The 71,700-nt window shown below is 41.5% G+C and overlaps 3 protein-coding genes across 6 annotated transcripts; 1 reads left to right on the top strand and 2 right to left on the bottom strand.

Moving 5' to 3' along the window:
• The first annotated feature begins 13,590 nt into the window (after positions 1–13,590).
• On the top strand, positions 13,591–38,558 carry ppp1r13bb (protein phosphatase 1, regulatory subunit 13Bb). Of its 2 annotated transcripts, none has more exons than XM_079342110.1 (18): positions 13,591–13,989; positions 14,280–14,439; positions 21,239–21,386; positions 22,684–22,803; positions 23,205–23,275; positions 29,496–29,597; positions 30,983–31,157; positions 31,345–31,544; positions 31,660–31,800; positions 32,514–32,706; positions 35,173–35,303; positions 35,451–35,904; positions 36,162–36,958; positions 37,048–37,185; positions 37,278–37,411; positions 37,527–37,693; positions 37,836–38,035; positions 38,281–38,558. In XM_079342110.1, exons 2-18 carry the CDS (start codon positions 14,431–14,433, stop codon positions 38,320–38,322), a joined length of 3,222 nt encoding a protein of 1,073 aa, XP_079198236.1. In that variant the 5' UTR covers positions 13,591–13,989; positions 14,280–14,430; the 3' UTR covers positions 38,323–38,558. The 2 variants fall into 2 exon arrangements, with proteins under 2 accessions (XP_079198236.1, XP_079198235.1); XM_079342109.1 differs by having other exon boundaries at positions 31,660–31,824.
• Positions 38,559–40,546: 1,988 nt separating this feature from the next.
• LOC306836166 (uncharacterized protein) lies at positions 40,547–46,368 on the bottom strand. Its single transcript, XM_079363121.1, has 10 exons — positions 46,236–46,368; positions 45,176–45,293; positions 44,990–45,059; positions 44,589–44,715; positions 43,643–43,647; positions 43,117–43,222; positions 42,911–43,028; positions 42,503–42,572; positions 42,288–42,414; positions 40,547–41,777 (listed from the first exon to the last, which is right to left on the bottom strand). Exons 1-10 carry the CDS (start codon positions 46,329–46,331, stop codon positions 41,730–41,732), a joined length of 885 nt encoding a protein of 294 aa, XP_079219247.1. The 5' UTR covers positions 46,332–46,368; the 3' UTR covers positions 40,547–41,729.
• Positions 46,369–47,249: 881 nt separating this feature from the next.
• On the bottom strand, positions 47,250–63,153 carry ncoa7b (nuclear receptor coactivator 7b). Of its 3 annotated transcripts, none has more exons than XM_079350025.1 (17): positions 62,937–63,153; positions 61,813–62,000; positions 56,864–57,021; positions 55,166–55,236; positions 54,526–54,633; positions 54,337–54,438; positions 53,116–53,241; positions 52,743–52,927; positions 52,139–52,260; positions 51,375–51,953; positions 51,098–51,269; positions 50,618–50,765; positions 50,345–50,470; positions 50,071–50,223; positions 49,161–49,256; positions 49,006–49,079; positions 47,250–48,929 (listed from the first exon to the last, which is right to left on the bottom strand). In XM_079350025.1, the coding sequence occupies exons 2-17, from the start codon at positions 61,848–61,850 to the stop codon at positions 48,794–48,796; spliced, it is 2,394 nt and encodes a 797-aa protein (XP_079206151.1). In that variant the 5' UTR covers positions 61,851–62,000; positions 62,937–63,153; the 3' UTR covers positions 47,250–48,793. The 3 variants fall into 3 exon arrangements, with proteins under 3 accessions (XP_079206151.1, XP_079206149.1, XP_079206150.1); XM_079350023.1 differs by having other exon boundaries at positions 52,139–52,293; positions 62,937–63,152; XM_079350024.1 differs by lacking the exon at positions 62,937–63,153 and adding an exon at positions 62,492–62,800 and having other exon boundaries at positions 52,139–52,293.
• Positions 63,154–71,700: the final 8,547 nt, after the last annotated feature.

The following is a 71,700-nucleotide window of genomic DNA, read 5'->3' as shown; positions in this document are numbered from 1 at the left end:
TTTTGTCTCTGTACTGTACTGTTCTGTTAATTATTAAACTGTCAATGCTGATAGAACACAACCTGACCCTTTACTGTCTGCTTTTCAAAAGACAGTGATATACAAAATGTTGATTTGGAGTTTTTTTTTTGAGATTACAAACACAAGTGAATGGCACCTTCTTTTAGAACAATTAAAATGCAAGATTAGTCCTTCCTTTCCCTCATACATTGCTTTAATACATTATGTTTTACAGACAAGAATTAAGTTAAATGACAAACCCGGCTACTGCTTAGCCCAGTTTGCAGTGCATTAACACAGTTATACCAGGATGAAATCCAATTGGCTGCAGAGTGTAGCTGAAGTGAAAAGGTCAGCTGTGACTACAAGCTTGCTGACCGAGTTTCTCTGGTTATATACAGGAAATAAAAGGACTTTAGTGATTTGTTAATGGATGTGTGTACAGTGTGAAGGGTACAGGAACTGATAGAGTGAAAGCCATGCAGGTATCCAGAAAACACTTCCGTGTGAAGCTTTTCAGTGTGAAATAACAGAGTGAAAACCAGAAGGGATTAATAAAGCATTTCAAAATATAATCAAAAAAAGAAAAGTTTGTTCTAATGAGCACTCAGTCCTGCTCCATGCTAATGATACATTCGCAGCAGAACCGTGACTGATAGCCCTTAAATAAAAAAAAACATTTCTCAGACAGCTGTGAAGGAATGTGTGAGAGGGGAACGTTATATTATGGCTTGTATCATGTGGTGAAAGGAAACGGGGCTACACCGTACATGTGTTTCATGCAGGGTGGGGCTGTATCCATAAATTCTACCCATGCATCCCTTCACCCTAACTATCACATATTAAATGCCATGCTCGGATGAAAAAGGGTCCTTCTGGTCTCTACCCACCCTCAGAAAGGCTTGTAATTAGCCCCCATAATAGAAAGGTCCACCCCAGAAGGGACACGCAACTTTCTGCATCCACTTATCTCTAGAGAAAAAAAAAAAAAAGCATCTAAGAATTTGCACAGAACATTGCAGGTTATATCTTGAGAAAAACGAGCAACGTTTGTGAGAGAAAACAGCTAAATCAGAGAAATGTGCCAAACTGACTTGAGCACCATTCACTTAGTTTGTTGACATATGATTATGATTCCTAAAGGGTCGTTTCAGTTTGATTTTAAAAATCAAAGTTAAATGATGTCCTTTCACAGTAATAGTAAGGGTCATCCAGTAGGATTTTGTAAAGCATTAAACCCATCTAGATAGAGTTTGCTCACATAACAATAGTAACCTGTCCAAAGAATAGAAATTAATTCACCCTTGGGGTAGCAGTAGCTCAGTCTGTAAGGACTTGGGTTGGGAACCGGAGGGTCACCGGTGCAGACAAAAATTCTGAAATTGTTCTGGTGGCTGGATGCAGTACTTTGAGAATTGCCAAAGTGCCCTTGAGCAAGGCAGCAAAGCCCAAAACTGCTCTGGTGTGCTCCCCGCATAGCAAAGCAGCCCCACTCTGACATCTCTCCACCAATGAATGTCCACAGGTCGAGTGTAAACACGAATTTTCCTCAGGGACTCAGAAGGTATCATAACCCCCCCCCCCTTCACTAAACCCTCAAAATCATACCTGTCATGTTAAAGTAGTTTCTTTGCTTAAAAAACAAACTATTTCTCAAGTGGCACTCATCCATTAAAGAATCATGAATCCCATATATTTGAAAGCTTTATTTACTCATTTAGAAGAGTCTATAACTGATATTCAATAATATTAGAGCATCTTCCAAACGGTACATGTTAAAACTGTCTCATTGTAACGGGCTTCTTTATTCATAAAAAAGCTGGAGATTTTAAGGCTGCCCAGATAAGATCTCGCGGAGGGCACTGTAACAGAAATATAAAGTGATGAATGGCTGCAGCTGTAGTGAACGTGCTTGTAACGGATTGACACAATTTGAGAGTTGAAAGGCTCTGGCTTAACTTGTTGATCCCTCCAGATGTAGGCCAACAGCCCTGCCCTGGGAAATCACTGGTTATGGTGTCCAAAGGAGAGATAAGAGAGAGGATGAGTATTACATTAAAGGTAGCATAAAAACAAACAATAACAAATCGAGTTATGCTAAGCCAACATAATCCAATCAGTAATCAGTCCGCTCTCTGGGTGAAGACAGCTTCAAAGTGTAGTGTGGTTATTAGCTAATGTCACACACACAGATGCTCTGATAATTAGTTCACCAGACTAAATCCATGTTAAAAGGTCTGAGGTCTCGGCCTCGTCTTCGACCGCCAACACGGATGCCAGACTGGCTCACAGCCAGCCGGATGCATGACTGAGTGACTGACACAGAGGCAAAGTCTAAGGTGAAACAAAGCTGCCAGATATAGAGCGCAGGGCCATCTTGCATGACTGCACGGCTGAGGTACAAGCTGCTTATCTCAGAGTCTGTCATAATCTCAGCAGAGGAAAAAAAACAACAACCAGCGACCGGGCAGGACGAAACAAAGCAGTAAAGCTGGAAAAAAGAAAAGAAAATGCTGCTGGGAAGCCTCAACCAAGAGAGCTGGGCAGTGTGGTGAAAAATGAAACCAAAACACAAATGGTGGAAGAAAAAAAAAAAAGTTGTTGGCATGGCATTAACAAGGACATCTGCTGTTTAAAAGGATCGACTAACAGTGACTGCCCTGCAGCGTCTCAGCTATCAACTGCACACGAACAACACCGTGTTCAGGACACTCCAAAACACTGACTGCTTGTTGAGTAAACATTCAGGTGTGCACGGATTATTTTCCAAAAAACAGACAACCCAAAATGACTTCAGTTTGCACTGAGATTAAAAAAAAAAAAAAGTTGTTCTAATTGATCAAACCATAACACAAGTGGGGAGCAAAGGAAGTGACATAACTGTGGGAGAAGAAAGAAATATTGCAGTGGACAATAGTAGCCACTAAAAGCTGTAACACAAGCGCTCCTGTGGAACAGTCAGCTGTTGATGCAGCTGGTTTTGTCTGACTACGCGGCTGTTTTGACGGCTTTCCTACAGTAATGTTATCACAGATATGTTATACTATGGGAACCTGTTCGTTCAAACTCTGCCTTGAGGAACCACGTCCATCATCTGTTCCTGAAGTCAAGGAGCAGGCTACTGTGCCCATTCAGATCAACAACAAAGTGATCCTTACATTTCGATACAGGGCATCTGGATACCACGACAAGTTGCGTTTACAACCGGGCTGCGAGTCACGATGTGCTTGGCGAACAAACCCGACAAAGAAACCAGCCGCTTTTTCGAAACAATCGCATATTGTACAAATTAGATAAGGATGTGCATGACAGACATTATCGACTCCAGAGAGGCCAATTCACTTAACCGTAAATCATATTACCGGCGTAAGAACACAAATGACATCGTGTGCAACAACACATAGACAGAATCTATGAATGGGTGCATCTATCTCCACACATTAGTCAGAAGATAAGAGATATAACCCAAACATGTTTTGTTTTTTTTCTGTCTTAACCTTTCGGCATGTCAACTTGTCAGAGCTTGAGCATGCTTTGGGCAGGGCGGGGCAGCAAGATAAAGCATGCCGCTCTCTGGCACAGCCTGCAGCTCAATGTGATCTCTGTCGGCTGTTTAAGGGTCTGTCCCACGAGCTTCAGTTTGAGACTGAGGGAAGAACGGGTTGGCATCTTATCAGCTCCAGTCGACGACGTTTGTTAAACAGGATGCATGCAGCCCGCAAATACAGTACATCAATTGAGAAATGATGGAGAATTCTGTACTCTTTTGATAGCGATACTTCCACAGTCACCTTTCCATCTTTTCAGAGGAATCATCTATAAATGTGAAATGACAAAGAACGACACAAAGCTCTTACAGTAACTGCAGTTCTTAATGGTTTAAAGCTGGTGCACGGGCTGCCGTGACGAGGTTTCCTTTGAGATGTTGAACATGTCAGCTTTCCATGATTGAACTGTAATTACCATAACTTCAAGTAACAGCCTGAATTGGAGGCTGCACCCAATGTAAGGTAAGAACAAATGCTGGCACACAACCAGGTAATGCCTCTCCCACAACAATAATAAATCTACAGCTCACAGATCCAACAACCCTAATTTACATTAGAAAACATTCATAACGTGATGTAGACAGAGGGGATAGAGGCGAGCATGTAACCCACCCCCACCCGACCCCAAGTTGTCCCATGATGGGATTCCCCCACCACACACACACACACACACACACACATGACAGAACCCATACGCTGCCTTTGTCTGAACTGCAGTGTGACTACACACTTACATCTTCGCTGCTGAGGGACACACACAATTCATTGTAATGATTAAAAAAAAGTCATTTAATCATCAAAAATAAGTAGAATAAATGATCTCGATGTAGAAAGAGAAAAGTCACTTTCTAACTCTTTTTTTTTTTTTTTTTAACTGAACACCACAGCTGAGTCAAAAAAGCAACCGAGCGATCACAAGAGTTGGATCGAAAACAAGGCCGAGTGAACAAGCTCTCGTGTCTGTCGTGTTGCTGACAGCCTGAGATGGTAGTTACTCCACAAATCCAGCGCTCCACCGAGACACAAGGTGTTGTCCACCTTTACGCCAGTGGCTGTCCCTTTTGACACTCAACCACATATCAGCTTGATACTGCTACAAAGCGTGACTTCACACCACTTATGGGCGCAGGCTGTAAACAAAAGAGCGTCGGTGTCTCACACCACCACATCCCATTTACACAGACGTTGATTAGCCACTGTTACTACGACGACTACCTCTACTGCTGGCTCAGCAAAGACACTGAAATTGGTCTGTTTGCCACAGAACTTGTTTATAAACATAATAATACAGCATTACACAGTAATACAGAAGGTTCTAGTAATTGTATATGGTATTTCAAATATGCAAGAAGCTACTGTAAATCCTTTCCAAATGTTCAGGGTGAGCTGCCTCCTTTACTGCGAGCACCTGAGTAACAAAGGCAGCAAGAAATACTCAGGAAAAGTCACTGTGAGCTCGCAGCAATCAATCTCTGTGCGTGTATTAAAGCTGCTTCATGCTCTTATCACACCTCGCATTGAAATAAAGGCAGACAGTGTCAGTACGTTCAGACTCACTGGGTTTGTCTGCCATCTTATTTTAGTCCATTCTTTTTTACTTGGGGAATTTTCCTGATGGATACTTCTTTGATATGAAAGTCCATGTAACTCAGCACTTCATTTAACACAGTATTCAATATTGATCTAACTAAGTCACAACTTGTTTTATCAGTCTAAAAAATGAGCAGCTTTAGAAGTAGCTCAGTCTGTTCTGTGCTCTCCAGGGTATAACTGCAACAAGTTCAGATTGACCCTAAATATAATTTCATAGGTCACCCAGTTCTACTTATAGAACCAAAAGACTGCAGACCAGGGCGTGTTTCTCTGGAGGAGCTCTGATGAGATGAAGCTCTGCTGCAAAACCACTGGATAGTGGATTAGATAAGCTCAGCTAATGATTACACTTTTTTCCCGTGGATGGAAGCTGCCTGATACAGTTTGAGATTGTAACAGTTAAATCAAACTTATAAGATGATATAATCTTATTTACAACGATGTAAAAAAAACAACAAAAAAAACAATCAAATTGGAAACAGTACCCAACATCTGGACGGTTAGCTTTGCTATAGCCCCACTTAATGTGGCTGCTTGTGTGCAGTGTTTATTGCTTCTAAAACTGGGTGAGGAAGGAATTGTGTGCCATGAAAAATCTATTACTCACCAAAAGGTCTGAGAGCTGTCAGCCTGAAACCTATTAATTTAAAAATCTGCCACCACCGAGTGGTTGGGCTGGAAACCGGCTGCACTGCCCTTTCACGATCAAACAATAAGGGAGGTCAAGAGTCAGTGGTCTGGGGAGGGGACAAGAACCTCGAAGCCGTAGGGAGGGTCTCTAAACTACGCCAGAAAAACACCAAAGTCTTACATGAACTCAGAAAAGTAAAAAGAGCTTCTTCAATCACTGTGGCCCACCTTTGCTGTTCAGTAGGTTTGTCACAATATGATTTTTAATCTATTCTAAAATTCAAGAAAAAGTGAAAATAATATATATATCAGGACCAGTTTTGATGCTTCTGCGACATAAAGAAATGTTAACAGTTGTTCAATTTAAGTACGACTTTCCTTCTTCAGCTCGTGGAAGGTTTTTTTTCAATGCTCGAGTCATTTTTCCATCGATCACAAAAATGACAGAGATCGCACTGTTTTAAAGCACATGGTTCCAAAAGTATAAGCATTAAACATTTTGACCTTACTTGACCTGATTTCACTCTGGATCCCTTAACTCCACTGTCTTTGTGTTTCTCTCCATCAGATAAAGTACTGTAAAGCAGTGATAATCAAGCTCAGTGTTAGCGGTTTGATTGCATACAGAACTTCAATGTTCAATGAAAAATTGCATCAATCAAGCTGAGATTTATTCCAGCTCTCATACTAGGAAACAACTCTCAAAATGTGAGGGTTGGGTCTTGGGTGTGGCCAACAATGGCTGCCTGGGCCCAGCTGTCTTAACAGCAAGGACAAGTGCGAAGCCGGCCCAGACTGGGGGGCAGGGTATGGCATGGCAGCGGTGCTATGGTGACGGAGCAGACCTCGGTAGAGAAGGGATGCTAAATGAAGCCATTGTTTGGCCCAAGTGAAGCACACCGCTCAAAGAATGCCACATTCAAACAATCATACTGGCCTATTGTGGTGGCGGGCCGACAGAGTGCTGCGGGTCCACCGTTTATCCCAGAGGATCTGCGAGACAACATACAGAGAGATTCTGAGGCTCCAGCAAGAACATCACGGTGAGGAGGAGGTACATTTACCCCATCACCACTTCATCACGAGGCACCAATCACAACATATGGCTGCCATACATTTGATTTAATGCATTGTGACACATTGCAAGAACGGTCGAAAGCAAAAAAAATAAAAAAATTGGACACACTGCCATGCTCCTAAACTTCATCATGGGGATCTACAATTTTCCATTATGGCAACCTTAATTAAGCAACTATATGAATCTTCTGTATGTCACTTTTGAAGCAACAACCACAAATATAAGGAAATGTGGGAGGTTTAATTTCTGTAAATAAAACAATAACTCAGAAGAAAAATGGGCAAAAAAATTGACCTAGTAGGCGTGGTGATATATCATCATGTCATCTCTACACTGAGATATAAAACACCCAGCGTCTTTACATGTTACAGATAATATGAAAGAATTGGCCGGACAGCGTCAATAACATAAATATCATCGATTAATGTCACTAAATGTTTTTAGATGGTCAAACCTCTGATGAGGCAGAGAATTTAAAGTGACGCATGCTGCCTGGATTTAACTGCAATCAAATCGTACTATAACACAACTCACTGAGGTACTACAAAAATATCTAAATTGTGAGAAAGGTCAGTATTCCTCTGAAACTGATCATCAGGATTCACATGTCCTATTTGTTGTCAATGTGATGTCTGAAATCACAGAGCTGGGGTCCAACACCTGCCTCTGAACATTAACACCACCTCAGCATCCGGAAACCATACTGACATATGGTGGTCCAAAGGGGCTCAGCTGTGCTCCAGCCACTCCTAAATGACTTCCACCATTGAAAAAATAATGAGTCCATACCTTCCCCCTCCCTGTTGTTGGTGCTGTCGTTTACTCTTTCACTGTGTAGTGCTTAATGTGAGCCATCACAGGAGGCTGATCCCCCGCTGCACCGGTACGCCTGTGAAACTGAACACTCAGTTCATTAACCCAGTTCCCCCAGAGAGTTTCAGAAAGGTTTATGTGCTGACTGGCAAAAGAGCACGGAGCGGGTACAACACACTGCTCGAGTCTAGAAGGCTTTGATGTTAAAGCTTTGCTCTGTGGAGCAAGAACCGAACAGCAAACGGCTCGTTTGCAAAAAAAATCATTCAATAAAAATCAACCTAAGGAAGGGACGACTTACCAGAGTCACCATGTTGTGTTGGGATGTTTCAATACAATTTGTCCTTCATGATACTGACTCTCGTGTATCGAGTGTTTTCTAATGAGCAGCTGACCCTCTTTATCTATTACAAATGTTCATGTCCATAAAAAAGGGAAGCGCTCCTTTTTTACATTAAACTGATTTACAAAGTATTTGACCATGTTGGTCATGTAGTGGGCAACCATGTTCCTGCTGTATAAATACTGTTCTGGAGAAGAAGAAACAATTTATACTTGTTAATTGAAAATCAAATATGGGATCTGATTCTGTATTGAATTACTCACCAATACTCTAAACTGCACCTTACAGCATGGCCCCATATCTCATAGTAATCACTGACATATTGTGATGTACGTAAGTAGGAGGAATAGCTTGTATCCCGCTATAAGAAGTATCTTTATTAAAGTTTGCTTTAGGTTTTCCAATTGGAACTGAATCCCAATTCTTTCATCCATTATATCCAATTATTTTTTGTTTTTCCCCCAGCAGTCGAGAGTGCCAACAGGGAGCTTATGTGAAACAATACGACTGGTGCCAACAAAACAAGACAGTAGTTGTTGTAGCCTGAAGGTTGTGCTCGTGTAGAGGGAGCAGTGCCATAGAGCTGACTGGCACAGATGCTAACAGCAACTAATACGTTGAACTAACAAGCTTATCAAGGTACATGACATGCCTGTAGTGTTTGCTCATCTGTCAGTACTGAGAACTCCACACAGTCAGATATCACCCCAAGGTCACTTAAGGTTTGTTTGTGTGAGGTTTCACCCTTTGTCAACAAATCATGTACATTTACAGCAACAAATTTGTTTTTTTTTTATAAAATATTTTGGAGTCTCCCTATGATTATGTCCAAACATCAAATATCAGTTTCATTTAGCCACACTAACGTAACACTGATTGCAAAATGGTCATACATGCAAATACAAACACATCTGTTGTAATTCTGTAGTAGCCAATATGTTTGTTCATCGTTCGGTGTGTCAAAGAAACACATAAACAAACAAATCTAATACAGTAACAAAACGGTTTCATCACCAGCAATATGCACTTCTTCAGAAACGCTCAAGACACATGCCTGTGCTGACCTGCAACCAGCCAACTCCCCGTCTGAGCATTACCACTGTGGACAAAATAACAGCATGGTACATCATGTAAAGCTTCCTCAGTGTTTACAGTGAAAATATGTCAGCAGCTCACAGCACAGCAGTAAGCCTTCTCACAAGGCAGCGGCCCATTACAAGCATGTACAGGCCCCACAATGATTTAGAGCATTTTAATTCTCGGGAATGCAAGTCCTTTCTGATAAGACCCTGCTGGATAGAAGCCTACCACGAGAATGGCTGTCCTGTAAGAATCTCTGTGTTGTGCTCTCTGACTGACCTGTAACTTCTTGGCTTTCACAAGTGAGTCATTCCACTTTTTAACATGACACAAGTGAATACTAACTGAGAACAGATGAGCTATTATACATCCCAGAGCTTTAATCTTGGGTAATGTTTACCTTTTGGGCATCTTTGAAAGCCAAGCAAGTGCACACGATGTTAATTGAACTATTATGGATACAAATCAAATGTGATGATATATCACAGGAAGATGTTTTTTAATCAATAATTTGGTTAAACATGTTATTTAAAGTTCAGTCAAAAATGAAAAAAATAATAATAAATAAATAATAAACTGCACAAGACAAAAGGTAAGATTATGAAGCACATTTGGCCCGTGTGGCCACAATGTTAAACTTCACGAATGGTCTTTCAGATATATCAAGAGAATAACCTCAATGTAGTTGTGTGGGTGTTGGCATATTTCACTTACAAGCTTGAAATGGAAGAATGGCCATGGCAAGGGTAGACATTAAAGAAAAAGTATCAGGGAAAAAAGTAATTCAAAAAAACGTCCCTTACAGGTTTATTATTCAATAATACCCACAATTGTAGTCATAGTTATTTAATATCCAAAATGTTAATTCTGTTGTGTCTTCTTGTAAATCACTTCATCCCAGACAAACTACATTTTATCATATCATCGGGGCCTCAGAAATTGAGTGAAAAACACCTACCACATTATCTTATCACATAATCCTATATTATCTTTGTGGGTCCATCTTCCAGCATTATGTAATCTGTCACACCTAAGAACCCGAGAAAGTAAATATAACCTTCTTTACTTAACCTCCTTACATCTTGGAGTTATCCATGGTCAGAAGAGTGTGGGCCTCCTCCACGACTCTCATATCTAGACTAGAGCGTGTAATGACTTTTCCACTGTTCCTCGCCTTTATGGGAAACCTCAGGGCGCGTTAAAGGGACCTCGGAGGAGGACTTCATTATGGACAGTCGACTGTCGTTGCTTCGGCTGAGCATTAGCTCAGAGTGAATGCTCTTCTTATAGGTGCGGTTTTTCTGAGTTGTACAGGTCAGCTGCACAGACAAAACAAAAACTCTTACGCAAAACAGATGCAAATGTCACCCGATGCCTCTCTGTTTTACTCCCGAATAGGCTTAATGCCACGTCTAGGTCAGTAACGGAGCTACAGATGTGAGCAAAATATCCTAAATTACAACGACTTCCGAGAACGCAGCTCTCGTTAATAATGGCTTTGTGTTGACTGGCCACACCGGTACGGAGGTCACCACCACCAACGCAACTATATGGCCCCGGTGTGGCTATGCACGCGGGGTGTTTGTTGTTGGTTGTTGAAGCAATGTTCTTACCTTGTCGAGTATGACATGTTTCTAGTTAGCTGGGTCCGCAAGTTCACCGGGTAAGCAGTAAAGTAAAGCAACATACAGGAGAGCACAACAGACCGGACGGCAAAGGATTCAACCGACTGGTTGGTCCGCGCTGCTCGTGATGTCATCGCTTTACTCCAGGAGCTCGTGCGCATGCGCAATCTTTATTAACGCTCTATGGATGTTTTAGTGTACAGAGCATTTCCCATAGAAACCTAAGCCAGTAATTATTGTATTGAAGAAAGTATACCTGCTCTGCTATAATATAACTTTGCTCACAAATTAAATATTCATGGATGTACTCTGCTGACTTGTACTATGGATGTTCTTGTCCATTGAAACATGATTTCACTGTATTCATTGTAACGATGACTTAACCATAAACAAGAATAATGTAGTTTATCAACAGTTTTGAATATTTGTATGATAGATAATAACAATGACATGACTCCAGTCTGATCTTAATTTTCAGCAGTTATAACATTGTGCCAATTGGATCAAACGTGCTTGTTTTTTGTGGTGTTTATTTTCTCCAGACAGTTATTCCTCAAAATCATGTCTGTGACTTTCAATGTAAAGGTCTCACTAAACTACTGGTTTTCATTCATAACTCAAATTTGAATAATGGGGTTGGAGACTGAACAAATAAGCCTCATCATTAGGGCCCCATTACAACTGGAAGTCAAAGGAAACAACTTAATTCCCCAGCCTCTATAAATTGGCATAGTTGAGACATTCAATATGTGGGTAATTCAAGATTACCTCAATATCCACAATCAAGGCTCAATTAGGGTGCTCTATTAGGTGTTGTAAGAACTAAATGGAGTTGGGCTAGAACGACTATTACAACTGGGAAGCTGGGTGTATGGAGAACACCTGCCTGGACTTCTTGTTGTGTTTTACAATCCATTGTAATTAGGTTAAACCATGAGCTGAAATTCCAGGCTGTGAAAATTCTGGACTCTTTGAAGACCAGAATACTTTTGAGCCTGAGGACTAATTGTGTACATTGGCGACATAAATTCGAAGTACAGAGAAAGACATCCACAAATACTTGAAATTGTGAAATGAATTGAATAAAATGTAATTATACTTGATTTATTGTATGAACAACACATGTATAAGAATGTTTCATTAAACAGAAGTTGCAGTTGAACATAAACACTTTTTTTCCCCAGCGCTGACAAAAAAAAAAAAAGTATGAAACACTCATCTGGACTGGGAGCACAAATCTTTACTTCTGTTTAAAAAACTGGAAATGCAAGACGAGAAATCACGTAAAAGGGCTTGGATGTTTGTGTTTATAGGTAATACTTTGCTGCCCTCTGGTGGTACAAAGAATGTCTATGATGCGTTATTAGTGGACTACACAAAATGTTTCTGAGATTTTTTTTTTTTTAAGAAAGTACATTCTTGAAACTTTAATTTCTGATTATAATAAAACGGCTTTTAGATCCTTTTGTTATGTTTCACCATATTCTCTCTCCTTGCCAGTGAAACAGGCACATGATGGAACAGCTGCCCGGGGGACCCTTCTCATTTTATCCACTGACAGGACCAATCAACATGAGGATATGGTTTAATTTTATTATAATTTGATTTTATTGTAATACAGCAGCAACTACACCCAAACATGATTTTTTTTATTATAAGTAACTAAAAGTGGGGGCTTTTGTTGAATTCAGGTCCACAAAATATACTGAGGTACAGAAGGAAAACAAACAAAACCTTTTACAAATATTAAAGTGGCAGTGCACAACATGAAATCAAATTTATCAGGTACTTTAAATTATTTTTTCACAATTAAAAGAGGGTTTAAGAGCTATTGATTGATTAATTGATTAAAATAAGACAAGCTATGTGATGTATGGTGCACGCTCTTCTTTATAAGAAAAACAAGGCATTTAAAAGGATCAGAAGATCAATGGCACTTAATAGATTTATCTCAACAGGAAGATGTTAAATATTATGAAACTGTTATATGTAAGAGTAACACATATTGTAGTTAATTTTACTGTGTATCCTATATACTGTATGCATGGTCATGTTGTATGAAATATAGCACTGTAGGGTTGGTTTTGCAAACCTGTGTATTAATTAACAAATTAATTTAATTGACTTAACACTTTCCATATCTATTTAAATGTTGTGTTGAATAAAAACAATAATACACTATATTTACATGAAAAGAAAACATCAACAATGGCTCAATGTCCAAATGCCCCTACTAAGAATCACCTTTATTGGTTTAGACTTTCGAACAACAAGGAGGCACCAGCCTGAGGAGTTCAGTGAACGGCATTGGACAAAGGGCAAAAGTAACTGATAAATACACTAAATCTAGGCCTCTCGGGACTTGTAAACAGGGCTTCATGACAAGTTCAGATAAATTCTTAGATCAAATGGTAGCTAGAGTTATCTAAATAAGCGAGGATTAATGCTTTGTCATTTTATAGTTTGAGTCAAATAACTTGGAGCAAAGAGTTTAGATGAGCAAGAGTTGAAAATAATATTTTCTAATGATGCCAGGCTACATATTATTGTTATATTCCAGTTGACAAGTTATAAAGGCATACATTAAAGTTTACAATATGTTGAATAACCATTTATGACAAAATAAAAAGCTAAACGTAATAAATCATGGCCTACAATCATTATTCCTGTTTAGAGTTTTATAATAGTCTACTCAGAAATGTATGTCCCTCTGTGACACCAGGTTAATGCTCCATTATAAACAATATATGTATAGCTGCTTCCTAACTTCCAATAGGCCATAAATCTCTAACAAATCGTTTTACAGTCTATGGTTTAAGCACATGAAATTACATGCTTGACATTTTACGTTGACGTGACGCAGTGACGTGACGCTTCAGCTGCTGCGGTGTAGCCCCGCCCCTCCCACCGTCAACAACTGGAATCCAGCTATTTGTATTTTCGTCAACTAGCCCTGCTAGCCCGCTTACGATGATTCATTGAGATCGTAAAGAAACGACTTAACCTTTTTTTAAATGGATATTTCTTCGTGTCTGTTCGTTTGAAATACACTCCATCGATAGCTTGGGCCGATGTGCATCAAATGCAAGCCAAAGGATCTTCGACAGCGGAGAGTTCGTACCGCATACCGTCCTTTAGCCGCCTCTGAAACCAGCTAACACGGCTAACTCCGTACGTTAGCTGGCTGGCTGGCTGACAGCTGGTCTGGTTACCTACGTACCGTTGACAGTAGCGTAGCAAAGATTTACTCCCTGGAACAATGTGTTGCCTCTGACATTGGTGAGTGTGATGAACATGCTTTGTCTTTGTAAAACGACGTCATTGCCTGTAACTTGTTTTTGAGTCTCTTTAACGTCTCTTTGCGAGCTAACTGACTTGCTAACTCTCGGCTTGTTTGTAGCAGCAGCAGCTGCTGCACAGAGCCACGCCTGGGCCATTTAAATCAACGCATGTGGTTATCTGATTACATTGGGTGTTAATTGGGGGTGTCAACCATCGAATAATTTGCATGTTAGTAGGTAGTTATGGTGGCGTCATTTGAAAGGAATTCCACGTTTATTGTGTTACAGAGAGGACTAAGGCCCAGTTGGTTGTCACATTGGAGTAACCAGCAAAGGTGGGTCTTGGTTGACTCTACCGCGGTGACATCGAAGTAAAGTGGGCGATCCGTGAACCGACTTGCTGATGCACTCCTAGTTTTGACCTACAAGAGCTGCCAATATGATGCCGGTAAGTAAAACACAACCCCGTTATCCCAACATGAACCGATGTTGCTGACCATGTTCTGGCTGTGGAAGTTAATATGAGACTGGTGAAGTGCAAACTGTCATGTTACTGACAAATTTGTCAATAGAGAGCATATGTTATTTGACAAAAATGTGCTTTTTGAATTTCCTATTCTTGCCTCTTGTTGAGTTGTTAATTTAGACATGATACTTATGAAGAGCTGAATCAAAAGTCCAAGCAATATTGTGAGTTGTGTGTTTGAGCTGATCTATATCAGAGATCAGGTTCTAATTAATGAAAAGCTGAACTTGATCTTCTATTTCATTATCTGTTGTACTCTAGCTCTGTTGTCTGTGTCCATAGCAGCAGAATTTACATCAGTTTTCATGGTAATATTTACCGAACCATTGGATAGAAAGAGTCAGGATGATTTACTCGGTTTCAAGATGTATTTACCTCACTTTTCTCAAAAAGCTGTCAGAATGATGTCAAGAAGTGTTGTATGGTTCATTAACTCGAGGCTGAAAAGTTATAGACTACTGTACAACTGGAAACTTTTAAGCGTCTTTGTGCTATATAAAACAAATGTATAATTATTATTAAAGTATGATAATGTGACAGGAGGTTACGCCGCAGAAAAGTGCCTTTTTTTGTTGAGGTAGGTTCAAGTAAATATGTCATTTATTGTTCTTTATTTCACCAGGATGTTGCTTTAAATTATAATCTCCTCTTGAAACAGATTAAGAAAGCACATCGTGAAAGAAGAACCACAGTTGCTAACTGAAAAGATAAGCACATACAAAACATACACGGAACAACAGATACATAAAACACAACATAGTTTTAGCCGTTGTAATATTAAGTTAAAACAGTTTTCCTAGAAGAGTTTTAAAGGCTCACAGGGAGATGACAGTAAAGAGGTAGAATTACACCACTGTGCTTTGAATAAGACCATCACAAGCTCTGCTGTCTCGATTAAAAAACAACAACAAACTTCTGTTTTCGAAAAGGTGAAACAAAAACTTTATTCATAGCAGCATGTATAGTGGGCTTTGGCACGCATTACATGTACACCTATTTTGGTTCTGTTGTTAGTCCTGATGTTCAAGTTGCACTCTGTTAAAATAGCATACCTGGCTGAATGCTTTTGCAGTTGTGCTTTGTTTGGACCTCTTTTGTTTTCTCTAGTGCAGAGAATGAAGCCATGAGGAGTGGGACAGGGAAGGGTACATGAACTCAGAAGTGGGATGAAAATAGACGGAGGAGATTTGGGCTTTTCCTGCTATCTCTTCCAATAAGTGTTCATTGGTTGAAAATAAAGCATCACGCTGACACGCTCAGGAGGTTTGTTTGTCGTCATTTGAAACAACTTAACTCTCCAACCTCAGAGCGGCGTTTGAGGATTCACGAGTGCACACTTAGAGGGAATTAGCTCCATATTCGCTGCAGCTTTGGCCGGATTGACTGCGATGGGAGCCTCCTCCGTGTACGCTCGTACCCTGTGGCACCAACAGGCTATCAGAGTCAAAGAGCCAGTCGAGCAGAGAGGCAGCAGCCCTGCACTCGGGTCTCGCGTGACTCCAGTGGCCAATGAGACCTTGGCAGATCTAGGTCTGTGTGGCTGCGTCGACTAATGCTCTGTTGTTAAGGGGGACTTTTGAGCTGAGTAGATTGTCAAGTGGAATTAATCTCACACAGTGGAGCTGAGCACAGCGTGACTTACAGGAAATGTAAACATTGATTCTCATTGTCACATTGATCATTTTTTGGGAGATTTAAAAATGACATCCGTCAGTCCACCAGAGAAACGTTTGGGTTTTTTTTCAACATTTGCCAGAACTCATTGATAACAGATGAAGTGATTTATTAAACAACTTTCATCTACGTAGGAGAGATAGAACTGTTTTCTAAGTGGAAGTGTACATTATCAACTCTTTTTTTATTTTTTTAAATGATCCTCTGATAAACATTAGTCAGCTGTCAGTCAAGGGGACACACTATTGTTTTGTTTTTTTAAGCTGTCAGTGAAATGTCACTGGGATCTGAATGCAAAACTTCTCATGACTCTTTCATTTGAAGCATAAAGCCGGACATTTCAGGAGGATAGAAATGTGAATTATCAAAGATTTTCTTCTTTAAAGGGTCTAGACATATAAGCTCTGCTAGATTAGACTGTAAGAGCAGAGCCAGTGTAGTTGTAAGTTGGGTTATATCCAGCTTAATAACGGAGAAACATCTTTTTTAGAATTTCAATTCAAAGCTAGAAAAGACGAGTGCACCAGTTACAGGAAAGATTATCATATGCATGTTGGACAGAAAAATGGCATTATGGGAAATTTTTCAGTCACTCTGGCTCTGGTTGGTTGTTTTGCTTACATCGAGACATTACCTTAGCTTTTCTTCATTAAGCGTCCTGTCATTTCAACTCGTAGACAGGCGGTGTTTGGCATATTAATACACAACATGACGTTCTTTTTTCATGCTATGTTCAAGTAAAAAAACAAACATGTTTTGCTTGAGCTATTTTTGTCTGTGTCAGACCAGGTGAAAAATGGTGCCAAACGCTAAGACCATTTGTATGCTAACCTCGGCGCTCCACAAGTTTGGGCTTTTGTTAGTTTGAATGATTTGATTGTTTAATGTATTTGAATGAAAGTGGATGTGTTTGGGAGTTGAATTGTTCTATAGCAGTGTCTCACATTCATGGCCTTTGAAGACATGTGTGCAGTTAGAAAGTATGGCCCTGCTCCATATTTTCCTTTCTTTTCTTCTTCTTCTTTTTTTTTTTTTTCCAAAGTATGTGTGAGTAAATGACCGATGGGAGTTTAGCTAAGAAATGACTCTTTGAATGTTTCTGCTGAAGAACGTAACAGCCAGGCAATCCTCCCACTGTCTCAGGAGTTAAACGAAGAGGGATGCTGTATGTTTAATATCATGTACAAACAGGATAAGAAGATCATCCTGTCGTATGATGCTGACCTTACAGCTGTTCTGTTATTACGATGAAGGCTAATTCTACTTATCATCAGTAGGGGAATCATCAGTGTCGCAGACGCTGGCACAGCTAAGGGACTGTTTTCCAAAAGAAGAACTTGTCTGCACCCTCTTACACCCCCCCCCCCCCCCCCCCCATCCTCGCTTGCTCTCTCTCTCTCTCTCTCCTTTTCTTACTGTTTCTTTCTAGATAGCTCTCTCTCCCTCCTCCCTACCAGAATCACACACACACACACACACACACACACACACACACACTGAGTGTTTTTCCTCCCAAGTCTCCTCTGCAGCACTCCTTCCGATGCATGCAACGCTGTCGGTTACCAAGGTCTGCTCAGGATGGCATAACAATCAAGGCTCATGTCTGCAAAAGCGGCAGTGCTAAGATGAAGCGGTTTGTGACTATAGTGCTACGCGGCCTCGTTAGCCTCTCCAAGGAGAACCCTATTTGGGCGAAGGAACACCACCGGCCACCAAAGAAGGAGACCAGGAGGAAACGAAGGGCAGTCAAAAGAGTCAGGAACATGGGAAGACGCAACTTAGTGAGGGCGGTTGGTATTTCTCCAGGGCTCATTTAGCCGGATCAATGGAGTTTTCTGTTTTCTACATCTTTCTGTTCATGTGCAGATAAACTGGAATACTCGGCTGTGGCTTTTTCTTTGCAGTTTAGAATAGGCCCAAGTTTGCACCTCAGTCCTGTTGCCTGATTGGTTATTTGTGTGTCTGGGATATTTGCCTTGCTCTTCATCAAATGTAGCACGTTGTTCTTTGTATGTGGTTCAGGATGAACTGTTGCATCCTATTTTCTATTCATAATCGCCCTTTTTACCCCTTTTGTTTTTCCTACATTGAGAAGTTTTTACGAAATGTGTAAATCAGAAAATATTAGTACAGATCCAATTTAGGGCTCCGTTCTTATCTGTATTCAAACTGATGCTGGCGTGTGTTGTGTCTAATGTTGCAGCTGGTGGGACGCTTGGTATCTCCCTGGAGATTTGTAAAGTATCGCTGGGACCAAAGCGTCTGTATGAAACCGTAGAAGTCAAAAGACGGACAGAAGGAGAGCATCACCTAAAAATAACCTTCTCCTTCTGTTACCATTTCATCTGTCCAGTCGTGCAGGGTGTCACAATTGACCAAAAGATGAGGCTCATAATGAACTGAGGAAAGTTGCAGACAGTGGAAGTGCTTATGTTGTGTCTGCCACACTGCTGAAGAAAATATCAATGAATCACACAGTTATTACAAAAGATGAGTCACTTTGTGTCTCTGAGAAAAATCTGTATCGGCTGCTGCTCTGTGTCCAAACTTCGATATAAAATAACAGTAGAAAACATTGACGGTTATTACTGCACCACGAGTGCACCCTGAGGACACACATACATTGAAGAAGCTACTAAATAATGCATGTGATAAACACCTGAATGGCAGTTTATACATTTAATTGTCTTACCCTTTTAGCAGAGTCATCTGTGTACTAGGCCTGATGTAGTAAGCCATTGATGTAGGCTTTGCGCTTTTTCTTCCATTTCTTCATACATTGGCTTTGACATTGGAAACTGTCCTGTAAACAAAAGTGTTGTAGTTGTTGTTCTTGCAAGGGAGAGATAACAAAGCCTTTTGGATTGTGAATTTTTTTTCCGTTTCGGTTGCGTTCACACTCTGAAATCTGTCGCGCGCTCGAGCACATTTCACCCCCGAAGTCCAGCGAGTTTGACAAGTCGCAGTGCTCCATGCCGTGCTAAAGCGCGCTACACCTCCTCGGCTCTGGCGCAGTTTGGAAGAGAGCACGGGAACGCAACCTGACGCTGATCCTCGTCTTGCACACTCGGGAAATGTGGGATTGTAGAAGGGCCGTGTCTGGACCAAATGATTCAATGGAGCCTCAAAGTCAGCCAAGTTGCAGTCTTGTCGTCGGTGTCAGGCCAGAGAAAATTCACTGTGCCTCTATCATAGCGTCTATGGCTGCTGCTCTCTGGGTTCAAATAGATCACGTTGGCCCCATATGCTTTTTTTTCTGAGGCTGCATAAACATACTTCATTGAAAATGAAAGATATGACAAAGGAGACACCAGACAAAGTGTTGGAGCATCAGAGTAACTTTGAGCAGGTCAATAATGTGTGACCGTTGAAACACTTACTGTAATGCAGTACCTCGTATTTGACCTGTTTACACGGAAGCTACCAGCTTTTTTTTTTTTTTTTGTGCATGGGTTGATGCTGTGAATCAATCAAGACACCTTAAATGTCAAAATGGTGACTAAGCACTGTGATGAATAGATGTTTGGGGCTTTTTGCCTTTATATGGTAGGATAGTAGATAAAGTTGTAACCAGGGAGATAGAAGGATCCACAGGCCAGACATGTGCTCGGTCTGCCAGCATGGAGGACTGTAGTACTCCGTACACAGGGGGTAACCAAACCACTGGGCCATTTGTGCCCCAATTGTGTTAATCATCTCTCTTGCAATAGATCCACTTCAGTCATGATTATATCTTGAAAGGCTCAAAGTGTTAAAACAGATCATTCAAACTGCAAATATACTGTTTCCTCACTCGAAGGACAAAAAGTTCAGCACTACACGTATGATGACGTATGCACAAAGATAACTACGTCCCTCAAGCTTTCATTGTTTGTTTTCTTTGTGTTCCGGTTAATTCATGTGGCATATTCAACCATTTGAAGGATGTTCAAATACCGGAAGTCGAAAAGGTTGAAAAGAAGCACTGGAATACAGGGATCAGGGTTTACCTTTTCTACCCAGTTTACTGCCTCCCTCTACTTTTGAACTTTATTTCCAACATTCTTCCAAGCTCCTAGCATAGTCATTGATATGTTCTCTATCTTTGTACTTTATTTTATGAACATTTCAGAGTCCTTCTTTTTCTGCCAGTGACACAAAAAGTGAGCCCTGACACAGGAAACAGGAAGGCATGCCTCCTGAAGTGCCACAGGAAACAATATAAATCTGCCTGCTACCACAGAGGCTGATACATCATCATGTGGATGAAATGCAGGAGGATTATAGATGAATACTTAGCATGCTGTCTTCTCCCATACGCTTAATACACGGGCTAAGAAACGAGACCCAAGTTTATTGTTTGCTCTCCATTAAGCATCAGTTTGATTGGGTGATTAACCATTACGACCTTTGTAGTCCAGCTAAGCTAGTGTTGTACGGCTCCAGCCAATGGTCTTCTTCATGTCGCAGCCACTCTTCCTCGTCTACTTGCCGTTAGGCTGAGGACATTGGATGGCAAATGGTACGAAAACAGTCTGTTAACTGGCAGGTACAAAAAGCACTCAGCTGCATGTCAGTTCAACTCAGTCCATTTCCTATCCTCTGTTTTCTACCTCAAAGCTATGACATGTAGCCGTTCTGTAGCTAGTCCATAGACTCAACAAGTGGGATCTTTACTTTTTCATGTCTTTCTGTTATGCGAGTACAGGCAGAAGCATGTGGAGGCTTGTATACTGCTGTGCCTGAACTAAACCTCTGCGAGACTGTGGCAGGCTGTAATTCATCAAAGCAAAGAGAAATGTGGCAGGCACAGGCATGAGCCCACCTGCAGCCTAAAACTGTTAGACTTAGCCGGTGGACTCCAAAATCATGTTCAGCATTGCTAGGAAGTTGTCATGTAACACCCTCTGTATTGCTGCCTGTATGAATGGTTTCCTAACGTGTAGTTACGTGTTCGAATACAGCGTCACGTTTTCTGTTCTTTAATCCCCGTCAGTAGGTCCATAACAATATCTACGCCTCTCTTTTTGAACGAGTGTGCCCCTCACTGTCTGTATTTGTCTCTCAGATGATACTGACGGTGTACCTCAGCGACGGGGAGCAGGCTTTGACCGAGGTGCCCATCACCCCGGAGACGACGTGTCGCGACGTCGTGGAGTTCTGCAAAGAGCCGGGCGAGAGCGGCTGCCACCTGGCCGAGGTGTGGAGGGGCAACGGTAAGCTGCTCTTTCAGAGTGATGGAACCTTTTTTATGTCGCGTTAACGAGGAAGGAGAAGGGAGACCAGAAATGGGCAAAAGCAAAGCCATCTGTTAACTTTGTTATCTCTGGCATCGACGTTTCATGTAAAAGCTTTAGCCTCTACCTGTTGATGTAGGAAACATACATGTTTACAGGCGAAAGCTTCAAAGCCTCAACAAGCATAACTTTTAAACAAACACATGGTTCCATTCCATTAATCCGTTTTCAGACTGGAATAATTCACTTAAATTAAAGATTTGTAAGTTGAAAAAAGAGGTTCTGTGCCGCTACGGTCCACAGCACTGTCACAGCAGATTCCTCTGGGTCCAGACGATTTGCTCCCGTCACCAGAGTCATGCTGACATACCCGGTGTTATCAGCATTTTTTCGCTGAGGGGCCACTCCCCTGTTGAAAACAACATCCCAGCCCTGGGGCTTTATTAACCCACCTTATGTAATCGTGTTTGGCTGCTGCCTGACAATGCAGCGGCCTGCCCCGAAAAACCTCCTCCAACCACTCTGTCTCTGTCTCTTTGTTGCTGTCTCTTTGATGGACAGCTTCTTTGAATGCAAAAAAAACAAAACAAAACCTTGTTTTGACATAGTTACCCATCAATCTTAGTCATCTCTGTTTTCTTTTGTCAGAGGTATCATCACTTGAGTGCTAAGACATAATCTGATGACAGCATGACGTAGCTCAGCAAATAAGTTTGTCTGACTGTCTGTTTCTACTCTGCTTGATTGTTTTCAATCGTGGACACTTTTCCCTAAACTGAGTTTGCATTAACCTGCCGTGTAACAATTGTGTTTTAGGTTAGTTAATTTAATACAGGTATCAGGTCAAAGTACACACATCATCCCAGATGTTTATCCAGCTAATACCCCTTGGAGTTTAATACAGATTCTCTAGGTTGGAGAAAGTGATCTGTAAACACTTGCACCATTTTTTTTTATTGGAGCTCAATAATGTTTAGGGTTGTATTTTTATTTGCATTTAAAGCAGAAAGTCCTCATTTTGGAAATATGAAGCTTCAGCTTGCTATGCACATGGACAGGAAATAGGGGAACAGCTAACCAGTCAAGAAAATGAACGGCATTTTAATCCCTTCTGTTTTCACTGAGCGACCAGCAAACCAGCTGCCAGCTTCATATTTAGCAGACGCATTTTACGAGATGTTTCATTTAAATCCAAAAACAAGATGAGTGTATTTTTTTTTTTTGTTGTTTTTTTCAACGCTCAGTATTTGTATGCTACATGCGTCTGTCTCTGTAGAGCGAGCGATCCCCTTCGAACACATGATGTACGAACATCTGCAGAAATGGGGGCCTCGGAAACAAGAAGTGAAGTTCTTCCTCCGGCATGAAGACTCGCCAACTGAGAGCAGTGATCAGGGTGCGTGTTGTCACATTCTGCCACAGAACAATCTCTTTGTGATGTAATGCTCATCTGTTACAGGTCTCATTTCATGTGTACCCCACGAGGAAAAAGATATATGCAGCAAAGTTAAAGTTAAAAGTTAAAGATAAATGAATATTTAGAAGTATAGCAGAAGTGCTTTTTTAACTGCATGTTTTGAAAATAGAAACCCCTCTTCCCATCAATCCTTTCGTATGAGAAGTTCGGTGGCTGAGGTCAGCAACGCTTGTCCCAGTTCTTTAATCCGTCTGTCATGGGCAATCATGTCGCTAAATTTTCAAACTCTTCCTGACAATGGTTGTAGCCCCCTGAATCTGCAGCTGATTGTGTGCATGCTTCTGTCCGTGCTTTGTGGTGGTGACTCTTTCTCTTTGCAGGGAGTCAGCAGTCTCAGGATCAGACGAGTCGCAGGAGTGGGAACACCGGAGAGAAGCACAATGAGAACGGGGTGAGACTTAATTAGCATTATCTAAACGACGGTGAAATAGAAATTGGCCTTGCAATCACTCACTTTAACGCGGTACCTTCTGTCATGCATAGATTAGGGCTATAATGGGAGTTATATATTAAGGGTGTAACACAAAGTGCCACAAGCTTGTGCGTCTTTATTGCAAAACATAAAGAGCAGAAGAAACCAAGTACAAAGGCCATACTAACGTCCTGTGTTATCTGAGGAGGAAAGAGACGGAGTTAAAACAGAACTAGCTTATTCATTGAAACTTAACAGAAAAATGGTCTCCAATCCAAACCGCATAAAATATGTTTTTCATGGTCATACTTTTTAGTAAAGTGTCTGAATGTCTACACTTTCATTTAACAACATTTATCATTTGTTAGAATCCATTATTAAGATGAAGCAGTATAATTTAAATGTGTTTTACTTTAAAATAATGTCTTTCAAAGTCATTAAGGCAGTCTGACGTGAAAGCAGGAGAATGTATTCTCTTTGGTTCTCTCCCTGTGCGGTGCGAGTACAACATTTTGAAATAAGCGTGTTAACAACGCATCTTTTCGACCAGAGCCCCTCAGATCATAAATCACCTGTTACCAGTCCAACTGGATATCCTCAGTACGGACATTGTTGCAGAGGGGAAGAGTTAGAAGAGGATACCCTGTTGGCTATTTAGAAACAAAACACAAAGAGAATTTGATGAAGGAAGCCAAGAAGAGAGACGCACAAGTGACTGAGCATTGCAGACAAGCTTGACGATATTGGTGAGGTACTGAATTGAACTCTGATACTCAAAGCGTAAATTAGCCATACAGGGTCGTGTAGGTTCCTTTTTGAAATTTCGAAGCTAACAGGCTAGGCTAACGGGCCGTCAGTTAAGAGAGTTGTATCTCCTATCCGAATGTAGAAGCGAGGTATCTTAGATTGAAAAATTCGCACTGATTTACTACAAGACTTAACATTGTTTCTACATCATTATAGGGCCATTTTCAAACTTTTTCAGGCTAGCTAGCATTAGCCGTCACCTTGTCATTGGTTCAGCTGTGTTAACAGGGAGCGGCCAGACTGTCAGACCTCACAGTAATGGATTGTTGTGCCAGCACAGCACACTGTACATTTTCCCTTCCACCGTCGTGATGTAATGAACTATTTTTAGTACGTGACTAGACAGATGTTGTACCAAATTAACCAGATGTGTACACACGTACAAACACACTAAATATAAAAGAAAAATGTTATTTAATTTGGGCTCCACTTGAAATCTCAATACCACCTACCACACATTCAGTGAGGTTTTTTTACTTGTATGTAAGACATAATGTCAGCGATGGCCACCATTCTCTCAAAGACTTCTCCCGGTTTCCTTACATCTACATTATGATCCTCAGGCGATGTTAGGTTTTGTTTTTTACTGAGGCAGATCATGTCAAGGGGTTATTATACTTCACAGTCATGACATAAAATCTGTCTTGTATGAGTAAAAGTATCTACCGTAATTAATGGTTGGTAACATGCACAACATGACCGGCCCTTGTGTTACAGGACTGGCCCATTTTCCAAACAACCAATATTTCCCCATGAGCTGATCCCATTATTGTGCATGTTGAGCCCTAGCTTTAGGAAGTGTGTGTGTGTGTGTGCTCAGAGATGCGAATGACTCTGATAAAAGCAGCCTCTGGCAGAGCATCCTTTCTCTCTACAACCATCTGTCCCAGATTTCACAATAGAAATGTGTTCTGGTCAAGGAATCGTAGCTAATTTAACCTTAATGGTAGAGGAAACAATCCAGCCGAGCCTTAGATGGAGGGTTTTTAGTTTTAGTAAAAACAAAAATAAAAGGTTGAGGAACAAGAGCGACCAGAAGCGATTCATTTTTGTATCTGAAATGTTTGACTTTATTTGTGTGGAGAAAGTACCACAAAGGGAATATGTTTGTGTAAATATAGAAGTTCTATTCAGATTCTGCCAAAGCAGACACGCAAGAAACATCTTGTTTACAACCGGTATGTTTCCATGCACAGTTACAGCTCAATCAGGCCTTTTTATTTTAAAATACTGTCCTTGTTCCCCGTGTACAGGCGCTGAGGGAGAATCCATTAATTGACAAAAACATGTCAAACTCTGCTATGGTGGGTGGCCTTCTGCCCCCTTTCATTTAGTCACTATTGGACCTTCTTCTGATTGACCTTGCTAACAAGTGAGTGAATGGCAAAGTGCTGGTTGTATGTCAAACATGGGCAGCTCTACAGCTCTTTACCTTTAGTACGTGCTCTACACTTCACTTGTGGTTGAAATGCAAAGCACACTAGTCCTCTATCTTACAGTGATATCCAAAGGCAGACGACAACATGACTTCTGCTTTGCCACGCGCTGATACAGTTCAACTTCTGAGTCAAAGCCCGACGCAGGGACTGTGGAGCAGTGCAGGAACCCCCCCCCCCTCCCCGGCCAGTTTGGCTCCGATTTGAGTTATTACATGCAGGAAGGAGTTCGTCAGTCTTCATGTAGGTGTTAGTCTGACTTCCACGAATTCGATGTAGTATAAATCATGACATGCGTTTTAAAAGTCCACTTTAAATCAGACTGACGCAATGAATCGACTTTTCCTAACTGTGTATAAACACACGAGTGTTTGCTCACTCATAGAGGTAAACATCGTCAGCTGCACGGTCAGCTCCGTTAACCTCCCAAGTACTGAGGCTCATTTGTGTCTGAATTCCTTCCTAATATCTGATTTAGAGGATTATATCAGTAAGCCTGCTGGATGATATAACCGCCCCTAAGAGGATCATTGCTTTGGCTTTTCCACGGGCTGCTGCCCAAATCCCCCCTGGGTTTTCTCTCCACCAGGCAGCAGAAATGATCATCGTCTGAGAGGGTCGAGGCCTTGTGAAGAGCAGAGGAGCCTGAAGGGAACGTTACAGTGATTGCACACATTTTCCATTTTTCTTTTAAAGAACACAAGTGGTGACAGTAGCTAACTGTTCGTGTTATCTCTTCTTATTTGTCGGAGCTGGAAAGATAAACTGATCAACAGAAAAATAATCTGCAACCATTTTGATTTGCGGTTGATTATTTCAGGAATTAATTGAGCAAAAATATAAAAAAACACTCAGCTTCTCAAGTGTCAGGAAGGGAAACTGAATGTGACATTTCTTCCTCTGCATTTAATGTTGATGTTTTTTTCCCATTTAAGAGAGGAGAATCAACATATTGACTAATAATAAATCATTGCGGGTCTATTTTTGGCCGATTCAACAGTTAACAGGTCTCGACCCGCTTTTCATTTAAAATATCATCAATTAACAATATATTGATATTTTCCCCCCCAAAAAATGATGATTTTGTCTTTAAATGTCTGACAGCTCTGGAGACTGCTGATTGAAATTTCATCGGGCCTTCATAAGTTGTCTCTATAACGAATGTTTGTGTCCAGGCAAACTTCAGACCTAAAACCCAGTCTATCAGTTTACTAACTGGAAAATCACAAGAAAATGAAAAGGGAATTGTAATGTCATTGTTTGGCCCTTTTTGTCTTTATTTTATTACAGGAAATGTTGGGAGGAGAGTGAGAGGGATGACATGTAACAAAGGGTCGAGCTCAGATTTGGACCCAGTCATTAATAATAGCCGGAACAATCTTCTTTTGGAAACGTCGGACCTGATCTCCTTTGGGTTTTTCCCAGCAATAATCCTGGATTGCGCTCCGTTTCTGTCAGTAGAAATCCTCACAGTTGTCGGGGTGTGTAATGTAGCCTCCCAGTAGGACGACGTCCCTCATCAGACACGCTGTGGCTGCTCTTTCGTCCGTCCTCCTCTGCTCAGTCGGGTGTTTCTCCTGCTCTTCACTCAGCTTTCGTCTGTGTGTCTCTCTGTTTGTCTGTGTGTGCGCGCGTGTGTTTGTGTGTGTGTGTGTGTGTGTGTGTGTGTGTGTTTGTGTGTGTGTGTGTGTGTGTGTGTGTGTGTGTCTCTCTCTCCCTTGGGTGAATTGTCACTGATGCAGTGTTGCCTGAGTGCATCTGAGCGTGCTGGTATCTGTGCCAGTGGCTTCCCTCACTCTCCCCCATCTCAACTCAACTGTGGTTGAGTCAGCCCCCCCAAAAAGAAAAAGTCCTCCCACACATTCTTATGTTTACATGCTTTAAAAATATCAGGTAGCAAAATCTTGTCTCGCCAACATTCTGTCCACATATGTCGAGCGTTTTTTAAGCCAAGATGTTGTATGACATTTTAAATGTTGTTGCCTCCCTTCACAATATCATACACGTCAAATGTAGAACCTAAAACAGTCGTGTCCATGTTTTATTCAGACAACATGACTCACAGAAGTGCCTGCCTCTTCTAATCGAGAGAGAGCTGTCCAAACTTTTTTGTTTTGTTTTGTTTTGATGTCTTTAGCATGCCATGTTTGTTTCACCTGTAGGCCAAGAAAAATCACCCAAGTGCTGTTCCTCAGTTTTTAAAGCTCGGGACAAATCCTATTGGCTGGTGTCATTTCTCATAAGTTCGAGGCATCAGTCGCGTCTGTGAAGGAGAGGAAACCCTCCCTTTCCGAGAGGATGTCGTTACAATAACGACCCCGGGAGAAATATTTCAAGAGGAAGAAGGTGGCAACCTATCACTACTCCGAGTTTTGAGAACTGAAGATAATTAGTGATTCTCCCACAGAGAAAACTCACTGGAAGATGAAGCATTCAAACCAATAAAACATGAACAATAGACATGTATCCATTAAAGCACACTAGTATTCGTTTGTCCTTGATGTCCTGGTCAATTGAGAGAATTTATCTTATCTTACTCTTAGCATGTTGAGGATCAAAGTACTTACAGAACATTATGTAAACTAGATCTCTTCCAAATGTACCCTCCATGTGGTCATTCTTTCCGTCTCTAACTCACCTCCTGGTGTTTCTGTCTGCTTTTCTACAGAAACAATTTGACTGTCCCTGCATCCTCTCTCTCTTTCTTCTCTTCTTAAATGCAAAGTTTGGAAACACCTGAGCGTATCAGTGCGGAGGACTGTATTCACTGCTCACTGTTTTATTGAAGAGAAGTCTGTGCAGTGTAAATACTGTCACGGCGGATTTTGTGAGATTCAACAGAAAAGTGTTTTCAGGGAGCACAAATTTCGAGCATTAGAGGAAACCGTCATGGGCAATTTGTTTGGGGAGTAATTTTTTTTTTTTCTTTCCCTACTACTTCCACTTGGAGTTTCTTAGATTGAGCTGTCTACATTATATTGTAGACGACAGCACAAACAAGCCAACAACTAACCCTAACAAGAACAAACACCAGCATCAGCTAACAGTACGCAGGTGGCGCTCATTTATTTAGAATACCATGAAAAAGTGAATATTTTTGGCCATCATTTAATTTAAAGACTGACACTTACATATACATATTCATTTGACTTGGTAAAATATTTCAAGCCTTTTTTGTATTTAATCTGGATGATTATGATTTACAGCTCATGAAAATCTCAAATCCACAATGTTAGAATGTAACATGAGACCAGTCCTACAAAGTGGCCGATCGTACAGAAATGTCCACCCTTCTGAAACGTGTGTCACATTAATACTCATTTTGAATGGATTACTGCAAAGATTCTCTGTCACTGAGTGATCATCTGGCTGCTCTGAATATAGTGATTATTTACAGCTTTTAGCTTAACTTTCATTTTAGGCTTATGTACGTTTTTCTTGATGTTTCCTTTTTTAGACTTGTGTCCTGACATGTTTTGTTTTGAAGGTGTAATTACATCAATAATGAGCTATGTATTCATCCTTGGGACGCTGTTCTGCAAGATACAGGTTTACTAACATGTCATTAAGCTTCATCAAATCTGACACTTGAGCTCACTAAACTACCATTTACATGTTTGAAGGTATGACTCTGACCAATAGAATACTCACCTTATGGCTCTAAGTCAATGTTTCTGTTTGGACTGAAGGAAGAGTCATGTATATTTGTAAGTGTGTCATCATCCTCAAAGACTCTCCCACAGGGTGAAAAATAAAGGCTGGGTCATGCCCTGGTTTGTATTTTTAGTCCAAGAAGATCAAACCTCCCATCTTATCTTAAGGTTTCATCTTTCTTCAAATATGTGTCATGTTTTAGCTGAGGCCCTTTCAAACTTTTCCATCCTTACGTAGTTTCATTTGCTTACTTTCAGTGTGTTGACCAGCTCTTGTCTTTATCCGTCTGTTTGTGTGTGTAGGTGGGGAATCAGCGTGTGGAGCTCACGCTGTCAGAGCTGCAGGAGATGGCGAGCCGGCAGCAGCAGCAGATTGAGGCACAGCAACAGATGCTCGTTGCAAAGGTAGCATGTCCTCTTTGTCTCAACTTCTATGACTCCAGCAGACTGGAGTCTTGAATTCAACATGGCAGACACATTAGGGATGGGATCGATTTGAGAGAATCCCCCCCCCCTCCCACTTTGGGTTAAGGAGCACAACTAATTCATATGATACATTTTTTCAATCAGAATTAGTATTATATTATTAGTAAACATTGTTTCAGTCATTCAGGCCTTTGTTACACTGAATTTGAGTCGGCACTAATTCAATTGTACTGATTTACAAAAATACTTCTCATTAAACCGGATTACAACATGAATCATTAGAAAAGCAGTAAAATTTAAAAAATGCTCAAATTGAAAAAATGGATCATTCCAATACGTTGGACCTTTTATTCAGCTCTTCTGTTTTCTCTTACAAAAAAGAAAAGAGTCTCTATTTCCAGATGATAGATCTGTGCATCCCTCGACTACATGGACCAATCAGAGCTTGTCATTTCTTGTTTTGCGTGACTAGGTCTTTAGAAATGTGCGGTTAGGTCTGATATTGTGTCATTTAGTCCGATCCTACAGACACAGGCTGTTTTTTTTGTTTTTTTTGTTAATGCCTGGTCTCAACAGTACACAGCCTGTGACCTTGAAGGTGATTGCTATAATGCTTAGAAAGAGGTAAACGGTTGTTTGACTAATCAAACTGGAGGCACTGTGATCACAACACTTGTGATCGTTGTCCAGCAGAGTGTTTGGTTAAATCTTTATAGAGTCCAAAGCCCGGACTTTGCAGTGTTACTCACGCCTTGGAACAGTAAGGACACAGGCTGTAACCTTTGTCGGACCAGCTTATACAAAGCAACATTTTTTAAAAGGAGGAAGAGATATGTGGCACACCTCTACTAAACCGCTCTGCCTCGTCAGCCTCACTGGCTTTTCTGCACAGTGACTGAGTGTGACCACTGTGCTTGTGGTACGCTGATCAGTCATGCAGGATAAAGCCCACTTTAGACCTGCGGATGAAATCACTATTTATTGGCTTTTTTTTTTTTTTTTGCATTGACTGCAAAAGTAGGCCCACTGAAAGCCCTGCAGTCATTTGGAAACCTGGGCATGTCATTTCTTATTTTAGGACCTTAACTGGAGCAGATCTCAGTTGGGTGAAGAGATGTAGTCATCTGACCCTGTGTTCAGCCTTCAGACAGCGTTTCATTGAGTGCATACAGTGCAACGATTCAGCCGAGTTTTCAGGGATGTCGCCCGCTGAGATATATCGTAAGCTTTTGGGACGTCGCCGTGCTGCTTTTGTGTTATGATTACAAATCATTTTGACAAACTTTCAAAAATGATGAATTGTTGGATGTAATCTTGATTTACCTGTTCAGTTATTTCATTACTGACTGTCTCGTTCTCTGCAGGAGCAACGTCTGCGTTACCTGAAGCAGCAGGAGCGGCGTCAGCAGCAGACCGTGTCAGAGAGCGAGAAGCTGCAGAGGCTGAAGGAGCGCGTGGAGAGCCAGGAGGCAAAGCTCAAGAAGATTCGGGCAATGAGAGGCCAGGTGGACTACAGCAAGGTCATCAATGGAAACCTGTGTATGTATCCATCATTGGCTTAAATAGATCTGTTTCTACTGATAAGAAAAAACACCTCATCAGACGGAAAGTCCACAAACCAGACAGACTGAATTTTTTATTGCAACATATCTGCACTTTTAAAGGAGAGCCCCTGCGTGTAGATCATGAATTAGCTAATGCGATTTCTTCTTTTATTTACACCCAGCGGCAGAGATCGAGCAAGTTAGCAGCCTGTTCCAAGAGAAGCAGTCTGAGCTACAGAGTGCTGTGCTGAGGGTGGAGCAGCTCAGCCTGCAGCTGGAGGACCTGCGGAGGGGGAAGCTCAACGGCATTCAGTCCACCCTGGGCGGCCAAGTAACGGGTGCTGCAGCCCTGGAGCTCCGTAAACTCTACCAGGAGCTTCAGGTACGACAGAAATCAGCGCGACATCTCGTGAACGCCTGGTGCAGCGATGGTGCGCTCATCTGTTGTAGTGATGTACATATACACGTGTGTCTAAATCCGCTTTTATCTTCTACAGATCCGGAACAAGTTAAATCAGGATCAGAACAGCAAGCTGCAGCAACAGAAGGAGCTTCTTAACAAACGCAACATGGAAGTAACACTGATGGACAAGCGCATCAGTGAGCTCCGGGAACGCCTCTACAAGAAAAAAGCTGAGGCACGTCAAAAAGAGAACCTTCCTGTAAGACTAAGAGCGCTTAACACATCTAATCTTTGAGACTCTTTTTGTTCGAATGCTTCAGGCAAGTGTCCTATCTGCAGGCGTCGTCGGTCCAGACTCTGCAGATGTTCTCTGTAAAACAACCTTTTCGCCCGTGTCTAAAGCCCCGTTTCCACCGAGCGGTTCAGTTCGGTTCGTCTCGGTACGACACGGCGGCGTTTCCATAGACTAAAGCTGGGAAAGATTCACAAATTACCGACCCGTACCGTCCTTCTTTTTAGTAGCCTTCTGTCTGGGTGCCAAGAATATCGATTTAACCCTAAAAGGTGGAGCTAAACCCTGCAAGTCGCCACTTCCCGCGTGACAGCGGCAAACACAACACCGCCGTGTTTCAACAGTCGATTGTTTATTCGTCTGTATTTCTCCAAGCGGCACACAGTCTTCTCTGAAACAAAGCTGGAGTGGAGCTGGAGTTTGTTGAATTGATTAGCGGGGTAGCTGTTAGCTATTAGCTGCTATCATGCGACTTTATTACGTAGCTGATGCGGCACAGTTGGCTGTGGAGACGCAAACGGGATCAGGCTTTACTAAACTGGACTGATGCATACCGGACCTCTTGGTGGAACCGGGGCTTTAAGTCCACCCTTGTGTTCACTTCTTTTTTTAACACATGTAACATTGGAAACTTTTCTGACTTTCTCCTCCTGTAGCTGAACAGAGCCAACGGGCCTCCGTCTCCCCAGCCTGCTCCTGGCACTCTGGGCCGCGTCGCTGCAGTCGGGCCATACATCCAAGTCCCAGCAGGGGGCCGACAGGAGGGGGGGTACACGCTGCCCCCTGATCCACTGAAGCCTCAGAATCTGGGCGTTAACAACCAAGCCAACCACGGCCGCACCAAATCAGGTTTGTGAAAAGTCATAAGATTGTTTTCCATTACACGATATGTAACAGTGAAACACAGAAACATGAAGCTCTTACGTAGGACGGGTAGAAACTTGTTTATTTAGTGGCTTCTGCCTCATTAAACAGGCGAATCACGCAGAGTTCCATCAAGTAGAGAGGCAGACGGAAGTTTGAAATAAAGAGTAGCTTGGATACCTGCAGTCTCACACCGCCACACTTGGAACACATCTTGCATGCTGTGTCTGAATCGCCTCCTGAGCTTAAACTGTTACTGTTTCCTTCTTACCTGACTTCTCCGTTCATTCTCCACCTTGACTTGAATTCTGGGATTTACTTTCCCCCCTTCCTTTTCTAACCTTCCTCTCTCCCTGTGTCGTGTTTCCTGTTGTGTTTGTTCTTCCGTCTCTCTCACGTGTCTATGCTGTCTCTCTTTGTTTTGTCTCTGTTTTCACTGGGTGTGGGTGAATGGATGGGGTGGGCTGGGCTGGGGTGGGGGCTGATTTCCCCCTCGGGCAGACGGTGTGCGAAAGCCTTCCGGCCCTTGGAAGGTGTCTGATTTAGACATCGTTGTGGACCCGGTACCCCCGTCCCTTCCAGAATCACACCCGGGCACTGGAGCCTCCACTGGCTCTGACGGCACGTCCCGTGAGTGCACAGTGCAGCATTAGCACAGGGTGGCACTTCCTGAACCTTCTCTAATCCTTCTGAGCACAGGGTCCTCAGCATGCACACCCTCATCCATTAAATTGGATTGGATAGGATTTTTGTTTTTTGCGCGGTCACTACTCTTTTCTTCAGAAACAAAGGGACTGATTTCTCTCCAGCAGACAAATTAAAGCTTACACGCACAGCTGAGGAGTCAGAGGAGGAGATGAGCATCAGCCAAGTTCACTTGAACAGACGCTGACTCATCATTTTTTTGTTTTTTTGGGGGGCTAAAACCTCTCTCCTTCCAGTGCAGCATTGGGCCTTTTTGTTCTGAGCTGGAGAGAGAAGATATTGACATTTTAAGTGTTTCCTCTGTGGATTGGCTATTACGTAGTCGGGAGGGTACAATCTCGAAACACTTTGCTGCCATCTGCAGAAGATTTCACACCCCATAATTGTATCTCAAAGCACTGCTGATCCCTGTGTGTGTGTCTGAACACTTGAGAAGGTTCAATGGGTTGAATGCCTTGTACATTTGACACATGCAAAAGTCCCCAAATATATATGTATGTATATATATATATATATTTTGGCTTTGTTCTTCTTTCATATCATTTCAAGCCTGTCTTACTCTCCCCTTCACACTACGTTTCCCACAACAAACCAAACTGTAAGACGTCATTTGAACACTTTACACTTTACTTTACAGCTTTAAAGAAAGTTCCACTTTACATCTACTTTATGAAGTCTATAAGGAGATCGTCAGTGCTTTTAAAGACTTTTTTGGTTTTCTCACTTAAGATTTTCACCAAACCTCAGATTTTCTTTCATTTCATTCAAACTAATTCCTGAACAGTTGTACAACAACGACTGCTGTTGTTTTGTTGTGTTGTTCCTCTTATCATCTTCTCTCTGTTCTCCTCACCCTGTCCCTGCTGTCTGAGCGAGCCCTCGCTGCCCTGCACACACTTAGCCCCCTTATCAGTTAAGCACCGGGGACAAAGCGTCCTCCAATCAGCAGCACTTCTTACTTCTTTGACTAAATAACAATATGATAGATAATACCTGACGCAACTAAAGGAAAGCACTGCCGTAGCAGAATACTAATGCAGAAACATTCATTGCCATCACTGCTGATAAGTGGAGGATCAGGATTTGTGTCCTATTGATCATCAGCCGCTCTTCGAACGCTCCACCACCGTGAGCGCGACTTGTGAACCTTTCCGAGCAAAAATGACTTTTAGAAATGAGCCAGATGTTGTTTTGGCACCATGGGCCTCGACCATGTGAGCAAAAAGATCAGTCTTAGTTTATGTACAGACAGTCTTTAAGTTCCTGACCTCCCAAGGAATGATAAGCAATGCTTCATTGTTTCATTTTCTTTGTTTCTACACGCAAACAATGAAGGAAGGACGTTGAAAACACACTTCAAGGATTGTGCTTAAAATGTATTCTAGTTTCCTGCGATCAATAGGATACGTTTCTCAAAATCCTGAACCTTCCAATTCATCCCATTATCAGGTCCAAATGGTTCAGCTTCCATTGTGTGTGTGTGTGTGTGTGTGTTTCAGTTACACATAATCTTTGGAAGATAATATTACACCTCATGTGGCTTTCACACAAAGTGACCCAATTCAAATGTGGAAAAATGAACTGTAACCATTTCGACTTAGCTCTGGTGGTCATGGTTTTCACTCCCGCGAGTTGTGAAACAGGCGTAAGCTTCTCATACCCCCCCCACCCCCCCTCCAACCACACACACTCATTGGCCTTTCTTCAGCTTTGCAACAATCTCACGGTGTCCCATTTTCACCCCAGCTGATACTGGCTGGCCGACTGCAGGAAAGACGAGCACATCTTTAAAGCCTCCTGAGAGACGAGACTCAGGGACCGATACCCAGGGCAAGAGCCCTCCCTCAGGCTCCCCCACTGCTCTAAGTGCAGAAAAGGTTAGTTCTCCTTCTTGTTATACTTCTTAATAAAAGTTCAGTAACCTCCTGTAATAAATGAAAATGGAGTCATAGTTCTATAAATTCATAGTTGCATTCAGTCCTTAACGGTGGATATGTGCATGGGATTTTTTTGCTTCTTCACAGGTGCCAGACCCAAAAATGGTTGTGTCCTCTCCTGCCATTTCCAAACCCCAGCCGCCCCCCTATGGCTCGCACCTCATCACCGCAAACTCAGCCAGCTCCTTGGAGCGCCGTAAGGACGCACCGCCGCTCTCACGTCCACTCCCGAACCCGCCAGCTCCCGCTTGGCCTCGCATCCCCCCCTCGACGGGCTCGTCTTCTCAGCAGATCCAGCAGCGAATCTCAGTGCCCCCCAGCCCCACCTACCAGCCTAACGCACCTCTTTTCCCCCCTGGACTGAGCGAGCGGCTGGACCCCCCACCAGCTGTGGCCGTACGTCCCTTCATCCCAGACCGAGGATCACGGCCTCAGTCGCCCCGAAAAGGCCCACCGACCATGAACTCCAGCTCCATCTATCACATGTATCTCCAGCAGGCGGCGCCAAAGAGCCAGCCACTCAAGCCTGCTCTGAAAGCTGGTAAGAGCTGAGTGAGAAGAAATATAGTGGGAGTCAATACACAGAATAATAAAGGGGGAATACATTTTTTGCACAAGTACAAAATAAAACAAGCATGCTGTGGTATCTTAACCATAGCTACTTCAAATAATTAGTTAGCTTGTTACAACCTCAATTATGAGAATGTATTGTTGACGTCATTGAAAATGTACAAATCTTTAAGTTTTGATTCTTTCCATACCTTCTAAAATGTTTTCATTCTTCCTTTTTTTTTTTAGTATATGGGAAGCCAGTTCTCCCGCCCAGCTCCACACCCCCCTCGCCCCTGCCTTTCGCGCAGACAGGAGGCGCCTTCCCCCTGCTCCAAGGCCATCCCAGCGGTGAGGACACTTTGGACGGAGAGTTCGATGATCATGAGTTCTTCCAGCACCCAGAGCCCTTAGCTCCTCCCCCCAGTGTGGAGAACATCCCGCGACCGCTCAGCCCTACCAAGCTCACGCCCATGGTACACTCCCCATTGCGCTACCAAAGTGACGCCGACCTCGAGGTGCTCCGCAAAAAGCTCGCCAACGCTCCCAGGCCGCTCAAGAAGCGCAGCTCCATCACAGAGCCAGAGGGCCCCAGTGGACCCAACATCCAGAAACTTCTGTACCAGAGATTCAATACGCTCGCAGGAGGCATAGAAGGAAACGGAGTCAGCGGATCAGCAGGTGGTAATGGCGCAGGTAATGGAACACCTTTTTATCAGCCGAGTCATCCTCCTGGTTATGTGGGCGGTGACTCCGTGGCCGATACAGACAATGGCAACCTCCCCTCTGAGATGCAACTACCGCCACCACCAGGGGAAGAGGAGCTGGGCTCTGATGATCAGACTCCTTCAACCGATGCTAATGACAACGAGCCGCCGCCCTCGCCACTCGAAGACCTGGGGGATGCAGATGAAGAAGAGGCACCGGAGGACGACGACGACGACGACAACAACAACAACACGGGGAGCACTGAGGCGTTGCTGCCCAGCCCTGTGCTGGAGGTCACAACTCCAGAAGAGAGCGGCACGGCGGGCTCACATTACCTGGTGACTAACACTGACTGCTTTATTCCTTTCAAAGAGTTTCCTTTAGTTACCAGATTGAACTCAAACCTCCCTCCTCTTTTACCTTACAGGAGAAACGCACAAACCTAAAGAAACCAAACTCTGAGCGCACCGGCCACGGTTTCAGGGTGAAATTCAACCCTCTGGCCCTCCTACTTGACGCCTCTTTAGAGGGAGAGTTTGACCTCGTCCAGAGGATCATCTATGAGGTACAATACGACTCGATTCATTTTTACTTGCATGTAGGACAACGACTTATCCGTTTTTAATCTCCGTCTTTTCCCTCCCTCCCCCCGCTCAGGTGGAGAATCCTAGCACTCCTAACGACGAGGGTATCACACCCCTGCACAACGCGGTGTGTGCAGGACATCACCACATAGTCAAGTTCCTGCTGGACTTTGGTGTGAACGTCAACGCTGCAGACAGTGACGGATGGTGAGTAGCAACGATGACCACACGTTGAAATCAGTGTCACTCAGTTTGATTAAACATGACGGGCTGTCATCATTTTACATCATCATGGTTTGTTTTTTTCTTCATTCTAACACAGGACTCCGCTTCACTGTGCCGCCTCCTGCAACAGTGTTCACCTCTGCAAGTTGTTGGTCGAGTCAGGGGCCGCTATCTTTGCCAGCACCATCAGTGATGTGGAGACGGCTGCAGATAAATGCGAGGAAATGGAAGAGGGCTACATCCAGTGTTCACAGTTTCTATATGGTGAGAAACAACCCACCAGACAGGCTAGCTTCCACAGATGTGTTTTTTTTTTTGCAATTTCACTTTCAAGCAACCGAACCAGACTTGGAATAAACACTTTAACTTCTGTGTTCTGTTCTGTGTTTTGGACTCTGTTGTGCAGGTGTTCAGGAAAAGCTGGGTGTAATGAACAAGGGCACCGTGTACGCTCTGTGGGATTATAAGGCTCAGAATTCAGATGAGTTGGCGTTCAGTGAAGGGGACGCCATTACTATTCTGCGACGACAGGATGACAGTGAGACAGAGTGGTGGTGGGCGCGACTCGATGACAGCGAGGGCTACGTGCCCCGCAACCTGCTGGGGGTAAAAACAAATGGATTTCCTACATTTGTAGTCTTATATAAATCTACCTTAGCCATCGACTGACATTAGGCTGGATTGTTGTTTTTTTCTTTGTAAGATTTGAGAAGGTTCGTCTTAATTATAAATAATTATCATGGAACATTTCTGTAAAGAAAAGATTAATAATGTAAGTAACAAACATTAGCAACTGGAATCAGTCACGTTAAAAACTCTCCTTTTTTTTTTTTTTTTTTTCCTCTTCGCAGCTGTATCCGAGGATCAAGCCTCGCCAGCGCTCCCTGGCATAGTGTGTCACTCTGCTGGCCTCTGGCTTTCAGCTGAACCAGCTACAAAATAAAGAGCAAAGAACAAAGGAGCCTGGCGCTCACTCTTCTCCCCAATGGCCATAACCTCCCCTCCCGTGCCCTGCCCCTGTGCTTCTCACACAACCCTTTCCTCTGAAGCACTGAACTCTGATACACATATTTACATCTCCACACATGTAGACACACACACACACACAGAAGAAAAAAAACACAAGCACTCCTAATGCGAAAAAACCTCTTGAACTTTACTCCATTTTAACACCCTTCCCCCTTCTAACACAGCTTTTAACCTCTCTCACTGTCATTGTCCAAAGTTTATTTGACCTCCATTAAGTGTGAGCTCTGTATCAGACGTCAACTTGAAGAATAAAACACTAACCCTTGACTCAGTATTTCTTGCAGTGTTCACACTTCTTCATCATCTTCCTAACAGGTTCTTTGTTGCCACTGGTTTAAATGTCCCTTTATGATGAAATCGTCTCCGATGGTGAGGAGCTTCTTGGTTTTGTCACTTATATGTTACGACAGTTATTGGACAGAGATTTTTTTTTTTTTTGTATTATTCCTTTTTAATTCACTAATGCAGGAGTGTGACGCTCTGTGTCTGATTTTGCTTGTAGTCTAACCACCAAAGAGGAATAGAGATTTAACACTTATTCTAACACTCCCAGTGAGCTTGCACTACTGTGTGGAATGGAAGAGCTACGATCAAAGATGATGAACAACTCCCGGGAACTGATTTTCAAAGTCCTTCTAGATATTTTCATGACTCAGGGAGGACTATTTTGGGTCGGTAGGAAGATGGGAGACAGTTCCTCAGTATTATCTACGCAGGACAGTCAGAAGAAATCCAACAAGATCACACTTTCAGAAAGTCTTTAAGCTCCCACCATTTTTTTTTTTGTGATGAAGGTGATGAATCCATTTTTCCTTGGTTCAACAAGCTGTTTGAAATTATTTCAGGCTGTCTTCATAATTCCTGAAATGAACAGCGCTTTAGCTGCAGTCCCAAAAGATGCCCTCATGGAAATGGGTAACAAGCAGTACTTTTGCTTTACCAAAAAAAACCCCACATTGCTAAATTCAGATGGTGATAGTGTTCTCCAAGGTTACAAGACATGTGTCTCAGTGAACTGCAGGAAAGGTAGTTCAATAGATGAAAAAATGCACAGTGATGAGGTCAACACAAAGAAAGATGTTAGTTCTCGATGGTTTGATCAATTTGTATATTTTCGTTATTATCAACTAACTCTCTTTTTCCAACATGTACATCATTTAATTATTCAAGGCATTTATAACCATACTTCAGAGGTGTATTATTTTTCTGAGGTCACTATTCAAGTATTTTTCTTTCCTTTTGATGAATCTTGTTATCAAGGCAAGAAGACCTACAGGCAGTAAAATGGTAAACTCGTACACATTCATTGAGTTTAACATTTTGATCCCCCCCTTGTTGCAGTTTTCCCCCTAGTGGCTGTAAAATGGAATTGAACACTGAAATGCAGACTCTCAGGACCAACATGGTGCTGCTTCACACTCGATACCAGTGATCATTTCTATTTTCCCCTCTGTATAAACATTTCATTGATTTGGGCATTCAACCAAGTAAAAACACGCCCCAAAACACTCAAAAATAAAGCCATCAGCATGTCTAAATGAGGTTGAATTCTTGGGTTAGCTAATCTGAAATGCAAATGTTCAGATTTGCTTTGGACAATCTGAACATGTCCTGTTGTTTTCCTTCAGGTATGCCCTACACCACAAACACTGATACATGTCCTCTGTCACATAATTGAACATTAGAGACCCATATCTTATTCTGAACCTTGAGTGACTGAGTGTAATGCCAAGTGTGCTTGTAGCCAGGCTTTATCATGGCTTAACCTGTACATAGAGTGAGGAGATATGGATTGTGTCTGTTTGCTGTACGGACAAGTGCGCTTTCTGTATAAACGCTGTATTCACACATTCAATTCTGTAAATGTGAACAATAAAAACTGAGGCTCTGGCATGATGAATGACTCTGTGTTATTATTCGAATAACGGAGAAATCTGTAAGTGTCTGGACAGTGGCGATTTTAGAGTCTATTGGGGCCCGACCAACTAGCCTTCACCATTATGGCTACCAAGTCTTCCTCTCTTTTTTCACTCTCAGAGAGATTATTCTTCATTTTCCCTTCGGTGACTTTCATTGACAAACTTTAGTTTCAACAGACTTAATGCATGACACGCTTGGCAGGCATACAAGAGGGAGTGCTGTCAGTTGGGGCACCCTTAGAGAGGTATCCTACAGTCATTGCAGAAACTGAACATTTAGTTTTTCAGCCCATAGGGGTCCCCCTCGTGGCCTCAGGCCCCATGCAGTGTCCTGCCTAGCCTGTTGACAAACAGCGCCACTTGAGTTTAGACCACATCTGCACCTGAGGATTGTTAGACTTTTTTTATTTTTCATTCAGTAAAGCGAGCGGCCCATCCACGCTGTGATGTTTTCAGGAAAGGACGCCGTGTCACTGTCCTGACATTCATCCTAAATACTTTAGAGGCTTGTACCAGCAATGTTCAGTGATTTAACTTGACAATAAAAGCAGAACAAGAAAAACTCATAACCCAACCCATAACCCAGCATAACCCACAACTACTTTTGAAAAATCTCTCAACCAAAAATAAGACAGATTTCAAACGGGAAATTAATGTTTTAGTTGCATTTAAGCTCAGATGAGCTCTTCCTGCAGTGCATCATAAAGCTGTAATATGCAACAACCAGAGGATTTGTTTCTTACTATCTAAATGTGCATGTAGACATTTCACATCTGAAAGTAAAAGAATCCTTTTTTAATTTAATTTTACTCCACAATATTACACCATATTAAGTGACAATTAGTGCCCCAGTGCATCCAATATCTCCAAGATATCAAAGGTATAAGCGGAGGTTTCATTTCATTATGTACACTTAACAAACAGGTAAACATTAATGTGCAAACAAACAAGTAAACATGAATGTGCAAAGTGTAATTATCTTTACTGACAAACACTGACTTAAGATAAAAGAGGATGAACCCATGAGTATCTTCAAACTGGATGACGTTGTGTTATCAGTCTTCAAGCCTTGTATGTGTAAACTCTAAGTGTCATTCTCCCCTCACTGATGGTCCAACAACTAAGCAGTCTGCTTTAAAGGTTGAGTTTTTACAGCTTTAAACTTACAAAAACAAAGCTCTTCACCACTTTTCTATACACCACTGATTCGTGGAGGGAGTACACACGTCACAGTAAAAATGCATAAAAACTGTCAAATTGGATGGAAAGCTGATCTAAGATTGCACTCAGGAGGCACAGTGACAATAAATTACTTTTAAACTCAGAAGACACCTTTGGAATTTTATATGGAATCAATTGACCCTGCCCCGGGTCTTCAGCTGAGTAAGCACTTTGTCTACCTGAAACACAAAAGAACAAAAGACTTATGAAGCAACAATATTCAAGTTTGAAAGGGTTTGAAGTTCTTATACATAAAAAAACAAAAACTCTTTACACACAGAGGCAGAGGGTGACATTAGACAATGACTCCTTTTTAAAATTAAAGGGGTAGATTTTTATCAGTTATTAAAGAGTTAATATCCATTTTTATTTATAAATACAGTTAGATTCCAAAATTAAATAAAAAACAAACACATTTACTCAAGTAGTTTCCATTTTTAAATATCTGCATGTATTTGATTTACATTTCAGGGAGCTGATTAATAAGCCAAAACTGCATAAAATCTCTTCATAAGTCTTTTGAAATTTAAATTGAAGAGCTCAAAAAATGTAAAGATAACAAACTCATTTTTCTTTTCTCTCTTGAATTCAAAATTGGCCTCTTTACTTCAAAAGTAATCCAGCGATACTAATAGTAGTACTCTCACTAAAAAAATCCTAATAATGATAAACCATCCATGGTGACTCACTGTGATGAACCAGTGAGACTGGGGCCCGTAGAGAAGCTGGGACTTAAAGTGCATCTTACTAGCTGGAGCCAGAATGTGGAGGTGAAGGTGGGGAACAGATGCGAAGGGAGGCAGATGAAAGCCCATCCTGCACAATGTTTTAATGAAAAGGAAACAAACCTAATGAGCAAAAAAACGAAAACAGAGAAGCATCAGAGAAAACTGACTCACCTTACCTGACATCATCCAGATCACTGACTTTCTTCTTCTCCAGTGTACGCCATCCCATTTGAACCATACGCTCCACTGTTAATAAACAACAAGCTCACATCAGTATCAAGGAGGTAAGAATCTTTACTTGAGTAAAAGTACTAAAACCATCTACCTTTACAAATTAAAAGCATGTGTATCATCAGTAAAGGTAAATATCAAACTTAAAGTACTTGTAATCATCCAGTGTTATGATGTTTTCTGACAGTGTATTCTAAAAGAAATTCTTTGTATTAATAACATGCATACATTTTATTTTACTGCAGCAGATGTTTAAAGATCAAGTATTAGTAATCAGTAACGTGCACTTTGTTTTCCTATAATCAATCACAGACAGCTGATTGATACAGACAGGAGTCCTTCCTTGTTGTCACCTAGAGGTATGTGGACATCCTGAAGAGCTTTACAAGAGGTGATGTGTGTCCTGGAAACAACGAGGTAATGATGTGTGGCACCAGGCTTTATGTCGTGAAAACACAGCAGCTCGTCATCCTGCAACGTCACAGACAGACAGGTGAAGTAGAAACAGAGAGAGAGAGAGTCCAGGTGTTCTGGCTTTCAAACAGTCACAGGTACTTACACTGAGCAAGATTTCCGTGTCAGACTTGTTGTTCGCTATTTCACAAAAAGGACAATCTTCGCTCCCAGAGGCCTCCCGAGTCTCCATCTGTGTCTCCAACTTGTACCTTTAGGTAAACTACTGTATGTTGTCCTCACCGTATGAGTGGGAGTCATTGAACCATAGACTGTATGACAATATCTAGGCGTGTCCGTGGGAAGGAGCCAGGAAAAGTAGTCGGTCACAGAGCTCATCGAGTCATCCAAAGCTGCATTCACTGGAACATCGGAAATAGCCAACCTATATCAGATGTCTGAAGTTTTGAATAAACCTGTCAAATAATAATGTAACTACTTTTATCAGTAGCTAATGTTGATGATCATACAAAAAAAACATACACCAAAATCTGATATGGTTTATTTATTTATTTTTGTAAGTTTTCCTCTTTTCTCAAGTTGGCAACAAAGTTTCTGAAAACTTTGGCCAAGGTGGAAGTATTTTTTTGTTCTTCTTGTTTAAAGCTCTGCACAATCTGTATGTTTCTTACTTCCACTGTTCATGAGAGTGGTAGAGGAAGCAACCTGTTCACAGGAAAGTACAGGAGCATGACCAATGAGTGTCAGGTGATGTTGAGTCACTCATTTCCCCCCTCTCAGACATTGAAAGACAAACGTCTATTTAATAAGACATCCTGCCTTAAACTCCATATCATAAATTGTGAATGTTCTTGGGTGTTTAGATAAATAAACAATAACACAACATATGTTGATTTGTGAATGTGGTGTGAAGTGTTGTCTTTGAGCTAAGTTAGGTCATCTGTCTGATAGCTTACCTTACTTAAACTTATCAGGCCATACATAAGAAGGTTATTTATGAACACCAAAACACAGGGATCATTCTGCATAAAAAAATCATTTAATCTTACATTTCTTTTAAAAACATTTTTTACTTTCAGACAACGTTGTCATCTTGTTACACTCCATCACATTTCACACATGTGTGGCAAGGCATTTTATACACAGAGCATTGTGTTTAATCAGTCAAACAACAGTTTTTCTATATTACTAATGATATAAATAGAATTCATTTAATACTTTGTCTATGTATAGCAAAAATTCATCTGGTCTTGAACACAACAATACATTTATTTTCTTGTGCTACAAAATAAGTTATTTCTTAAAAGTGACTTCTCAATGACACATTTACGAGTCTTTGGATTCAGTACATTATTCACAGACTCAGTTTCAGCATCATCTCCTCTTAGATGTTTGTTTCTTCTCAATTATCCTGATGTCCAAAGTTCTGTGTCCCTTTATGGTGGCTGTTAGTTCAAAGAGACAACATTCAGCTTTCATTGACTGGTGGAGCTTTGTCTTTTAGACTCTTTCTTAGAAACTCCTCCTGCAGAGAGAAAATGTTCAAATGTAGATAAATTCATGAAAAAGTGACACAATACTCCCAGAGAGAGAACATTTTAAGTCATCGGAGCTCACAGTCACAAAATTGTAGGTCCCTGGAATGAACTTGTACTCTAAGGGCATTGAGATTTGGCTGATGGGTGCGAGCACATGGAGGTGGAGGTGATCTACTGATGTGCAGGGAGGTTGATGAAACCCTATCCTGGAAAAAAAAACCAAACAAACACCGTAGCCATAATCTGCACACTGACAAGCGTTTCAAAGCACCAAAGAGGATGTAAACACTTAATTGAATAAGACAACTTTTGATTCTTGACAGACTCCTGTTCAATTCTAATCTACAAAGCTTAAAGTGCATAATATATTTCTAGAGACGTTCCGGTTCTATTTCTACAAGTACCTCACGGATACTAGTACCATGAAATAATGAGCTTTTGATTAACAGAAACACACAAACACCCCCCGCCTGGACCGACCTTATGTCCTTCGGATCCTTGATCCCTTGATCTCGTAGCACTGCTCTTCCCATCTCAGCCATTCGTTTAACTGTTGGAGACAATTAAGCATAATTACTCTGAAAATACCTGAGTAGATATGTTTTGTACTTGAAGGTATCATGAGGAGACTTTCATATGACATTATTGAACAGCAGTTCCACTGACCTAGGCTGATGTGTCCCCTGTGCAGAGAGAAACAGCTGGTGATGTGCTGCTTGGGTATAACCAGGTAATGGTGAGGAGCAGCAGGGTAAATGTCTCTGAAACACACCAGCTCCTTGTTCTGATGGGGAAAATAAAGTGTAAAAATGTAAACACACAAAATGACCTAAAGTACAGTGTAGGCAGCACTGATATGAAATATCATGCAATCAGTCTGTAAACATTGTGTTTTAGGAAAATTGAGTATACTGGTAATGTTGAGTTGCTAAAGCAGCTCCTCCACTGCAACCTTTTGTTTATATTCCATTATATATATGTTTTATTATTTTCCTTCTTATTCTATTGTCTGTAGCAGCACTGCTGATCTATAGCTTCCAACATTCAGTTTGCTATTTGTTTTGCATCAATACACCAAGTCATATTCCTTGTATGTGCAAACGTACTTGGTAATAAAAGACATAACTTAACATGTAAAGATCGCTTCTTCCAAATCCTATAAAATAAACAAATCTGAAAGAAAAACCAGAAACATCATACCAATAATTCTAGTTTGATAAAGCAACACTATCAGTTGTTATTTATAGGTTTTTACCTGTAAATCACAAGATTAAACTTTAATAATTATCACATCTTTACAAATTGACTTCTTACAGTGTCAGAGGAGCCTTTTAAAGGGAAGGGAAGACAGACAGACTGATGTCTTTTGAAGTCTTTATGACTAAACATGTTCACATAAGCTCTCAGCTTCACATGCATGTTGGCAGGTAAGCGAGGAGGAAGTACAGGTATAGCTCCAATCAGCAGGATGCAATTCAGATGGATTACAGACAAGACTCGATTGTTGTAACAAATCAAATGTATTGTTTAATTGACTTAATGTCATCTTTCCATATGGCTTACTGGTTCAAGTCACACAAACCACAGGTAGATCCCGGTATATTACCCTTCCTTAGCCTACACCTGGTTTATCCATACATAGCCTCAGTCTTGAATATATCTTTCCAATGACATGAAGCCAACTTCACTTTGAGTTGTTCGGTGTCTTTGTTCAAAGATTCCCTACCTTTTTAAGGACATTCGCTTCTATGTCTTGATCGTTGGCTATTAAACAAAAAATACAAGTTTGACTTGTTTCTTTTTCTGGTGAGTTCCACGGCATGTTATCTCTTACTGTAACGTTGGACAAACAAGCAGTGTCCCTCCCACAGTCGCTTATTATGACGTTTCTGTGGGCTGCCAGTAAATACAGCCTCCTACTATTTACCGTCTGTTGCTGCATTCATGAGCTGCTCGGGTGATCCCACTGCCGAGTTGGAAGCGCAAAACAGCGTTGACGCTACGACGAAGAACCAGTGTGATGGTCTCTGTTACAAGTTATATTTGAGCAAAACGTTTATTTTAATAACGAGAATTATTAAAAAAGTATGTTCACATCAATCAAACATATTTGCCCCCCTATGTGAGGCGATTCTGACTTTAAGTCAGGCACCTATGTCTTTTCCGATTTTTCGTGTTTTGTGAAGGTGTTCATGTGCATTTGCAACTTTCCGATGTGCCTGATACCAAACGCTTCCTACAAGATGGAAACTGGACTTTTTAAAGATCGTCTATGTCGGCAAAGACAGCTCACTCCTTGTTACACTACATGAATCGTCAACAGTCAACAGTTTATCTATAACACAATGAAAACTGACTTTTCATTCTATTGTAACTGAAAGTGCCCCGAGGTGTGATATATGATAGAAAATGTACAGTCAAGAGCTACGCAATGTATATTTTCATTTGGTAAAATTTGAAAACTGTACTTCTTGAACTTAATATGTACTTAATACGAGTTAACCTAAAGCCCCCCAGAAAAAAAAAAGAAAAATCAAGGCTATTTTTATAGCAACCTTACAATTTAAGTTTTACTTTACAGAGCTCTATATCCTCTCTTACATTACGTTGTCCTACACTAACTTGATTAACTAAGAGGATATTATGGATAAACCTGTTTTTTAAGAAAGTCGTATTTCTGTGTTGACAATAAGACCCATTTAGTGGCAGAACAACCTAAAGTGGACACAAAAACTAGCAATTTTAATGTTTATGTATATATTCAACATTTATTGAGGTTTAAATGTGGTTGCAATAACAACACAATAAATAGATCCTTAGTGATATCACAGACCAGCAGTTTGGATTTCAAATGAAATAATACTCAGGAAGCATTCACAGTTACAACACTGAACAGCTACAGACAACACAGCTCATTTTCACAAGAAGCGGTAGTGAATAGATTAATATGTCAACAGTGGTGTGATACATTTGAAGTTTTGCACATTCATGCAAGACAAGCCTGTGTCTGATTCACATGGCATACATGAACATTTCTTCTCTATGTTAGTAGATGTCATTTTAGAGTTAGTGGTACACCAAAGTGCAAAAACAGATGATCCCTTTCCCCCCATTTTTAAGTGAAACAAAGGCCGACCTTTTGCCTCCTGTAGTGATCAAACATCTTTCGGGAACATTTTTACATTTAAGAAAAGTTTGATTACACAGATCACTGCACAGCGTTGGCTGTCTGTTCATCCTGTAGTGCAAAGCGACTTCATGTCTCACTTTAACTGGCTTTGATTCTGAACTACAAACAGAAAATGAAATTTAAAGGCGTCAATTTTCAGATCGAAATTCAATACTGACAAAAGTTATTTCTAGTGCTTGTTAGGGCAAATCAGAACAGAAATATCTAACACAAGATTTCAATAAAAGCATCGCTATGAAAAAAAACCAGAAACAAAAACTGAACATTTTGTAAAAACAATATAAAAATAAAAGTTCTAAAATATTCTTTCAAATATGACAAACTCACAACAAATTTTACTTATTTGGTCATTACAAATGTTTCCTGGCTTTAAAACTTCTTTTGGATTGTACACAGGGATTGTTACACGATGAGGAAATGAAATGGGACATTCTCATTCAGGTTCTTCAAAACTCAAAATGTGACAACCAGACAGCCTTTACAGGAAGTTTAACACTCCCATTGTAAACAATTAGAACTAGTTCCTGCAGTGAAACTTATATTGATAGATTTAAAACATTTCCCTAGATTCAACTTCCTTCAAGTAAAAAAAAAAATAAAAAAAAAATGTAATAAACAATCCAAACTCTTTCAGTACAAAATCCTCTACATTCCCAAAAACACATTTCACACCCATTATTACCGCACCAAAACACCTACAGCAATATGGGACACCTTCTTTCACTTAATATCAGCTCTTTTGGGGGCAGCAGCTTTCTCCCTTACTCTCTTCTCATAAGCTTTTGGTGCTAAGGCAGTCTTGCATGCTGGGAAAGCTAGAGGCATTGTTGGATGTCTAAGGCAGCCAATAAACTGAGAGCAACAACATTTTCCCACGCAGAGGGGGCGATAAACCAGTAATAAACCGGCAAACCTACCGGCAGTAAACCCACATCAAAAACAGGCCACAGAAGGCTTTCAATTCCGTTTTCAGTCAACTTGTCTTTTAGTGTCATTGTGGAGTGGCAAGGTTTGTGTCCATGTGGTGCAGAACAGGCTCTGTGTGAGGATGTCGGAGCGCAGGGTGAATGTAGAAGTAGCTGGAGCAGATGAAGCTACTCAAAGGTCCACACCTCCAGACTGTGGATGTTGAAGTCCTGATGTGTGGACAGTGGCTGGTTGTTGAAGGTGGCACATTTTGTGGTGGTGCCTCTGTAGAGCTCAGCATCGAGCCACAGACCAATCTGACCACTAAAGAAGGGACAACGTTAGAAAATCAGGGCTTCATAAGGATGCATAAAAAAGGCTTGGTGTTAAATCTACTCACCCTCCTCCTCCCATCTGCAGAGAATCAGTATATCCCTTCACAAAGTAGGAATTCTCCCCCGTCCAGCGGTACACCTGGATAAAAGACAGCAGACGCGATGAGTAATGAAGCTGAAATGTCATCCTGGGCTCTTCTAATCCCTCTGAAAAACAAACCTTGATCTCAGGACAGAAGCTGTAGAGGAACGTCTCTCCTGTGCCGTAGCAGTGTTCACTCACTCTGAACGGATGAGTGGAGAACGCTCCAAATATCTGTGATAAAAGTAAATTATAAGACCATTTAACTAGAAACAAATGACAATAAACAGTTTCAGTAGGTAACTAAAATCTCTGTGTGAACTGTTGGATAAATGTGCAGTTGTAATAAAAAGAGGATTAAGGCCTTGAGTTGGTACAAAGGACAGGTTCCTGATTCCTAAAAAGGAAATGTAACTATGAATGTAGTGTGTCATGTTTATGTCTTTCATTTCATGCCTGTACTGGTTGGAAATTTGTTTTTTCTTTTGTTAATTAAATCAGAAGAATCAAAGCAGGAACAACTAATGTCACTATTTCCATGAACTCAATGCTACCTCAATGCTGTTACCACACGGTGTCAGAACACAACAGCACATCTCTATTCCCATAATGCTGCAGACATCTAAAGTCATAAGATGTAGTTCTTCCTCTCACTTGTGGGAGAAACGACAGATTTACTGAAATTGACACCTATCTGCAAAACAAAAATATGTATTCTGTAAACTGACTGAAGAAATTTTTTTTTAAATTTAAATATTTAAACTGAAAACAAAAACTATCTATGTTCTAAAACTTGTAAATGAGAAGTGCAAAAAGCATGATGGGCTGTTGCTACGGTCAATCAAGACTTTATCTGGTCTGATCTAACCAGTATTCTAACATAGATGAATAAAATGTTGATCTTCAGAATCTTTCAATAAAAATACTTAATAAGCAAAACAATTAAATAATATGACTGGTCTGGCTTATGTAGTAGAAACACTTCCAGATGTTTGACATCATTTATTTCATTTTGTTTCACTGCTCATAGGTGCGTTACAGTATCTACCTGGTTATCCATGTCTTTGATGACCAGCAGCACAGGATTGTCGACGTCTGTCAGGCTCCTGTACAGAGTCTTCAGGCTGGTCCCATGTCTCACTGTGCTGTAGGCCAGTCTCCAGTGGTAACCCTGCACGCGAGCTGGCAGGCGACAGGCAAGCTGAGGGACACCGTTAGATCATTAGAAGTCCCAACAGAGTGTCGTATATTTCTGAGACCATTTTCCTGTCAGTGAGTGGATCACCGAAGACAGTTACCATCTAAATGCAAGTCAAAGATACCTTCTCAACGTGCGTGTCCTGCAGCAGATCACTGGTATCACAGAGTATGGGCAGAGCATCCACAGACAAGTCTCCATCACAGCTGCCAAAACTCTGCCTGCGCTTTGCCTCATCGATAGTGATGATCTTAAAACAAAAACAAGCAAGTTGATATGAAACATCATGGACAAACAGGCTTAACCGCCTGTGCAAAACATGGCATCCGTCTCACAGCTTCTTCTTCTTCTTTCAAAGTTCAAGTCCAAACATGTGGAGTTAATAAACGGAGCTCACCTCCCAGCTGCAGGATGCAGGGTCACTGAAGAAGTTGTCGATCATGTCCAGCTCGTCTTTCTCAACAACAACGAAGCCTTGCTCTCGAGCCTCCTTCCCGTACACATCTGGAGACCACTGGACAAAAAACGCATACAGATGGTCGACCCTGCAATACAAACACACGCACGCACAGATAAAGTTAGAGGCCCAAAAACATTGTATAACTATAAATCAAATCCTTTGATTTGTTTGGTACACTTAAGAATTAAGTGCTGCTCTATGGCTCCGACTGATCAGAAGACCATTATCATGTTTATAGTGGCATTCAAATATTACAAGAGCATCTGCATTTGTCTGTGTATATAACATTTATTTTCTCTTTGCTGTCGTTAGAAAAGAAAAAAGGAAAGTATTATCTATGACTGAATTGCATCTCAAAAACGAGTGTCTTGGCCCGCTTCTCCCTCCCTTTTCTGTTCCATGTAGCCATCCCCTCACCTCTCCTGCGGCACAGCAAACCAGTACTCTGGCTGTTTACCCCGCCCCCCAAATGAGTGGGCGGGACTGGAAGTCATCCCAGAGGTGAAGGACTTCCTCATGGGCTTTCCCACTTTGAAGCAGAGGAACATTGGAGGGACTTTACTTCTGTCCTCGGAGGAGAGGAGCATGTCTGTCGAGGAAAACAAACCCGGAAAGAGAGTTTGGTTAAGTATTCAATCACAATAACTGCGGGACTCTACCTACAGGTTTTTACGATGTCGTTTATAATTCCTGCCTTCAATAGGAGCCTGCATCCTCTCCAGCAGCCAAGACTTCACTTCTGCCTTGTAGCTTTTCTTCCGCCTCTCCTCCTCGCTGAGTTCAGAGCCTGCTGCTTGTCTGTTCAGGCTCAAGTCCCCACCAACCTTTGCAGCCTCTCCTGGACGTAACTTCCTGCTTTGGTCCTCTGGCGCTGGGATCATTTGATCAGGCGCACTATTTAGCTGCTCTTCGGCCCCTTTAGGTTTTACATCTTTGGTTTTAAATACCTCCTGACTTGTAGGTTTATCAAGTGGGTCACCCTGATTTTCAATCTCTAAAGAGGATTGTATCGACTCTCCGTCCTCAACGGAGCTGTTCTGAGCTACGCCCTCGTCCTCCTCGTCCAGCTTCCCTTTAGTTTGACAAAGCATCGACTTGTCCTGAGTCTCTCCTTGGTCTAAGCAGCTTGGCCCCAGTGGCTCAGTGCCGACAATGTTAAGGGTTTTAGAAGACTTCCCCTCAGAGTCTTCAGTGCTCCCATTCACAGTGGGCTCCAAGTCAGTGAAGCCTTCGTCTGATGGAGACTTCTGTGTCTGCTCGCCCTCTGTGCTCCCTGGAAAGAGAAGTTAACCGAGACAATGTCATTATCAGCTCGTCAAATGGAATATTTCTTTGTTCTTTCAAATGAGAGAAAACTATGAAAAATGCCCATCAACGCATACAATCACAGAAGTAACACAAATTACAACCCAGAGAATTTATTAGTTAAATATCACTGGTAACACTAAATGAAGTTACCAGTATCGGAGAGGGTTGATTCGATGTCGTCCAAGACGATTGGTTGCTTCTTCTTGAGAGCTTCAAAGCGGCTGAAGGGGTTCAGATCTCGCTCTGATGGCAGTTGTTCCCACTCGCCGGGCCTGTACACAGGACACAAATCCTGGGGTAGGTCTCTGTGGGGTCACGGGGTACCACACATACCGCACGGCAAACGAGGATGAAAATGAAACAAACAAACAAATAAAAAAATAAAGAAAAGGCTCAACAGAAATTATAAATGACCACAATGATAGACAACTTAAAAAAAGACAACATAAGTTATGATTGAAAATGAATGTAATCATAATAATGAACAAAACACAAATTAAAAAAAAATGTAATGAAAACAAGTGCAGTCTGAACCATAGACAAGCTCCAGCAGACAAAACAGCCCTGCATGAATCAATATAACAAAAAAGATATAGCAGGGGTTCTGGAAACAAAAAGACGTTTAAACTGTTTTATTCATGAAGAGAAAAAGAGCAAATAGAGACTGGAAGGAGGAACAAGACATGAGGAGCGAGAGCCGAGGACTGAAAGAAGAACAGTTAGAGAGTTATGAGAGACGCTCAGGAGTTCTTACGATGGCAGAGCGTCTTTGAGCTTCATGCGGGACACGTCGTCGTACAACGCCACGGAGACCACCTCCTCCATGGGGCAGATCAGGCCGTACTCCTCACAGCCGTGCTCGATCACCAGGGGGTCGGACTTGTGGGGGTCGAACATGATGTTGTTCGGGGTCACAATCAGCACGCCTCCCACCACTCCCTGTAACAAGAAAGCATATATGCTGAGGCGCAAAAGTGCTGAGTGTAAAGCGAAGGTAAAAACATTCAAAATGTTGTTTCAGTATCGTTTATACCTCTATTTATTACCATACAAGAACCCATTCCTTCTGACCGTACCCTAAGAAACAACAAATACCTGGCATGCAAAGAATTTCCAGTGTGTCATACCATGCCATCAGTGAAATATTTGCAGCTCATCTTGATGAATTTAACCGTTGCGGGGCTCTCGTCTTCCGAGTGTGGAGAGAGTTCACGCCTGATGGAGGTTGCTGACTTGCCATGTGTAACGCCCCCCTGAAGAAAGGACAGAGACCTGCATTGGATGGCGGCTTTCATCATTCATTTCCGTTCTCATGTTAGAAAAATGTAGCCGTGCCGCATTCAAATTCAACAAAGAAGTACAGGAGAGTCAGGTAGACGCAGATTCAGCTTGTAATTTAAACGCCGTTGTTGCAGTCTTATATAATAATTTAAACAGAAAAAACTCAGTCTACATAGCTTGTTTATTAGAACGATAATACAATGTCTTAAAGGTGAAATGTGTAAAATATTTACAGAATTAAATCATAAAATGACCTCTCCATTTCGTCAGGCATTAAGGAAACAGGTTATGTTAAAGTGTTGGCTTCTCTGATAAAGATGCAGCAGCCAGTGTGTCCTCTTCCTAAGTTCAGATTACAGAGATGGTTTGTTTTTGTTTTCACCAAAGAAGTAGGCGGTTTTAAGGAGCACCCCCCTCATAGGGGTTTTGGACACCCCTCAGTTTGGTCAGGCAACAACATGTTGGTTCAGATAATTGATTCTTGCCGACCTTAAAAGCCTCTGTACGTTTCTTGAAAGCTCCATGACCAGAAATGTGTCCAAACTAGGATTACTATTGGAGAAGCTTTAGAAAAATGGAGAGAGGTCAGAGCGCAGAAATGTGTCAAGTCTGACGCAGAGCTGGCTAAACACTGAAGCTTCAGTGTCTGTGACATGGCATCCTGCATGCACATCAACTCAAAGGGGGGGGGGGGGGCGGCGCCCTCTTTAATGTTTTGAATTTGGACTGCAGTACCCAATTCAAACGCTAGGTGTCAGAGTTACACATTGCTCCTTTAAATCAAGGAGAGGAGCAGAGTTTGAAGAAGAAGAATCTAATAAATATAGAGCATTTAAAGCATCAGAGTCACACATTAACTTTGATACTTTTACGGATAATTTGTCATTGGAAAGAAAACCTGTAATTGAAAGTTTAAAACTTTATTAAACAAATAACTATTCATCGGTTCTAGTGTTTTTTGTGACATTTCAGTTTGAGTCTTTTATCTAGAAATGTGTCCCTGAAAGGCTTCTGCAAACATCTCCATAATGCCATCAAAGTGTCACAATGAATCCCTTCATACTTACATGTGATGCTCTCTCTAAAGCAACATTTGTAAGGGAGGGATCAGCTGAACTCGAATGCCTCAGCTCACTTTCTGACTGCTTTGTGTCGGGGACAAACAGCTTCTGTAAGAACGTCGGTAAAAAGCCAGTGATGAGTCAGTCTGAGATGTAACAGAAGCAGATGTCTGCGTTAGAGCTGCAGGTTCTCACCTGTGCGGTGTAAACGCTGCGAGTGAAGAGCTTGTTGAGCTGCACCAGTTTGTTTGGGGTGATGTTGAACTTGAGTGCGATACTGTTGAGGGAATCATCGGGTCCCACCTGTAGCAAGTAAAAAAGGATCTTTAGAGACGCTTAAGAAAAAGACAGGAGAGGGAGTTGCAGGCTGATTCATAATATGAAAGGACACAAGACTAGCTGATACACTGTAAGACAAACACACCTTAATGCATCATAAAAAGATTATTAAATATTATTAATAAAGATATTTATTAACTGAACTGTGGTGTCAGTTTAAACTCTTATTATGCTTCATACAACATGTGATTAAAAAAAAACATTCTGGAGGAGGACCCCTAAAACCTTGTTTCATTGGTCAGCTCTCCTTTTTTTTTTTGGACAGGACACTCTTGTTTGTGTAATCACACAGGTTTTAATATGAGAAGTATCATTTCTATAATTTCTCATGAGTAGAATTCCTAACATTGCTTGTAAGAGTATTTGGTTGAATTAATATGCATGGTCCACGTGCATGTTTGAACAGTAAGGAGGGTACCACCTCCCCATTGCCATGTCAATATTTTGTCCCAACTACTGTGTAAGTCAATAGAATTACTGCTGTGGATTTACTCACAGTGTACTCCACTGTCCCCGGCGGCCTCCTCTTCTCCCTCGTGGACTGCTTGTTACTCTTAGTGCCATTATCTATAAGAAAAGAAAAATGTTGCAGACTGAGAAAAGGAAGAAAACACAAAGTAGTCTCATGAGAAGAAAATGTAGTTTGATGCTTATCATGTCAAACTTTCTACCGCGCTAACAGATTGATTTCTTTCTCCTTCTATGCTGCTGCAGTAAACAATCAAAATGGACTAAAGCAGCTGCAATAAAAGACCACCCTCTACATGTCCTGTGTAATCGCCTATTGAGTCAGTACCAGTACTTGCTCGTCCCCTGTCATTACTCGGCCTTAAACACTGTCGCCACACATGCTGAAGCGGTTATCTTAAAACACAAACAGTCCGACCCTTGTCGTACACAAGGTCCGCAGTCAGCACTTTCTTCTGGCCAAGAACACAGGAGCCATTCGCCTACCACTCCCCGGCTGTGTAATTACACCGCCGCCTCCTTCATAGAAACAGACAGGATGACTAAGCATAAGAAAGGGAGGCCGCAGCTGCATCAAAGACGAGACCGCCGCCCCCTTTACAATACTGATGATTACTAATGGAATTTATGCCGAGCTGCCGCGGCTGAATTTAGCAGGAGATGAAAAATTAAAGTTGAAAGAGCGGGATTTATTTTATTTGTCCATTTCACTGCAGAGCATCAGTTATAGATGAAGGGCTGCGGATAACAACATTGTAGAGTTGACAAGGCGGCCGACCTGCTGCATGCATCACAAGGGTCCGTGATCACCACTACCAACATGAACAGGAGATCAAACCGACAGAGTTGGTAATAATCGATTTGGTTCAGTTGTGGTTTTTAGTCGGCTAATATGAAACAGGTTAAGATACACTACAGCTACTCGCATGTTCTCCCTGTGCATGAGCTCGTCCCCTCTGGGTGCTCTGGCTTCCTCACACATTCTACAAACAATCGGTTCGCCCAACGACAGCTGGGAGGAGCTCTCGCCTCCTGCGACTCCTGAGGGGAGGAGCGTTTATAAATGTCAGACGGTTAGAAGTTCTATCGTCGGGTCAGACGAGCACGGACTCGATTGTAAGTTCTCACAAACTTTGCAGCAACTTCACTGTCAGCACCAACTGTAAAAAAAACAGGACCGGATAAAGGTTATGCAACTTCCCGTTGAAACTGCTGAGATTGTTTCCCCACAAAGAGTGAGTTTCATTTCCAACAGAGATATAAGAGAATTGGAATTACTTCATCGACTGTACAGACCACTCTCTGAATATGTGAATCACACACACTACGCCTGAATACCTCTGTAGGAGATGACTGAGCAGAACATTTCGGACCCCTCTGAATCGTGCGTAGCAGCAACTTGGCTAAATTATTTTAGGAATTCAAAATGTACTTCTGGTGCGGTACCACAATATCTTTGTGACCTGCTCACTCACTGCAGCCCAATCAGATCAGCAGGTAGGGGTCTGCTGAGTTTACCTGAAGTCAAACTAAATCTGCTGAAGGTGTATTTAGTCACCATGGTGTCGATCTGTGGAACAAAACTGCCTGCTGACCTGACGTCTGAAGAAACTGTAAAGAGTGGTAAAAAGAAGCTTTCGAGGAGGAGACTTTAAATCATATTGTTTTCTTAATGTTAAAAAACAAACAGCGCAAATCCTCTTTGAGGTTTAAATGCAGGTCTTGCCTGAGGAAGCAGGAGGCCTCTCTGTTATCCTCTGAAGGTCCGTCCTTCTGTTGGGGTCGCTGTCATCTGGGTTGTCTGGACAGGAAATGATCGTCGGGTTAGGCTCGTTTACATTCTTCTCCGATTGGTTTTGCTTGAGCTGCCGCCGCCGTTTCAGCCTGATGGTAGGACAGAGGAGACGTTATTATTCACCTCTACTGGAAAACACAGCTCACTCTGACTGATGTTGGGATCAGTGTTCAAGAAGCATGAACATGTGCGCAGGAAAAGAGCTGAACTTTTTTTTGAAAGGAGATTCATGTACACGGTTGTGTGGCCTTTAAGAGAAAGGGAGTATTCATGCCAGAGGACTAGACTAAAAGAAATTCTGCAGAATAATCTAAAATATTTATGTGTGTGATTTCAAGCTTCAAGGTTTTTAAAAATCTAATAATACGAGCTGGGAACAGTGTAAAACCCCCCTTTCTTTTTGTTCATTAATTCAAACAGCAGGAGATCCCCCACAGCCCACACGGCTCTTTGTTTATAAGCTGTTCACCTCGCTTCATCACTAATAAAGTCAGGGCCTCACGTCTAAACTCACGGCTCCTTTAACAGGACGAGATTTGAGCCCCTTTGACTTCGTTGCTGACCCTCTCTGGACGGAGCGTTTCACAAGCAGATTTATTTTTAATCTCATTAGCTTCAGATAAACATGTTATATTAAAATCACTTGCATCCATTAAAATCTATACAAATGACTAAAAATCGATTTCACTGGTTTAATTCGCAAACTAAACATGAGCCAGCTGTGAACTCAGCTCTTCTGTTAAAGTTGTTGCACAAAGTCTAAACTTTTGTCCCTCTTTACTTTGCTGCCTCAGCTGTGCTCTCCACTTCGACACCCCCCCCCCCATGTTCAATTATTAACTGTAGAGGGAGTGATGTAACGGCATCTCCAGCGCCAGTTGGGGTTCATTAAGGGGAGACGATGCAGTGCAGCCGAGCCACGGGTTAGCAGTGCACTTAAGGATAATGCTGGCTCTGAAGTCTAAAGTGTGGATCCGAGTAGGTTTCGAAAAAGATAAGAGCTAATTGATTTATCACGAGCCGAGCGTGAGAGAGGGAGAGTTGGCCTGCACCGTCTTGAATAAGGACGAAAAGAGAAGCATTTTAAGTGTTCGAGAGCCTGAAAGGAAAGCTCAGAGTGGGTCGATAGAGCTGCAGACAGACAGAGTTCAGGCCCTGCCCACTTCAGCTGATGCAGCACACATCTGGCAGCGAACTAAGGAATTGCACGCACGTTCTCACCAGCACCTTTTTCTTTTCAATCTGGAGCCTTTCACAAACAATCAAAGTCCCTTCGTAGTCTTCCTCTTCCCATCGTAGCCCTTCGTCTCCCTTCCTCTAAGCTTTAGTTTTGTAACCTGTGAATCCATTCAATCACAGTGTACAGTGTCAAAGAAAGCAGAAGGACAAAGACATTCTGCACTCTCACATGTGTTTTTACTTACAGCACTGGCTGAAGTGCAGCACAGTGCAAACAACAGACTCTACTGAGGAGGACAATAAGACCCGTGGATTGATATTGGACAGAAAGACAGGACAAAAGTATTTTATTAAACACATCTTTTGTCAGTATAAAAACATTGTACGTTATCGTCGACGACAATGAATTCAATTTGTCGAGTTCTTTTGACGCTAATCACCAGCAAACGAGAAAGTCGATCTCTGCCCGTGAATCTGAAGAGATGCTGTACCTTTAATTCTTATCAGCTGAGAACTGTTTGGAAAACTTGCACGGTCCATCACAATCAGAATCCACCAAACATGTTTGTCTCAGTGCTGGAAACTTGGCTACAACGTGGGGTCCTGGGGGAGGTGAGCATGTTTCTAAAGGGTGGCTCAGTTCCTCAAAGAAAGATGACCAAAGTGCATTTTTTAACTCCTTCTCAACCGAGTGACCCAACGAATGCTTCACAGGGTAAAACTCCAGAGTTACAATCATGTCTGAGCGCCTTACAAATATTGTCTCACTGACGCCATTCACTTGAAATGAGACAGACAAACGCTTCAAACCAGCAAAACATTTTTGCACGCAATCTAATATGTTGAAATTTGGCACGTCTGTGTCACAAGATTTCTTTTTTTCCCTCTTTGTAAACTCTGTGTCTTCTCATCCCAGAGAGATAATACGAAACAACGCTGGCCTACTTCTCCCACACGGAAGACTGATCATGACTCAATCAGAGAAAAGATTTCCATTAAAAAATCATCTCTCTTTCTGTCCCTCCACAAATACAAACCTTTAGATCGTGAAAGAAAATTGAGCCAACAGACGAGCAGCTGATGACAGCAGAGCTAATCCTTCACTCTTTATGGATCTTTTTTTAAACTAATTGAATTCTGGGAAAAACAGATTGTTCAAAGGCCATGTCACCAATACCCAATATGATCTGTCTTGGCCCCCGTTAATGGGCGGCCTTAGTTCCCACCAACCACTGCGAGTTTGACCCGTTTCCACATTGTTATTCTGAGTAAAAACAAAACAAGGTAGATGTCCACGAGGAACAGTCTCGTCAGACCATCAAACATTGTCGCACTTTGATTCGCAGTCTCCCACATTTCTTCTTGCAAACGCCGGCTGGGGTGACATGTCGGTTTCATTCAAAGCTGTGACTGTCATTTAAATCGCCATGGCAACACTGACTTGACGTACAGTCTCTTCTAAGTCAGTGTCCAGCTCTTTTTTTGTCGCTTCTTCAGAGTTGCCGTTGACTTCTTGGCGTCCTCAAACACGACACTTGTTTGCAGGACGATATGGGAGTCTCACCGATCATCATCATCATCATGTTCACAACCTGTGTTTTGAAACTTCAGTTATCGTGTAAGAGCAGACTTGTTTGGTAAAGTTGCTTTCTTTTTCAAAACATTTCACTTCAAAAGGAACACAAACAATATCTTTCCAATTTCTACAAAACAAGCACTCGTTTTGTGTTTTGGATTCAGACTCGACACCAGAGATGTGTCCATTGTTTTTGTCGAACGTTTCGTTCTGATTACATTTCGCCGGTTCACCGAGGATAAAACATGAACCAGTACATAATGGGCTGAGTCTTTGTCACAGTAATGCCCAAATGTGCTTCACATGGGCCCTTGCTTTATTTGTCAGGAAGCGAGGCGGTACATGGTGCCGCTGGTACGCGTTAAAGCAGCAGCAGTGTTGAATGATAAGGCTGTTTTCCTTCCTGAATGTTCACCCTTTTTCCATACAGACGCACAATAAGTCTTTGCAGTAATGGAAGTCGGTGTGGGTCTTTATCCAGCAACTTTTCTCATTTTCTCCCACCTCTATCTCGGCTGAGACTCAAAGGCCTGAATCCCATTATAATTCAATGTACTTGCCAAGGTAATCATTTCTCCCAATAATGAGGCATTTCCAACAAAAGCCAATCTAATTATTGAAACAAGACAAATTGCAGGTTCGCAGCAGGCTGTCAGGAAAGCCTGGACAAGAAACCTGAGACATAACAAGAAACAATAAAGCCCATTAGTCTGCACTGCAATACCACACAACATTTGGCACGAACGCACACTCAACAGCTCCAGTTTTTCAGATTGTACGTTCTATCCACAGGCCTTCACACAAGGTTTCACACAAGGCATTACATGCTTATTTTACAGCCTTAAACAATTCAAATCGTTTCTCGTTTATGTCTTTAAAGCAAGCTGTTCATGTTTATGTTCACAGAGCAGCGAAAAATAAACAGGAAATATGTTTATTTATTTCATTTTATATACTTTATTAATACCCTCGTGGGAAATTGTGGTCCGCACTCTGTTACTGTAGAAACATGCTTCTTACGTCATGGACCGTGTGCTATTCAGACATTTTCCATTGCACGTTTCTACACAGTAATCCTGCCGATCAAATATTCGGATTCTAAGTGGCATCAGTGCAGCAGAAGTCCGAACGAAAGCTGATCTCTGTCTTCAGGTGGATGCACCGCGGCTGTGACAAACTTCTTTCCTCACACTTTCTCTTTTAGTGTTTCTCGACGCTGCCAAATCCAATTTGACACTCGACGTGATTCCTGTCGGTCAATTCTTGCGAGAACTCTGACGCATGAGTGGGATTATGGGAAGCCGTATAAGCTGGGTGCAGCTCAGACAAAGGTGACTTTATGGTGCTGATCCAAGCAGGAATAAATAATAACCTAATGCACCTCAACAGCAGTATATCAAGCGACAAATAAGAGTGGAGCACTATGGAAAAGCCACAGCGGCAAAACAATGAAGCTCTGAGTAGTACTTAATATACAATGTTGTGCACTCTGGCATGTGATATACCTTTGATGAACTGAATAGATCTACTTCCGACAGAAATACACCATGTTTTAGTAAACTCCCACAGTAAATGAGCTTCAGGGTAAAAGGACATCTGGTTATTAGACACTGACACTCTAACATCCTGAATAACCAATGGAGGGGAAAGCTGACACTGTAAAAGCTTTGTAACATGAATGTAGAAAAGAACAGGGTCATGTACTGACTCACTACATCATCAACAACAACAGTATCAACATGCAGAAACTCTGCGCGACATAGACTGGATTGTCCAGTACCTAGAAGTTGCTCAACATATTTTCTGATGCTGATTCTGCAGATGAATTTTGCACGCAAGTTGTCTTTTCGTTATCCATATTTAATGTTTAATATTGCTGCCAATCCTGTGCACTTAGATGACATCTGATTTGGGTATGAGAAATTACCCTATGGTCATTTTTCACAGGTTTTATTAAGCGTTTTCTTACTAATATAGAGGGTACCTGGTGTTACAAATTCATCTGCAGCATATATCCTTTCAAACGAGCATAATGTTGAAGCTTAAAATCAGATAAACTGCATGACAATTACTTGAATTAAATCCAACATGATTCACATTTCCAAAGATAAACAGAGTCTGTTACCTTGCAAAATATCCCGGCTTCCTGTCTCTCTTTTCCATCAGGATAGGCTCCTAGATCTGCAGGCCGTCAAGCATGTCCATATAAACATCCACCCTTTTTTTTTGTTTGTTTGCACACCCGCCCACACTGTGTCCAATCCACGGACACAATTTTAGGAGATGAGGAGCACCTCTCACCTTTCTCTTGTCCTGCAGGGGGGGGGGGGGGGGGGGGGGGGTGAATTAAGCGAGTTAGGTAAGCAGGCTGCCTCCTCACTCAGCAACACTTACTTAAAATGTAAAAGCCCAATAACTGAAGGAGTGGATAGCGATGAAAGCATCCTTTAAAATAAGCACGTCAGGACACTCAGCTGACCAACAGGATGGAAAATGGTCAGATAGACACATCTGCTGCCAGTTATTAAAGCCACAGTAAAATGTGTTTTATATCAACATACAGCTGCATCGTTTCGAGGACGAAACGGATGTAAACAAACAGTCTTACCATGGCTACAGAAATAGCTCGCTGTAACGTTACAAAATTAAATAAAAATAAAAGTAGGCTATCGATTACCCACGCCTCGTGAAAAGAAAACAACAAAAGACTAATCCGACGTATACACGGGTAGTCTGCATGCATATAACCGGTAAAATATTGATCATTGAGGAAAGGTTACCTAAAACGCCGTTACCCCACCTACCTATATTCTTCAGTCTGTAGCAGCTTGCTGAGTGTGAACTCCTCTATGAACCCACCCAGAGCCGTCTGAACAGACCACTCACTCCTGTCTGTGCAGCACTAACAAAACAACTAACAAAAACAGAAATCAACTTGTGCTAATGTCAAATCCCTGAGTGCTTACACCACGTTAAACAAACACAAGCACACAGTGAACAAGGTCCAATCTGTGTTTTAATAGGTATGCTAACCGCGCTAGCTAGCCACTTTGTTGACAGGACAATAGCAACCTGGAGGATGTGTTATAAGGTTATTATTTCTGTCCAGTCACCGGTCTGTTATCTTAAAAATAAGTAATACCTGTTTATGCAATGTTACCGCCTGAGTTGATGGCAAACACTGCCGTGCACGTACGCATTTAAACGGTATAGTTAATGTAAGGCAGGTAGCAGAAATCGTCCACATACCTTGCGTGCATCCTCCTCAGCTTGTGTTGAATTCAAAATGAAGCCCGCCTCGACTGCGCCCCCTGCTGGTCTTGTGCACGGCAAGACTTACAGTCTATGGGCAAGACACACATCGGATCACTCTGCTTATTTTATAGTAGCTCTCTTATATCCTGATATCAATGTTATCATATACAACATATAGCTATAGCTTAGTAGTCAACATTTTACAACAAATCATGAACTGCTTCACTATCGAGTTACATAATAAAATTTGCGTGGAAATAACAGCGTGATAACCGTCCCTGGTGGTCTAGTGGTTAGGATTCGGCGCTCTCACCGCCGCGGCCCGGGTTCGATTCCCGGTCAGGGAACTACTTTTAAACGATTCAATGAATTAATTCAACGTCGCTTCAGCGAAGGATTTCATTGGCTCCTGGAGAGAACCACTGCCAGTCGCAGCATGATAATGTACTGCTAGGCGATTGCAATTTTCAAAGTGTAGACCTATTTAATTACATTCTTTCCAATTTAAATTCTGATGTAGGGCTCCTTTTTTTCCAATCTAACTTTTGTCCAGGAAATATCAGCATATGATAAATTACTCGATTTTCTACTGCTCGGGCATTGCAAGCTATAGCTTACTAAAATGTTATACAAAATGTGAAAATGAGTAACTACATACTATGGACTCTAAATATTAGGTAGCCTAGGCCAATAACAAATATTTTGTCCTTATCTTTTACATGCACGTGTCAAGACTATTTTGAAATTTATGGTATTGCCATCTCCTGACAACCTCAGGAGATGTTTAAACTCTGACCACTAGGTGGCGACAGTTCATAACAAATGTCACAAGTAACAGGAGTCAAGAGGTGTAAGAGGTCATGTTGCATCAAATACAGCAAACAACATATTGAGAAAATGCATTTTAAAATATACTTTAAAAATCTTGCAACTATCATGAGCTATTTTGTATTTGTAGCTTAAAGATTGGCATTGTAAACAGCCTCCGTTGGATGAGGAAAGAAATAATTTTTTACATCAGTTTAAAGATGAATGAAGCGAGGGAGACACCACTTCATGTCTGTAATGTTTAAATATATTCAGTTTTCATGCCCCAATTCAAGCTAAGAAATTACTAAACAAAGAAATGTCTTCAGATTTCTAAAATTAATTCAAATGTTGTTCATTGTTAATGCAATGCAATTTATAATCACGCCTTCCAACAAAGCTTAGGCCTATTTGAAGTTAGCCTGTTTGAGATAGAGAGCTTTGAGATGGAGATAACATGTGTTTGTGGAACTCGGGTCCCAGGGAGCCCTCCTAGGTGGGGAGAGACAGAGACCCCGGCTGCAGGCCCTCTGATTGGACGAGGCAGGAGTTAACCAGTTCCTGGACATGTTTCTTGGCAGTTATTTTGACAGGCCCTATCATTGTGAGAGAGGAGATAAGTTGTCTTCGGGATCGCCATGGCGCCGGTATGTCCCTCCTCCGTCCTGTTCATACTCTCTTCAACCTCTTTTCTAACCCCTCCTTCTTCTCTCCCTACACTGCTTGGAGCTGCTGCTTCACTGCTTCGACTGTTTGGTTGGGAGTAGGGTTTGTGTTGGCAGGAACCCTCGGAGCTGGGTATCATCGATTGCCTTATACATACCACCAAAGCTTCATGTGACCAAGATATGGTACAACCACACCACTCACAAATGCCAATGCTCTTCTATTCCTTTCTTAACTTCAAAATGTTATCTTGCAAGTTATCTTTGATTTTTCTACTTTTCCTTCCTGGAAGTAAAAGCCTATGGGAACATGAACATAAAAAAGGAAATCACACAAAGGCGAACAGAGACACAGTTTGGCAGAATTTGAAGCACTATAAGATGAGCTACAGTAAACTTTGGGCTTTTTACTGAGTAATGTTTTCAAGACGTTTCTCTCAGAGAGAGCTTTAATAACTGCCTAAGTCCATCAAACATATATTGTCCCTGCTCTTCCTGTAATATAGGCTACAGCACATAAGTAGTCTCATTTCAACCTCTAATATTAGATTTTTGTATAGTACTGTCCAATGTTAGAACACAAACATCATGGTTGCATTACAGCTTCAATTTTTTTTGTATTAATAAAATACTATACATGGTTATTTGGTTTACCTTAAAACACACACACACACACACACACACACACACACACACACGCACAAACACACAAACACACACACACACACACACACACACACACACACATATAGGGAAAAAGGAGACAGAGGAAAGATACATTGCACACTTCATTTAAAAAACAAGGTGCACAACCTTTGTATCAACTGTGTCTAAACAGGAAATTTAAACAGACAGAATAATTTTGCTCAGAGTCTTGTTTTGCTACGGCAGTAACAATAAAGATAAAATCTTGTGCCTATCTTTAAATTATAGTTGTCACAAGGGTCTGACCCAGCACAGGCCTTGGAGAGATTTAAAATCATTTCGCTCTGACGTCATACTCTCCTAGCTTAGACTACAACCACTGATAACTTCAAGTGTGCTGTGGCAGCAAGACGCTTCAAAACCTAAACACTGAAAAAGGATTTGTCACACAAATGAAAATTGATAGGAAGTGTTGGAGTCATAATTCATTACAATGAGAGAAACCTGTGAAAAGAACAGCTACGCTTCAGAGAGTCTACCGGTAGGTTTATGTAAAGATGTCAGAAATCTGACAGATAACTATAATAAACCAATTAAGACTTGAAATATTTGGAGCAAGTTGTTTTTATAATGTATCAGAATAGACAGTCCCACTTTAACACCACCGATAGATTTACAAGCTTAAGAGTTGAGGTTGACATAAAGGCCCTAAATGAGGAAGACAAATTGATTTTATTCTAAAAAGTCACCAAAACATTCAATTATTCATTCAACCTTTATTTAAACTCGAGAGATAATTGAGGGGCAACCATAATTTACAATGACATGGAGTCATTACAGAATCAATTGAAAGACACAACACATCTTTAAAAGAACCAGTGAGTGGATACAAGGCCACTAAAATCAACAAGCAGAGGGATTTCTAAGAAGCTAAGACAATGAAAAGCTATAAGTAAACACTGGAGCGTTAGATAAAGTCTAAAATGTACTAAAACAATTAAGCCGGCTCAACAAGGATAATAAAAAATGCAATGAATAAAACACACTTATCTAAAACAGTTACAAACAGAGGCTGGGAGGTTTAAAATCCGGTTTCTAAAATGTCCAAAAGGTAAAACTACATTTTACTCGAGTAGATGTTCTATCTTATTCGACTAGTCTGGAGCAGAATAAGAAAATGAATTTTTCCACTTCTAATCGGACTTGAGGAATATAGAACAGCAACTGCTTTGAAGAACATGTCTGTCAGTGCCCAGCCAAATTTACTTATTTCTGTGTCCTACTTTGTACATCAAACAAACCCAACAGCTAAAACTTACTTTGGCCTGTTCCAACTTTTTTTTTTCCTCAAATCCATTGACAAACTACGAAATTAAAATGTGTCCACAAAACAAATTTCCATCTTCTATGTTGTGTTACTACAGTTTCTAAATGTACTATGGGAGGTAAAGCCTTCAGTTATCAGGCGCTGCTCCTCTGGAATCGTCTACCAGTCGGGGTCCGGGAGGCAGACACACTAGGTACTTTCAAGAATAGACATAAAACTTTTATTTTTGCTAAATCTTATAGTTAGGGCTGGATTAGAATAGTATAGTATAGATCAACTCATAGTTGTGCTGCTATAGGCCTAGACTACCGGGGAACTAGCACCTTGAACTCTTATCTCTCTCTCTCCCTGCTTTAATATCTTATTACAACATGTCATCATCATTAAATTTACTAACCTCTCCTTTTTCTGGGAGCTCCTGAGCTCTCATAGGTTCCTCAGGAGTCGGGACTGTTGGTGAAGATGGCCTGTCCAAACAACCAACTGCTGCACTGTACAGTTCTTATAAGAACTGTCAAAAGATCATCTTTGTTTATTTAACACATACATTTAGCTGATGCTGTGTCTCGCCAGATGACGAGCTGGATGTGATTTTTACATTAAGTCACAATAAATCAGGCAAAGGTATTTTCTTACCAAATATGCATTGTTCATCCAAATGTTGTGCCCTTAAAGAATCAAACAGACTCAACATCAATAAAAGGTGAACACAACTTCAAGCTGTACCTCTCAACTTTCTCACCTCCTCTTTCCTTGTTTTTTCCTCAATAGCAATCATTTAATAAATATCATAACATTATTAAAGTATACTTCTCATATTTACACAAAGCAGTCTCACTGCCAGTTGTGATTTAGCTGTCAAAACACAAGTTTAAGCCATTAAGCTAGAGCTGAGCCAGGCCGTATAATTTAGCAGCTAACTGCTCCCCTACACACACATCATGCTTCTTTTTGAAATTGCATTTCCTCAGAAATGCAGTTTTGTTCTGTTGTACATGTGTCATATATGGATGTAATGAAATATAAGTTTGAACTTGACCTAAATTTGAACTTCATGAAGAGTACAGAAGCCATGGTTTATGTTAGGCACATCCTCTATGACACATTTTCAAAATCTTTTCAGTAATGATTTTAACCAAATTTAATTGAATAAAAAACAAAACATAAAGAATCAAAAATTAGCTCACAATTATGCTGTAGTAGACTACATTAGTGAAGACCGAGTGGCACACAGATTTTTACAAACAATCAACTTGTGAAAGGGAAGTTTAGCCAAGATATTTTCTAATATCATGTTAAAATGTTTTAGATGTTCAATTCCCAATATCTTCCTAGAAAGCCCAGATGAGAGGTAATGTGTGCATTTTACTTTGGGACTATATGTGCCTCAAGGAAAGCTGTCAAGAGACAGGAACTATTAGGAGGAGAGAGTGGGGCATGTAGTGAAGGGCCAAGGTCAGATTTGAACCCATGGGTGCTGTGATAAAGACATAAATCTACCATACACATGGGGCACAGGCACTACTCAGCTAAAGCTGCGCTGTAAATACAGTAAAAAGTAGTCAGAACTCTCTAACCTGCAGAGGAAAATGAAGCCCAAACTACAACTTTTAATGCTTTCTACTTTTTTATCCTCTAAAGCACTGTTAGGCAAAGCCAAGCTGTTCTCGCCGTCGCCTTTTGTCTTCTTCAAGCTAAGATTAAGCCTCAAACAATTGAAAGAAAGTGTTGTAAATCTTGTTATTTTGCTCTTGCAATAAAACATATGTCAAAAAATCAAATCACTAGATTTAAACAAGACACCACTAAGACATCAAGAAAGACATACACGTAGAAAATATGTACTCAAATGGACTATGTGATTGGCTATAGGAGCAGGATAACCTGCATTTGATTTTAAATTGGTTGTAAGACAGAGCATAAGTCCTCATTTGATGGAGACACATTCACTACTTTCTTGGTGGTCTGTGAGAGTCCTGAGTGAATTAACGACCACCCTCTAGGTTACCATGAAGCTATTGAACCCCTAAACCACACACACACACACACAACCACACACACACACACACACACACACACACACACACACACACACACACACACACACACACACATACACACGGAATGAGACATGGCTTGAAATGGCTTCATACTGTATCACATCCAGTGCCACTACACTCACTGTCAGTCTGCCAAGTCAGCTGAAGCGCTGCAGCCGTGACCTTTGACCGAGGGACTGAACGGCACAGAGAAAGGTTATCAATGTTGGGGTTTCTTTCTTAAAGCTTAAAGTCCAGACAGCGCAGGAGCCACACTTCGAGCAATGAGCAGACAGTAAAGAAACCCTGAAGGAAAAAATGGACATAAGCACTAAATCAACCTCTGTCATCTGTGTTTTTGATCACATGACCATGGCAGGGGAGCAAACAGTGCATGGTTGTTTACCCTGCTTATCAGTGATGTTGTAACAAGTAGAGGAACACACAGGCTGACCTTAATGCACACACACACTTACAAACGCATGTGTGCAAGATGGTCGAGACTTTTTTATTTCCCAAACCAGATTTTTTTCGTTTTACACAGTTCATCCTTACAGAGGTCTTTATTCCAACACTTAAAGAAAGCATGATAACGAGCACAGATTATGAACTATTAGTTAACATCACTAATAAATCTCCCACAGCAACTCCTTAACTCTCCTCTGATCTTATCTGCTATAAAATAGAGGCTTGTCGTGTGCAGTATCGTTATTTTAGTTTCTCTTCCACTCATAGGTAAAACCATGAACCCCAGAAAACACTGGCCAATAAATAACAGCTATAAATACTTAAATGAATTATGACTGTGCCTGCTCATTTATGGTTGTGCGATAAGTCAACTTTTCATGTACAGTAACTGTAGTATTCCTTGAGAGGCAGAAGATATAAGGGCTGTGTTAAGAGGTAACTTGAGTGTGTGTTCTAACTGTGTCTGAATGTCTACATGTGTATGTTGTTTGATGTTGGTGTTCTGGTATATGTGTGTATGTGTGCGCTGAAGCACACACACTCCCACTCTCACACTCAGACTCTGGTAAGTCCTAGCCAGCGCCACATCAGTCCATCATCACAGATATGGCTTGCGGTTAGATAGCAGGTCTGGCGGCGCACAAGACATTTTGTCCACTCTGTCATGTTTACTTATAATGATAAGCTTTGATGGATTCCCCACAAGCTATAGACCCAGCGGTGCTCACTCACACACCGACAAACGCACACAATACATGCTTGTGCACACACGATCACACATGCACAACACAAGAAAGGGAATTACAAGCAAAAAGTGGATCAATCAAGAGAGAAGAAGAGTTCAAGAAGATGAACTAATGTACACCACAAAACATGTATAAGCATAAAATGTACCAATAGGTCAAATAGCTGGGGGGGGGGACAAACTTTCAGAAAAAAAGACAAACAAAAAGATGATAAAACTGATAAAGTAGGCGTGGATATAAATAGATTCCATGGACAATTTTATATTCCTGACAACTGCTGATGAAAAAGATGAAACCCTCCAGAATACTTTGAATGCTACATTTGCTTCAGTCTAAATCTGAAGCTGTCTCCTTCAGGCTCAATACAACACTCTGGGATCTGTTGGTTGGCCTGTACAGTGTTTCCATTGGGTCGGTTTACTTTATACTGGCAAGTAGCCAAACTTTAGAGCAGCTCACTGCAAATGTTCTTGACCAATTAAAAAGACTAATGAAGCCCGAGCTTATCATGTCACCCAGAGGGCAGAGAGGGGGGGCACGCCACCCAGACAAGGGGCGGGGTGGACTACCAAAAGAATGGAGGAGATGATACTCTGTTTGCTGGAAGATGATCACATGATAATCACTTGCAGAAAACAAACCATTCAACTTGGGATTGATTTCCTGTCTATATTAATTGATCAATCTTCTGTGTCCAGCTGTAATTAAAACATGTTCAATAGATAGCAAACAATAATAAACATTGTTTTTGTGCTAACTGAAAAATTCTCACATGCACCTTTAAAAAAAGTTTTGCTTTTAAATCCAACATACTGCTTTAAGTGCCACAGTGTATTAATATGAATGTAACTGAGTTGTCACATCTATCACATGATAGATTACATCCTACATCGTATTATTTTCCCATGCATTGAAAATTTCAACGGAGCACCTGCACATATTTTAAAGGCATTTAAACCCAAGGGCACAGAAGCCACTGCTGATATTTAGGGAGTGTGTATCTGACAAAGACTGAGAGAAAACGACAGCAAGAGGTGGAGGAGAACGAATGAGCAATCCAGAAACAACGGCCTCCTTCATTTGCTGATTCTTATTTCCCATCTCAATCCTCCTCTCGCTCCGTCAAGGCCACTCTTTTCTTCTTCCTACTTGCTCGGCCAAGAGGAGGTCAGAGTGAGTGAGACACACACACACACACACACACACACACACTGCAATGGTTACAAATCTTCTTGACCTTTTCCAGGACAACATACTGATAAGTGTGTCTCCACTCCCCATCCGACAGATCCATCTCCGAAAACATCTGAGACACGCGTAGGAAGATGTGGAAATAAATGTGCGTAAAGCTGGCAGATTGATGCTTCAATTCACTCCCAGTATACTGTAATATTCAAACCGGAGTTTAACAGAAGAGCAGAGACATGTTTGGAGGTTGAAAACGATATACTGATACTAAGGCATGTTAATTAGCAAGGTTTAGATGACATGAGATTTGTGAGCGTGTGTGTGTGTGTGTGTGTGTGTGTGTGTGTGTGTGTGTTTGCATGTTATGGGAGTGCTGCACCTGCAACTAATGGTTGAAACTTGTGAAACTTATCAACTTTTTCTGCTGCAGCCTTCTGAGCTCCACTCACTCCACTCAGGTCAAACTTGCACCTGTTGACCTGAAAAACCGTCTCTCTCTCTCACACACACACACACACACACACACACACACACACACACACACACACACACACACACACGCACACGTACATGCACATGCACCCGGCATGAAATTAACTCAGGGCTAAGTGCCTCCTTAACCTATCCTCAGACAATTAATTGTCTCATTTTCACTTCAGTGGATTCACGTCTCATAGACTTAAACCAACTCTCACTTCACAAGCTGTCATCTGCACTGCAGCCACACTGTAATCTGTTGAAATACATGGACTGATGAGTGTCAGCTCACCTCAGCTTTGTCTTCTTCCTAACTGACATTTTTGTTCTTCACAGTATCAGCATGGGGAGCTGATTCCCTTAGAGGGAGGCTGAAAAATGTATCTTCTGATTCTG

Source organism: Symphodus melops, assembly GCF_947650265.1.
Source record: "Symphodus melops genome assembly, chromosome: 1".
Taxonomy (NCBI): Eukaryota; Metazoa; Chordata; class Actinopteri; order Labriformes; family Labridae; genus Symphodus; species Symphodus melops.
The sequence above is the reverse complement of the archived record's forward strand: the minus strand, read 5'-3'. Positions and strand labels throughout refer to the sequence as shown.

Excerpts from the sequence above, each read along its gene's own strand:
- LOC306836166 (XM_079363121.1), bottom strand. The coding sequence starts at position 46,331 with ATGCCGTGGAACTCACCAGAAAAAGAAACAAGTCAAACTTGTATTTTT. Across the intron at positions 44,716-44,989 it reads AAGGATCCGAAGGACATAAG|GATAGGGTTTCATCAACCTC; the intron begins GTCGGTCCAGGC and ends TTTTTTTTCCAG. Across the intron at positions 42,573-42,910 it reads GGATGTCCACATACCTCTAG|TGGAGCGTATGGTTCAAATG; the intron begins GTGACAACAAGG and ends GTTTATTAACAG.
- ncoa7b (XM_079350023.1), bottom strand. The coding sequence starts at position 61,850 with ATGGAAAAGAGAGACAGGAAGCCGGGATATTTTGCAAG. Across the intron at positions 49,080-49,160 it reads GCTTCTGTCCTGAGATCAAG|GTGTACCGCTGGACGGGGGA; the intron begins GTTTGTTTTTCA and ends TCTTTTATCCAG. Across the intron at positions 48,930-49,005 it reads CTGCAGATGGGAGGAGGAGG|TGGTCAGATTGGTCTGTGGC; the intron begins GTGAGTAGATTT and ends TCCCTTCTTTAG.
- ppp1r13bb (XM_079342109.1), top strand. Across the intron at positions 31,158-31,344 it reads GGTCATCAATGGAAACCTGT|CGGCAGAGATCGAGCAAGTT; the intron begins GTATGTATCCAT and ends ATTTACACCCAG. Across the intron at positions 32,707-35,172 it reads CCACGGCCGCACCAAATCAG|CTGATACTGGCTGGCCGACT; the intron begins GTTTGTGAAAAG and ends TTTTCACCCCAG.